The sequence below is a fragment of the Homalodisca vitripennis genome, chromosome 4, assembly GCF_021130785.1.
Source record: "Homalodisca vitripennis isolate AUS2020 chromosome 4, UT_GWSS_2.1, whole genome shotgun sequence".
NCBI lineage: Eukaryota > Metazoa > Arthropoda > Insecta > Hemiptera > Cicadellidae > Homalodisca > Homalodisca vitripennis.
Window position 1 is genome coordinate 156327008 of NC_060210.1, and position 66127 is coordinate 156393134.

Below are 66127 nucleotides of genomic sequence, written 5' to 3' on the forward strand. Positions count from 1 at the left end.
GTCACGTGGCAACTGTCAATTCATCAAAACATCCATGGTCGGCCATTGTTTTTAGTTTGATAGTCGAAAATCTTGTTATTTATGTGTTTTGTATTGCCAACATTGTACTGCCGTAAAACTGGTTTTTATATGTTAGCGATAATCGGGACTATTTTTTTCGGTGAAATTACGTTAACCTGTGTTAGTACGAAAAACCTTACGGCGATCGGAGCGGTAGTCGCTGATCTTAATATTTACCTAAAAATGTTACTACAATCAACATTGTATCTGTTATAGCCACAAGTTAAATCGCCAATAAAATATTTTTCATGAATGATCTCTTACCTATGGCAAGGACATCACCATGCCATGTGTTCAAATAGGTTATGCACTCCAATCGACATTGGAATGAATGTTGTTGTGAATAAAAGAAAACGCTTTTTCACAGAAGTGTCACTAGCCTAGAATAACAATGTGATACCTGGTTCCTAGGTTTCCAAAACTATGATGCATTAAGTACTGAATCACCAGTAACAACACAAATAATAGAAATGCTTCCTGTTTCTATTGCATTGAAATATTTATCTACAGTGAGAACGTTTTGTATCACCTTATTGTAACCTTACGATTAGTTTTTCTCCGTTTTCCCGACTCATTCATTGAGACACTGAATGTATTGATTGATTCTCGTTTGTGTGGTTGCACTTAATGCGCCCAGATTTGTAAATTAGCCTACTGGTTATTCGTTTATTTTGTGTAAAGAATTGAACATTTTTTCAAGTTTGTTATTTAGTGCTAAATGTTCATGTTTTTACATAAACAGACTTAATTGATTTAATTTTGGTATAATCCAACTTGTGATAGGCAGTTTATTTTAAATTCTATATATATATACAGTGCTTACAAAAAGTTAAGGGACAGGGTTGAAAAAGCAAAACTTTTGCTATAACATTGTTTGTATGAATACAAAAATTATGAAATTACATTGGTTATGTAAAAAAACTAATACAAATAGACTTAATAGTCAATTGGGAGTCCTTTAGCCTTGTAGCAAGCATTAACACAACTTGGCATAGAGTTAATCAATTTCCGGCAATCTTCTTTAGTGAACTGGCGCCAGATGCTGTTAATCATAAACTTGAACTCGTCCTTGTTAGATCACTTTTGTTTTGCCAGGCGGTTAGCCATCACATTCCATAGGTTCTCTATGGGGTTTAAGTCGGGGCTACGGGCAGGCCATGGCAGGACTTGAATATTGTGTTGTTGAAACCAGTCCATTGTGAAGCGGGACTTGTGGCACGGGGCATTGTCCTATCGGAATAAGAAATTTTCCCCCAACAATCTGTTAGAGCAGACGGAAGCATTAGGCCTACTTCTTCCAAAATGGAGCAGTATTTCTGGCTATTAATACTGCCATCCACCATCAAAAGTTCACCTGGGCCTTTAGACGTGATACAGCCCCACACCATTACAGAATCGCCATCCTGTTGCACAGCAGGAGCAACGCATGAAGGCAAAAATTTTTCTGGTTTTGAACGCCTGACACGAATTTTTTGCCGTGGAAACAGTTCGAATCTGCTTTCATCAGAGAAAATAACCCTCTGCCAAGCTTCTTTTAGCGGTACTTTGGGATTATACCGACCACACCAGTATGAAGAACACAAAAATATAAATTTATAGAAATAGACATGATAGAACAAAAAAACAACTCTTTAATTGCAAAATTAAAAACTTACAAGCATTTCCAGGCATTGTGATCGGTATTTTTGTCGCTGTTATCTTATCTTTCTCGAGAATCCCGATTACGGCAGGCCGCGCGGCATCACATGATTTGCACTGTACATAATTGCCTTTCCATTACAATTCAATTTATATTTCTGATCAGCCCCTCTAGAATTTGATATTTTACTGATAGGTACTATCTCGAGGGATGTTTTTCTTTCCTTGACATCAGCGCGGGGCGGCACCGAAGGTGCTGCCGAAGCCCGCTTGTTGAGGGGGAGGGGTTTGCGATAAGACAATTTCTGTTTTATATTGAAGAAATATTGTTCTACGCTAATCTAGTAATCAGTAGAAGCAAAATGTCAAATAACGATTCATGTCTGGGTGTGGTCGGTATAATCCCAAAGTACCCTTTTAGCCAACCTCAGCGTTCTTTGCACCAAATCTTTTGTCGTTTTTGTGCCAAAGGGTTGAGCAAAGGCTTGCGAATAGCAAAGAATGATTGCATACCTTTTTCACGCACTCAATTTGAGACAGATGCAGTGCCTATGTCGTATGAAGGGTCTTCTTTCTTCATTAGACTTAATAAATCACTAACACTCGCTCGTCTGTTGTTGCGTGATATTTTTACGAGCTTACGGTCTTGGCGTTCCGTAGTTTTCCGAGGGCGTCCACTCCTAGGACCTTGAAGAACAGTACCACTTTCATTAAAACGTTTCACTGTGTTCTTAACACAAGTTTTAGACACGCTTAATGCACTTACTATTGCTCGGTAGGTCATTCCGGTCTTGTGCATACCAATTATTTGCCATTTCTTATTAACATCAACACTTGATCGCCCCATAAATCACGAAAAGAAGTTCACAAAATGTAGAGGAAAAAGTAAGGTTATGAACAAGAGTTAAGCAAACACCAAAACAATGACAGCTGTGCGGTATTGGCTGTTTTCTCTCAGCCTGGACTTTTTGTAAGCACTGTATATATACACACATACCAATAATTGCATTTTTTGTTTATTTTCATAATACACTGGATTTGGGAAACTACAGTGGACAGAGTAATCTACATTCAATCAATCATTCTTTATTACAATATCATCAAGGACATGTGATAGAGTCAAGGTACAAAATTAGTGATTCAAACTAAAGGCTTAATATTCTGCTTCAAATGTTCATGTTGTCCTGATGCAGTTGGACAACAACCTGGGTATTAAGCGGACCTGGGTTTTTTTTATATGGATTAATATAATCCTCGATACATATTATTCGTATATCAAGTACAAGACTATCAATCAATATCAAATTATCTATAGTCATAATAATAATCAAGTTTTAAATTAAAATAATTAGTTTTATTATACACAGTGACAATATCGTAAATATTAATTCCTTTTAGGACCAGACCAAAATTTGACATGTGCAAAGAAAAAATTTTTGCATTTTTCTGGCCTTGCTCTAAGAACTGTGCATATTAAAAATGTGCGATTTTTCAAGCGTTTGAGAGAAAAAATCATATCTTCAGAACTAATTACTGTACTGTACAGATTTGTTCTTAGGCTTAAAATGTTTATAATTAAATTGTTCATTGTGAAAAAATAAATTTAAATCATTATATAGCAAAAAACAATTTTATTTATCTGTTTATCAAATAAAAAAAATTAAAAAAAAGACTAGTCTAGTAATCAGTAGAAGCAGAATGTCAAATAACGATTCATGTCTGGGTGTGGTCGGTATAAATCCCAAAGTACCCTGACAACATTAACCCTTACCGAGCCAATGACGTTACTAGACGTCATGCCTAAACTAGCGCTAAAAGCCAACGACGTCCACTGACGCAAAAATCAATTTTTTATTTTAATATTATTTAAAAGCATTTCTGGGTAACAAACTTAGTAAAAACGGTTAAATAAGGTTTATTTAAACAAGAGACAACCGTTCGTGTCTATTTTGAAGGTCACGGCTCTTGTGTTCGATCGACAAAATAGCGGGCGGCCGGATGTTCAATAGTCTCCCGCAGAGCCAACGACGTCTACTGACGCGCGCGCTCAGGTCCGCCCGTAGCCATTCGTGAGGTTAAATGTTTATGCGCTCTTCCATTTTCGATCCGCGTATTTATCTTTTCAGTTTTGTTGTTAATCAATATTTTTTATCAATGTGCAGTGTAGTTTATGTATTAATATCGTGATGTAGGGCTTTATTGTCAAGTTTTTTTTTTAGTTTCATTGCTTTTATTTAATTTGTATATATAAATTTTTACTATATTCTTTATATTTTCTCTAAATACAAATTAACTATATGCTTGTTTTTTGTAAAATATTACAATAATTGTGTTCAAACTATTGTTAATTTTATATATGAACACATAGAATGTCAAAATTAATTTTTTTCAGTTGAAAATTATGATTTTAACCATTTTTTTGGCTGTAAATTAACAATAAAGAGTGAAAAAAAATATTTTGTCGTTTTTTTTTTACCCCTTATGTTATAAGAATTATTTAAAAAAAATTGGTTTTGGTATGTGGGAATTATTTTATTTTTAAGGTGTATGGCTCGTAGGAGTAGTTTTGGTTATTTATTTGTGGCTCGCTAAGGTTAAGATGCAACATGGCCGTACATTTTTTTTTTTTCACCATGGTGATGATTCCAAAGACCAAGTTTAAAATTTGATATCATAGTAAGAAAACATACAGGGGAATAGAAAACTAGTATATTTATTCCATATAGAAGATTAAAATATCTCTTAAAAAAATATTGGAAAGTCCTCCGGCGATAAATCATACGGCTGGTCCTTTGCGCATAGTACGCCGCCGGCGATAAATTAGACGACTGGTCCTTTTCGCATAGTACGCCGCCGGCGATAAATCAGATGGTTGGTCCTTAAAGGGTTAAATGGACCATAAAGATCAAACAAATAGAACAGGAAATAGGAAACCGTCATAATGGATAACACTGACACAGCATAAAAAACTTTTAGAACAGAAAGAATTATTTGCTTTCTTCTGAGTAGCAATGATTAACTGTTTACAAGAAGTGGTTGAAAGCCATCCTCTTTAGAAAACCATATGCAGGGTGGCCACCCAACCGGAAATTATTCTGTGAACCAGGAAAATTTCAAAAATAATTTACTTAAAAAAAATAAGAACTTAATTTGGAGACAGAAGAACTTAATATCTTTAATCAAGATATAATTTGACAGCTTCTTGTCTAGAACTGATAAACCACGAAACATTGTATTTTACGCGATGTGGCTCGTGAAATTGTGAATGAAGATTGACATAATATGTTCGTGAGCTACATCTGACGCCGGTTGATCTAAGGTTACCTCCACTAGGGTTGTGAGTTTGCCCACCTATCCTTCTCCCCCCCCCCCCCCCCACCCCCCGAAACGTAACAATGCATTGGATACTTAAACTGCTTAGCAATAAGTTTCACATCAAAACTGTAAATGTTTAACTTGTTCAGAATTTTGTGTTAATTTAAAAAATATATAGTTAGCCTAACGTTTACCTCAAAAACTTGTTCAAGCAAATTGAAGGACTTAAGGTAAACTCTATAATTACATCCAGGGCAAAAGAAATTGGTTTTTTTTTCGAGGTTTTACTCACATATGACACACAAGTGTCTGTTTGAGTTGTGGAATTTTATGAGTTCATGAGCAGGGCCAAAGACATCACCAGGTGGAAGAACAACTTTTTTGTCTTTTTCACACAATTGTGAGAGAACACTTACTAGGCATTTTGTCTGCTACATGGTCTGTCAGGTTTACCTCAATAAAAAAAATGTTATCACCAGAAATGGATGTTCCAAAACAACCTCTTTAAAATCACATGATTAGTCTAAAGCTTTCACTAATAATAAACGACTAAAATTATAACCTAAGAGAGCTAAACCACAGTAATAACAACACTAAAACACTATAAAAAGAAATTTTTCAACAAATACTATTAGATTCGCCACTCCAAACCCAAAACCCGGCACTTGTTTACAATTTCACAACTACAACGTGGCTGACACGTATTACGTTCATGTCAGCTGTCTATTGAGAATTGTGTCTGATGTTATACGATAATCGAAATAAGAATAATACATTGTTACTATAGTTAATGCTTTTTCAGAATATATCAAATAAAAATCATATATGATTATTATATGACCTTTAATGCCTAAAATTTAAATAAATGTACATGTCTTACTTTGGCGACGAATATTCGTTGTTGCCAATTCAGAGAGGAGATCTTTGACGGTGACAATTAGCTTTATACCAGCTGTAGGGTTAAACAAGAACTAACTTATATATCTATTGTGATGTAAAAGTTAAGATACTCATTGATTAGTCGAAACTAAATTACATTAGAGAACAGAGTAGGCTAGTGTAGGGTGATGTTGATGCATAGTTGTTTCCCACCAACTGCCTCATCAGTGGTGATGTGGCATATGATGTGACAATGATCAGCCCGTAATGTTGACTGCTTGCTGGCGGTGTGGGAAGTCTTTTTTTAGAGGATGATAACATTTGAGGTTATGGCTTACAAATTCTGTTAGCATACATACAGATGGTGAAAGCAGTGATGATTGGGTGAAAAAAAAACACTAACACTCAATAGAAGCGGCATCTCATTAAGATGGATTGAAGATTTATGTTGAGCGTCAACATTAAATGACACTTGTTGAGCAGCTTATTTGAAAGAAATGTATGATTGTACAACATGTAAATGATATATGAAGCTTATGCAACAAATAACAAGCTTTTTTGTCAAGAGGTAAACCACAATAGCCTAATTCTTCATTTTATAATATTAGTTCTGTTTCCACAATGTACTATGTTATAGTGTTTGTATGTCGTTTCTTTACAATAAATATGTATTTTAAGGTAAGCCCCGTGGATTGCGAACTGCACGTAAACATGTTAATCACAGACGTGAACAACGGTGGGCTGATAAGGATTACAAGAAAGCACATTTGGGAACCCGATGGAAGGCAAATCCTTTTGGGGGTGCTTCCCATGCTAAGGGAATTGTTCTGGAAAAAGTGTAAGTATTATATTACATTTCTATTTGTATTAATGGTATAATAAAGAATAAAATGGAACTCTTTTCTGTTTATATAAAAATGTTATTTCTTTGAATACATGGAACAATAAAGAATATATTTAATTCAAATAAATGGTTAATATTATAAAACTATTTGCTGATTTTTTACAAAAATTAAAACAAAATTTGAATTTTATGTAATTATTAAGAATAAAACCCTCATTAAGCTTTTTCAAAAGTTTTGCAAGTCCTCAAAACCATATGGGCTTAAGAGGAGGCAAGATTGGTTATGCAATAACCTCGTTTCTCTTTCAATGTATATTCGCACTAATAATTTGGATGATATAATAATATTATAGAAAGAATTTGTTCTCTCTGAACTGGTAATGCTCCAACTTATCAAAATGCACCATTTAATGTCATATTTCAAATTCCTTGGGTTTAAATACTAAATAAGAATACATTTTTTTTAAACATTGCTAAATTAGTTGTAAAGCAGTTTTAGTTTGAAACACAAAAGAAACACATATAATACAAATAATAGATACGAATAATTTAAAAAAAAAAATACGACGAGACAAATATAATCATTTATTTTTGTTTTACAAGGATGGCTATTTTTATTTCTGGCCTAACAATAAACAAACAAATATTTATGACCGAATCTTGTTTTATTGCTTTTCAAAATATTCCCTATTAAGATTAATATTCTCTTTCATGTGTTTGAACCAATTTTCAAAACATTTTTCCACTCCGACTGATGTAGCTCCAAAATATGCATTTCGAACGCAAAAGCTTCTTCTTTTGGTGTTTAAAATCGTTAACCACGCAGTTTGTTTTGATGTGCAGTAACAAAAGAAGTCCATTGGGTGCCAAATCAGAGTTATATGGTTGATGGCCCTTCAACTCGACCCTCTTGCAGGTTAAAAATTAAATTTTTTTTGCAGTAGTGTGACAATTTGCATTGTCATGATGAAGAATAATTCGCCTCTCATGTTTTCTGAATTTTTCCAATGTCTTATGAAAATGGTTATGTACACTCATAGTTGACCATCTTACATTTCTCTGATGCCACTTGCCACACAGATAATGCCAAAGAAACAGGCAACTCTCGCTTCGATGTGCTTCTTCTGTGAACAACTTTTGTTACATTTGGCTAGTCTTAAAAGACCTACAGAGCTGATTTGCTGTTTTGTTTCGGGGGCATATGTATAGATCCATGATTGCTTACCTGAGCAGATGTTACACACAGCCTTTAGTCACCTTTAGAAAAGGTTTCAACAATTCAGTGCACTAGTCGATGTGAGCCTTCTTTTGAGCATTGATCATGGTATGGAGGATCAAATTGGTACACATTTTTTTTATGGCCAAATGATCATGTAGTATCTTATTGATGCTAGTCATACTAATGCCTAAAGATGAATCAAACTTACGGTATGTCACATGACGATCTTGTTTAATCAGTTCAAATACAGCATCAATGTTTTCATTGCTAACAATATGCTCGGAAATGGACAGTGTTACCAAGACCAATAATATAAATAGCAAACCTGGTATATATCCTGGTAAAATGTTTGACAGTAACTATAGGACGCACTGTATGACTGTATTGACTTGCTTCTCAAAAAAACTAGAAGACCAAGGGATCAGAGGAACTTCAGCAGATTGGTTCAGGAGTTACTTAACAGGCAGAACTCAGGCAGTCGAAATAAAAACTTCAAATAATGGAGTAACAAAAAAGAACTGTCTCCAAAGCATTGCCAGTTGACAGAGGCATCCCACAAGGATCAGTACTAGGCCCTAGTCTCTATATCACCTTTGTCAGTGATTTCCCTGAATATATCACAAACTACTGCTCTATGCAAAATGTACGCTGGATGAAAGTCCTCCACTAAAAAATACACACCCACTTCAATTGGAAATAGAGTCCTATATAGCATATAAATCTGGCAATAGAGAATTGTCAAGCAAATGACCTAGTACTACAAAACAATACCAAGACCCACCAAGATAAACCCAGCACCTGGTATTAGGGTTATTAAGGGAAGAAGAAAAGATGAAGTACTGGAAAGCCCTGGAGGGTGGATGACGTGTGAGGGGTGAGGGTGACCTTGGAACGACCAGTCAGGTTGACCAGTCCATTAACGTGGAACAACTCCTCCCTGGAACGATTAGGTTGGAAATTATGTGGAAAACTTAGCTCCACCACTCAAGCATATAACAAATTAGGAAGCTCCACCACCTCAAATAAATAAATATGTATGAGGAAGCTCTCCAAAATTAACATGCAAAAGGGTACTCGTGCTGAAAAAAAAAAGCTAGTCCGTTACTATACTACCATGATTAGGACCCCAGGAATCCTGTAGAGATGCCTTTAAAACAGGAAAAAATTACTGACTGCAGTAGCTCTGTAACATCCTAGAAGCAGTTATTTATGCCAGTCAACAAAACCTGACAAGAGGAGCTGATGTACATTACCTACAACACAAGCGGCACAAATTCAATACACTCCCAAAATTGGACTGACCCTTGTTTGAAAAAACAAACTCACATTGACTGAGAACCAAAATTTCTGAAAAACAACTCACATGTACCGGAACAAAATTTTTCAACATCCATCGCTAACCACAAGAGGTAAAAAACACCACAAGACAAGTGAAGCTCAGAAGAATACTGACTACCTGGCTTCTTCACCGCCCTTACTACTCGATTGAGGAATTCCTGGACTGGAGGAAGAAATGATGAATCAACACATTTTCAACCAACCTGAATTAATACAAATTTACATTATTTGTATACCTATGTAATGACACCGTTCTAATCTCAAAGATTATGAATAAAGCATTATTGTCTATTGTATAATGAAATTTTATGTCTGTTCCATAAAATAAAGTTGGTTAATGTGGTGAAATGTTAGATATTGATTCTACATGAGTTTCTATATTGTGTAGAAGTGCCTGTGATGTGCATGGAAGTAAGATACCATTTCCATCATTCCAGTTCTGTTTTATCATTACATTCTTAAACTCTTCTCTTATTCTTGTATTTTGTTGTTGTAATTCTATTGTTTGACTGCGCAAAATTTATTATTATATATTTTTTTACTATGACTGCAATATTAAGAAAGATTTTGTTACAGGGGTGTGGAAGCAAAGCAGCCGAACTCAGCTATTCGTAAATGTGTGAGAGTACAATTGATAAAGAATGGAAAGAAGATCACAGCCTTTGTACCTAGGGATGGCTGTCTAAACTATATTGAAGAAAACGATGAAGTTCTAGTTGCTGGTTTTGGACGTAAAGGTCATGCCGTTGGTGACATTCCAGGTGAGATTGATATTATGAAAGTGTATAAAACTTGAAACATGGAATAAAAAACATTTAAATCAAAATTGAGTAAACTGTGTTGACAGAGATAAATCTCTTTCACCCAGTAGGAAAAACAAACATTTATTGGCAGGGTTTAACCCTGGAACTGGCGGTCATATTTCTCTCAGTGGCAGAGTGTTTTAGTACTTCATACATTGCCTTATATTTATTTTATTATTACATGTTTACTATAAAGTACCTATAACTTATTATATATTTCTTTATTCAGCATTGTTCAAGGAACATTTTTCACATAATATAATTAAAACAAAAAAAAATACCCTTACTCTACCTCTTCAGGAAAAAAATGTTTTTTAGAAAAAAGAAAAGTTAGTTCAAAGTTTTTGATTTGTAAAATTGTTGTTGTTAGTGATACGCAAAATCCAAAAATATACAAAAGGAAGAGCATTTAATTCTGAGTAAAAATAAAACAACACATAGTTTATAAGGTATTTACTTTTACATGTGGTAAACGATACAAAAATCATACACTGACATTCGTAAGTGCTACTTACCAACAAAAGTAAGAACTTCAAAGCTCACTTGGATTTGTACAATCTTGTAACTATTAGTTTTTTTTATCAATTTTCAATTTTTTAATTTTTTATTATATATTTTTTTATTATGTTCTGACTGAATGTCTAAATCGGAATCCTCATTGTTGCTTATTTCATGTACAACTAGTTCTCGAATGTCACTTGAACGATCGCGGAAATTACGATCCATTATGTAACACGCACAAAAAACTTACTATTATTGTGTCATATACACAATCATCATTACAACGACCTCAAACAAACAATAAACCAGACAAAACACAATGCAGGTAACGAAATAACAATAGCCGAATGAACCAGTTTGACTCATCGCTGCGCGCGCAACTAGCGCGGTACGCGGGAGAATGTAAACAAACAGTTTAGAGATTACAAAACGTATGGACGTGTAACGAAACGATAAAATTATTTATTAGTGTATTATTTACATAAATTGAACCTTCCTCTTTCGATTGGTATCAATGTACAACTAGTTCTCGAATGTCACTTGTACGATCGCGGAAATTACGATCCATTACGTAAACACGCACAAAAAACTTACTATTATTGTGTAATATACACAACCATCATTACAAAGAACTCAAGCAAACAATAAACCAGACAGGACACCATGCAGCTGACGAAATAATAATAGCCGAATGAACCAGTTGACTCATCGCTGGCCGCGCGCAACTAGCGTGGTACGCGGGAGATTGTAAACAAACAGTCAGAGATTATAAGACGTATGGACGTGTAACGAAACGATAAATTATTTATTAGTGTATTATTTACATAAATTGAACCTTCCTCTTTCGATTGGTATCAATACCGATACTCTTTGATCGTGTTTTAAGTACGTAATATTGAGAAATAAAAGACGTATTAAAACGCCCGATATCGGGCGCTGCCATCTAGGATGCGACTAAAACGCCCGATATCGGGCGTTTGCCAGTTCCAGGGTTAAGATGAGATGAAAATTTTCTCAGCAAAAATGCTACAAGCTCTTCAGACATTTAGTCAAAAATATTTGTCTTGTAGCACTTATTAATAGCAATGGTATTCTGCAGGAGATTACAATAATACTTATCGAAACACAGTCTGAAGTTCTATAATACTTTAGCCTCCAGAACCATATTTACATTAATATACAGGGTTGTGCATATGTTAGTTTCTACAGAAGAGAAATTTAAAGGCGTTATAGGTTAATTGAATAAAACTTTTTTAGGGAAGAAAACAAATTCATTACATGAAATTACTTACATATTACCGGTTTCTGACTTTATAATACTCAACAGTGAAAAATCACATAGGGTCCAGGTGTGGTGAGCACGCAGGCCTATCGATTTACCACGACGACCAATCCATTCATATAATGCGATATTTAAAAAATCTCGAACTTGGATACCTAAATGTACTTAGGCACCATGGTGGACGGTGTGGCTTAAATTTTAATTGCTTTAACATTCTTGCACGCTTCTTCTTGATATTTCTAGTTCAGCAGATGCCTTACGAGCCGATTTACTGGAACTGACTAAAAAAGCTTGAGCAACTGTCTGCAGGTTTTCTTCGTTGAAAATTGATTGTGGACGATCACACTTCAGGGCATTTAAAACACTTCCTGTGGTTTCAAATTTCTTATTTAACTTCCGCATACATTGTCGAGTGTGTATCGCGACATCTGGATATTTCCCTGTAAATTCTTCAATTGTTATAGCAGTATTTTTATTATGCTTCCACCATAATTAAAGGATGTAAACTCGTTGGTTTGTAAATATTTTAAAAACACACACAAACAAATAACAAATGCAAAGAGTTTACACTGGCCACTGGAACAGACAACAATAAACTTACTCCGTGTTGCTGCCAACTTAACTTTGTTACCAACTTATCAAAACAAAATATCCCACTTATTTTTATGTCTAGACATAAATCAATTGTTTTTAACATTAAATTTAAGCTTTTATGTTGATAAGAACAAAAAAGTACCTCTTTTGGTGCTTTTCTATTAAATTACAATTTTGAACATTCATAGCCAAGAAAACTTGTAATCCTATTAAGACCAAAGTTTTATACAAGATATGTACAAGAGTACTAACTAGAAATATGTAGTTTTATAATTTTTAAATTATATGGATACAAGTTTTCGAACTAGTTGTAAACCATTTTAACTTTCATTCTCAACTGGGTTCGCTTAAAAAAACTTGGCATTGGTCCACGTTATTGAGCTTATAGTCATTGTTTTTGTTTTTAAGGCAATTTATTTTTGTAAACATATTTAAAATATAAGTTAATTTGCCACGGCTGATGCCTGTTTGTTGGAACGTGCAAACCGTCAGACCATTGAGGGTGATGATGTGACGATCACGCGCGCCCAAGAAGGAGCCGTAATAAATTAAATGTTTGTTTAATATATTAGACCATTTCCCATCAGCTTTTTTCATATTAGCTCTGGTAGGCCGTAATGGTAGGTTTAACAATGAATAATGTATCTTTCATAAATTTCAGTTTAGTAGTAAAACTCTAAAACCAACGGTTCTCTTTTTCACTCTTACAGACACAAAACTTGGCTGTAAGAGTGAAATAATTTGCTTCATACCTCTAGACACAGAAATAAACAAGCTTAAATTTAATGTAACTCCTATAATTTTAGCTCTATTACTTAGTTTACGTTCAAACTCAGGTATCTACACTTTTTGATCTGATAGTAGGCAAATCATCTTCCAATCAGACATTGTTGACCGGCGGTGCTGCAGGTTGTCTAATATTTTATATACATAAAATTAAATATGGTGACAAAATGTATGATCATAGAAAAACAATATTTTTAATGCTGTAAACTGATTTTCAAAATGCGATGTACTTTTTTATCACAAGTTCTCAAAATGTTGATTTTGTTAACCCTTTCCATCCCAGACACTTTTTTTAAATTTGTTCCAAAAATCCTAAGTATTTTTACTAATGACATACCCAAAAATCCCAGGCTCTTTTAGTTAATTTTGTCATGTTTTTACTAGAAAACCCATAAAAAATTTATTTATGAAGCAAATTTATTAGTTTAAGTGTTATTAGCTTCCTAAACATGTTATATATACTATAAAATAAAATATAAAAAGAACATGCAAATATTTACAATAACTTTTTTTTTTAATAATATGTATTTACCAAAAAATATTTTGAGGATTTTTTTACTTTGTTGCGTTGTGGATGGGCATCAAAAAATTATTTAACCAAGATTGATAACACTTGACAAAAACCATATTTAACAGTCTTCAAAAAAATCCATACTTCACACTGATATGTTGAGAAATAAAAAAGTTCTGGATTTTTTTTTAAAAATCACTGTAGTTTAGAGTTTTCCCCAGTTATAACAACAATATGGCATATCATGTTCCACTTCTACATAACATATAGTTCTAACCAAATATATTGAATGTCAATAGGCAAAACAATGAACTATTTCATATTTTTAACTAAAAAAAACTCCTAATCCTAACAAAATAAAAACTAAAAATTACCATCCGTCAATAAAATTTTGTTTTTGTTTACAAACATCTATGGAAAGGATAACATTTGGTGTGCAGGCCCTTTTTGCAGTTAACACACATAAAAGTAGACTTTTTTCTTTTCCCTCCACTTCTTGTACTTTCTGCACTGCACACACAGCAGTTTTTGTCTTTATTTTCTGGTATTTTTTCAAAAAATGATTTTGTACCACCGTTGTTTGCATTACTGGCTTCATTTTGATGAGTACCTAGGCCTACTCCTCTCACATGTGCCCATTCATCAACCAAGTTTGATATGTATTGAAGCCTACTTACAGGATTATCTGTGTTGTTTTTGTACAATGTATATAAATTTAAGACCATTCTAGAAATTATATTAAATGTAAGTTTCTTCCAAAATTTGATGGTTTTCCTTTCATTGAAATAATGATATAGCATCTGATCATTTCTATCAATCCCTCCCATAAAGTCATTGTACTCCCTTATCATTTTTTGTTTACTTGTAATACTTATGTTATTACCCCTCTCAACAACAAGCTGGAATGAAACCCAACAAATACTGCTGATAAAATTCAACACAGTTGATGACGCAACACAAAGAGAAAGAAGTAAATAAGTTGTTGTGCAGTAATAAAACATTATAGCGTAATAAATCGGTTTTTATAACGGTATATGTTATTTCCGAACATTTATATATAATTTATATAAATACTAGCGGGCCCGAGCGCGCTTTGCTGCGCATTTCAATAATTTTTTGCAAAAGTTGCCCGCGGCTTCGCACGCAATTTCCCGTTGAAAACAGTACACTATATTCACTTATTCTTTTTCTATCACATTCTAAACATTGCTGAGATAATTGATAGTCGTTCCATCGTGAGCCCTCTTGGGCGTATTATGAAGGTATGTACCATATTCCTGCCTCTATCTAGCTGTTACCCACGGCTTCGCACGCAAATCTTAAGAACCGAAGTCCTTATATTACTTAGTAAATTTTTTTTTTTTACTATAATAAATTTTAGATTAAATTAGTTATATCTCCGATGCCACGATTGAGCTTGCTTTGTTGTCTCGATCGAGAGAATATGTACACACGGAGTTTGAGAACCATACTTCTGTCAAAAAAACAACTAAGGTTGATTTTATAACATTCTTTATATTTGTAGCCAACGTAAGATAGTAATTATGATATCTGCATTACTCTTCTGATCAAGCATGAGCATGGTTTATATTAAATAAATATTGCAGTTAAAGGTGAATTTTTACGTCAAATTTGATTGTATTATCTGGATAGTAAAAGTCTATGTTTAACAGTGATTGCAAAAACAGTTTAAACAAAAAATTTGTCGTTTCTCTTAAGCTTACTCTATGCTTTAAAACTATAAGTGTAATATATGTTTACAAAGAACAGCTGATTAAAAAATTTGAAAAGACGTTAACATATGTTTGCTGCAATGCATTTCTTATGGGTAATTTCTGTAACCAGTGGGGCGGAATCCTGAATCGGGAAAGGGATGGGCATAGCTTATAAACCTTCTCCGTGGAAAAATACATATACGTACAAATTTTCATCATGATCGGTCCAATAGTTCCACGATTTCCATAAAGGACAAACATACAAACATTCATTTTTTATATATATAGATTCCGAGTTAATAAACATTTTAAAAAATTTATTTTCTTAACGTCCGGAAAACCGGACGCTGGGACGGAAAGGGTTAAATTATATTGTATCGTCAAACATTATGCTATCTTAATTTGACATGTTTCCATGAAAACTGATTGGTAATTATAATTTATGAAAAAACTCATTGTATGTTTAATAATAATTAAGTTATGAAAGGTAAGTTCCAATTGCTCCATAAGCATTTTAGTAAATACAGAGTAACAAAACTTTAAACTACAGTCAGTTTCAACCCTATTGTCTCTGAAAATAATACTGCTTCAGCTGAATTACACTGCATATTGTGTTGTGGAGTTTGTTTACATCAAGGTTAAGTGTAAATAATAATCCTATTGGTTTTTATGTGAATTTCTTTTATTTCAAGACAGTTGCTGCAAAGAAGAAAATAATCTAGAGGATTGCTTTCATTGTCTTATTTATTTACTGTAAGAGGATACAAACACCCGTGCATAATGCACATCAAAATAAAAGCAATCTCACTAATATACCCAAATATGGAAAAAATACTTCCTATACAAGAAAACTCTTCAATTCCATAAGGCTTACTTACTCTAGGCGAGAGGATCTAAAATCCAATTTAAGTAGTTTAATGTTTGGCATTTTACTTTAAAAAATGCAAGGAAAATGTGTACCTCCAATAATCAGTCCGTGTATAATAGGATTTTTGTGTCTGAATTAAATTTTTATTACGTTTTCATAAAGTGGTTAGGGTGAAATTTGTGAGTACTAGGGGCAGAACAACTCCTTTTCTATTTGGACATGTGTCACTAACTTAAAACTCGCTAATAACAATATAATAGTGAAAATAGTGCTACAGTTCCAACAAAGGATATTAATGAGTATTTCACAATGTCAGAAAACGTTGAATAACATTAATAAAAATGGGTTAATTTTAATATTTAATTGTACTATTTCATTAATCCTTTGAGTAAACTAGTTGTCTCAGAATGATGGAATTGGTCCTACCGAATATATTTTTTCAGATATTAAATAAAAAGATATATTTAATATTGAGAAATAAATTTGAACATAATTTTTTTGTTATAAACAGAAAACGTAATACAATATAAATATGCATTTACCAGAGCTTTGTTTTTTTTGTTGGTTTCTTTGTCTAAGTTTCACTCATTCTAGCTTTTACATAAATTGAGATAGTAAGATTTAAAATATACACAATTTTGTGGTGAACAAAAAATATACACTGCTTCTTCCTGGCTAACCAAAGCCCATTTTATAACAACAATCAACCATTAACCTCTACACAAAAGCTAGCAACATTGGATTTATGAGCAAAGGAATCCATTAGTGCAGTATACAAGCGTTTTTTGCATAATAATAGTGGACAGTTAACTGTCAGCTGTAAATTCTGAAGCGATAAAGAGGGACATCTGCCGTTGGTCATCAGTTGGGGGATGTAAATCACAAAATGGGAGTAGGGAGAAGTTATAGATGCCAATTACTTTATTAAAGAGTCAGGGAGATCGAGAAACAACATTTGGTATTTCAACCATATTAAAAAAAGGAACAATAATTGATGGACCTGGAAAGCCCACCCACATAGGAAAGAGGATTAAGTACAGTTAAACTGAATTAAATGAAACAAATTCTGTTGTGACTGTTCTTTGACATTCCTATTCTACTAGGCTAGGCTTTAGTAAATGGACTAAACATTAGTACAGTATTACAAAAACACAAGAGAATGCTCTTTATTTAGTAGTAAATGTTACTGTTATAAAATTCACATAGTAGATTTGTTTAGTAGCTTAGTAGTATTGTTATTGTTACATATTTTATTAACATTGTGGTTACTTTATTCTATTTATTAATCAAATCCTTTTTTTTTCAGGTGTACGATTTAAGGTTGTAAAAGTTGCCAACGTTTCACTACTTGCCTTGTACAAGGAGAAGAAGGAAAGACCAAGGTCTTAGTTATGTTTTTTTCAATAAATAAGTTTTAAAAACAGAAATGGCATTTTATATACATACCCTGTTTGTTATTGTAAAATGTAGAGCAAAAACTGTTTATTTTAAATCAATAAATTATATATGTTGAACTTGATTTTAATGTTTAGAGATTCTGCCGAATAACTTGTGTTTAAAAAGAAAGTAAAGTAAATCACAATAACCGACACATTCAGACAATTATTTCATATGCTTAGAAATATATATATATAATGTGAGGTAATAAATTAATAACGCTATTGCTGCAGTGCATTTCTTATGGGAATTTCCCTATATGCTTAGAATTAAATAATGAATAAATATATGATGTGAGGTGATAAATTACTAATGTTGTTGCTGCAGTGCATTTCTTATGGGAATTTCCCTATATGCTTAGAATTAAATAATGAATAAATATATGATGTGAGGTGATAATTACTAACGTTGTTGCTGCAGTGCATTTCTTATGGGAATTTCCCTATATGCTTAGAATTAAATAATGAATAAATATATGATGTGAGGTGATAAATTACTAATGTTGTTGCTGCAGTGTATTTCTTATGGGAATTTCCAGTGAGTAGAGCTCTGTTGTCAGAGAAAACAAATCCTTCCTTGATGTGCCTCAGAGGCACAAGGTAAACCTGTTCAGTAAACTATCTTTCATGATTTTTTGCTGGCCATTGATAAATTAGTCGGTGAGAACATCCTGTATATGTATAGATTAAAGATGTTTTTTAGGGCCTAATCGAGGGCCCTCCAAAGCTATCAACAGTCCTACTAACTAATTTCTACTAGCATTTAAACTATAATTATTGCAGTAACATGGTTAAAATGATAAATAAAACGTTACATAAAAAGAACACATTTTTAATTGGCTAAATTGTAATATTTAGCATACAATGTTAATTAACAATGATGAGTCATGGGACATCCTGACACAGGATACTGTACAGGAGGATACATCACATTATGTACAAGCTATCTTGGATTGATTGTTCATAATTTTTGTACCAGAAAATGATCATACCTTATACAGGTTTTCCTTGGAACAGTCAGTAGGAACTGGGTGTCACCTTAAAACATAATGGAAAAAGGTATGTGACATGTTAAGAAAAAAAGCAAGAAATAATTTTGTTTGTATATAAAAACAATTAACTTTTGTTTCGCTACCAATAATGATTTTCTTAGGTTACAAAAATCTAATTCTTAGATAAAATATATTTTCAACAAACAGTATTGTTTAATGTATGTTTTGTAGATCCCAATTTCTGAATCTTGAGAATCAATCACAGTTTTTACGTAGATTTTAGAACATAGCTAGTACTAAAGGACAGTAGTATATTATATTACACAACATTACAGTACAAAAAGCATTATTTACACGTTTTTAAATTGATCTTGTAAATTGGTTTTATCCAATTTGAAAACTTAAAATGTGTTCACCATAGTTAATAATTATTTTATGTATTACAAACAACACTGTCTTCTTATTTTGTAATTCCATACTCCCCACATGATAATCTGCTTAGCTTTAAATTTTCTTTTGCATTTTAAGTTGGTTGTTTTGATTTTATTACAAGTGCACTTGCTTATTCAGCACTCTCTAATTGTTTAATTTATTTCGAAATATAACAGATTTTAAGTGTACTAGTTCAGTGATTCTTAAATTTATATGATTTTTCTACAGATTTAATTTATAAATTAATGTTTTTAATTCAAATTATTAAGTTTATATTAAATTTAAAATTAACTCACTTAGACTATCAAGTGGATGAACAACACGTGGTGATGTAAATGAATTTATGACCACAGGTCCTCCAGCAGTACTAGTGTTTAAAATATTTGTCAGAAATAAATATTTATAAATATTCGTAGACAAAGGCACTGAAATTATTTAACTTGCTAATATTTAACATATCAAGATTAAGTAACGTGTAACTCTAGGTTTTATGACTGATTGGAACTTGCAACTTTCATGTTAGGAGAAACGTCTCAGTGCAGGAAAAATGTACATACATATCTTAGCCTAAAGGAAAGGTTTAGATCAAAATAAGGAATTATCGCAGCACAATGTAAAAAGTAAGCTTCCTTTAAATTATAAAGATTTTAACTCTACCCTTATTCATTACCTTGTGTTTTAAGTAAAACCTCACCAACATTTCAGCCCTAGACAGTCCAACAGTTTGTATTGTCTTTAAACTGGCCTTGGGAGAAGATTGTTAACACCAAATAAGCAACCTCAAAAGACAATAAGACAAAAATCTGATTATACAATTTCTTGTGTTGTTTCACTATTGGAAGATGGATGTCAAATTGATACAGCTATTAGCAAAATATATTGCACTCATTTAATGAACCCTTCATGCAGCAAAACTTTGCAGATAACTAAGATATTTTGTCCCAACTTGAAACTTAGACCAAATCTTTTATACTGGTGCCAGTTAATGATGAGTGCCTTACATGAAATAAGTGGTTCTCATTAGCACCTCCCGGAGAAGTCATTGTGTAAATTTTCTCACTGATTTTTTGAGATCCCACAACTACTTTTAATCAGGTAGTAAGATGGTGAATGAACTTGCTGGATACTTAAAACAATACATAATAGAAAAGGGCTTACAAATTTATTGTTGTAAAACACACAAAAAAAAAAATTAAAGACTGTGGTGTTTATTTAGTTCTAGTTATAGAATCTATTTTATCAAAAATAATGAACTGCCATTCCCCAGCATCATTTTATAAAATGTTTTAAAATCTCCTAAATTTCAATGTGTTTAATATTTGGAGTAAGAGATCAGAGTTGGCTTTAGTGATTCATGGAAGTCTGCAGTTTCACCTACACAAGACTGATTTTATAACTAAAATGCTGAGTTCAAAACTTATTGATACCACTGTTGAAAAATACATTAAAAGCACACAAAAAATGTTGAGACGAATCTCTGAGAAAACTTACTGGGGACAATACTTCCGATTATGAATTAGTTACAGTAAGGAGATCTCATCAGTCATGTTCTTTACCTTCTGAAAGCTGTTACTATAGTCACAAGTAATAGATTTGAGGTTCTGAACTCAGAAAACAATGCAAACTTTTGTAATCTCAGTTGCTTGTCATAACAATGACATTACTCTACATTGCAATAAAAACGAGAAAAACAAACAGATGAATACGTACAAAAAAATTCGTCCTCTTCAAAAACCACTGCACATAAAACAGATCAAATTATTATATAAAACAAAAACATTGCACTATATGTGGACAGTCAAGAAGGCTAACAGAGATTAGTGGTTTGAGCAGAAAAGTAAGAGTTCTTGTAAAAGGATAGTCTGGTGCTGATATTTGTGAAGTTTATAGTCACAGTATCTCAACCACCCTCTAGTTTTGTTGTTTGGGACAAATGACTTGTATCAAGTTCTCAATTCATTTATGAAGAAATATCTCAAAAGTATGAGTAGAACTAGGCCAGTGTGTATCTCAAAAATCCCTTCCCAATTTGATTTATGCTATGATAACATTCCTATGGTTAATAGCTGAAATTGCATTCAGTTGTGTACCTGATGAAACTACCACTTCACCTATTTAGAGGTGTCTCTGACGTTGAAACACTGTAAATGTTTCGTGTTGAGCTTCGTCGACTTTCTTTGGATATCTTCAGATGACATGACTCCAGATTCTAGCAGTCAAGTATGTGACGAGTCATATACCAGATGGTGCAATGAAAGGAAGGTACTGGGGCTAAACTCAAAATTCAATTCCCCGTAGTCACAATGATAAAGTAGAAATTATATTTATTTTCAGGGTTTTTAATGAAAATTATCATGAGCCAGAAAGGTGGTATTATATGTTACACATCCTGATAGACCTGTGACAAGGAAATACTTAAGTAAATAAGTTTAGAGTATCTGATTAATTTCAAATGCTCCATGCTCAGGTCAACCTCCTTTAGGCGAAGATAAACAGTTTGAAATTGTAAAAAATTTATTGAAGATCTGCAGCAGGACACTACATCAGTAGCAAATCTTTCTAACGTTTTCCTACTAAAAATATTTCACTCATAAAATTCAGCTTGTACATGAGTTAAATTAAGACGATCCAGATTGTCTACAATTTCGTTAGGAAATGGTTGTATTAAGTTCTGTTTATCCATTGTTTGTTAACACGTATTCAGTGATGAATGCAGTATTTTTATCAATGGGGTTGTAAACATACACAACTGCAGGTACTGGGATACTGGAAATCTCCATGTTTTCTGTGAATCCAGAAAAGTAAATGTGTATGTAGGGATTTTTGGGAATCATATTTTAGGACTATTTTTTATTCATGGGAACTTATGGAGAACTATTTGCAAACGTTACAAGAATCAAATTTCTCCACAATAACTACTGTTATTAGGGTAAATGAACAATATTCACTTCCAGTAGGAAGGTGTGCCAGCATATTTTCACTGCGCTGTTTGACATTTCCTGGGAACTCAATTATGTGGTCAGTGGATTGGTAGGCGTGGTCTAATACAATGGCCTGCATGGTTTCTGGACCTTACACCCATGGACTTTTCTATGGGGTCACATTAAATCCATAATTTAAAAAATACCAGTTGAAAACGTTGAAGATTTAAGAAAAAAAATTGTTGAGGCTTGCAATGAAATACCACTTCAGACTTATCAAAACTTAAGAGAGCTCACCCTACGCTTGTATCACTGCCAAATAGTAAGAGAACTTCAGTTTGAACATTTGATTTGACTTGGCAACGTGGTGAGTTATTAAAAATATTGCTCTGGTAACTTTGGCAACTATTTTGAAAGAAAACTAGCTTTTAAGATAATTTGTTTTCTAAATTATTTTGATAAATTGAAAACTCCCCATAATACTGAGTTCACAAAGAATTTGCAACTTCCATTGCTTTTGAAGAATAATCCTCCCCAGCCCGACTTAGTAATGGCATTAAGGTTGTGGATGATGAATTTTATTCAAAAGTACAAACACTCTGAAACCATAGCTTTTATATATTGCATCTCTAGAGACTTGGATGATATTAGAAGTTTAAGCACCGGCATTGCAGTGATTTTAAAAAACCCCTGCATCAGAGTGAAGTAGTCATCTGTCTTGCCAGAAGGTAAAAATGGATACAACAGTTTATTGTCTAATGGCAAAAGATAATTATTTTGAAAAACCAAGATTAAATGACTAAAATATAATATAATACAGAGGACTTGAAAAGGGGATCTAAAACACCTTATTTGTTCCCCAGGATGGTATCTCACTCAAGAATTTTGCTTCTCAGCTGGTGAAGTTCCATAGATCTATAGATGCTTTAGTCCACATAGTTGTCCACGATGAAAATGCAAGAAGAATCCTGAGAAATGGTATCTCTTTGGTTGAATTTCTTCAGGAGATCAGAAATGAAATATCCTTTCATTTGGGTCCTAAAAGTGAGAAAATTACTGGAGCACCACTGAAATGCCCTCATACCTCAATCATTAACATGACAACTGATCATATAATCTTCAAAGAACTTCAGTGGTTCAGCTAAATTTTAATCAAGGAATAACAAAAAGGTCAAGATAAATAATCTCTCACATGAAGTTAAAACTGATGGGACTGTTCAGAAGAATGGATCAAAATGCCAAGGTTTGGCTACTATATCCAGTCTGATCTTTTAACCGAAAAGAGATCACATCAGTAACTACAGAAAGGGAAAGAATGTTTTGTTTGGTGATTGCGCCAGTGGGCAATACAGTGAATTTAGTTCTCAGGTTCAGGAAAGTGCTTCCCCTCTGTCCACTTTAAACCGCTCTCTGATTTGGGCGACAATTGTAACATACTACTTTCAGGAATCATAAAACTATTTCGATTTTTCATGAAGATATCCAGATGCCTAAACAAATAGAATAGTTAGAAGCCAACCTTGATGAAATTAAATATCACATAGTAGTTTTAACTGAGCATGAAATGAAATCTTATTCAATTGACAGATTAAGAATTTTAAACTAACCTCAAATTTTTGCCGTAATAGTCCAAAGAAGGAAGGAGTTTAATTTTAAGTAGATAGCTTTTAGAGTGTATAGAACGGATGACTACCAAATATTGAGTTTTTGGGATTACAATATAATTATACAACTGAAACAAAAAGATTTTTGTAAAAAAATGTAAAACCGTTCCAACAACTCTTAAGAGAGAAATCAAGGCAAAATAATGTTTATATCTCAAACCAATGAAAAATATATAACTTTCACAGAATACTTTCTTATTATTTTAACTTAGCATTCCCTCCAAAATTTTTAAAAATTAAACAATCTCATCACAATAACAGGATAAATTCTTCTTTAAAGGATGAAAAGAGGATATAATGCAACTAAACAAAATTGTAACAGATCAGTTCAATTCAAATTTTCGTGGCAATACAGTGGTAATTTAATACTGCCGAATCACATGTGAAGATTAAAATAATTAATAAAGAAAAAAAGATTACTCAACTTTACAATGGACTAAATTTGAATTATTTAATTGTAATAGCTACTAAAGACATTCATAATTTATAAACTGTATTAACAAATATTAAATTCAAACGTAGTAGTTTGGGCCGGACGCTAAACCAATGACTTTCGGTGATGGCAACACCATCCCTGCTGATGATTGCCCAGCCTCTTTCTTTGCTGAACTTTGATACTAGAAGGACCTCTCTTGCTCGTCTTCAGAAAAAAATCACATGATTAGGATGATTTCAAGTTTGTCAGTTAGAGATTTAAAGCGGTGTTCCTTGAATGGATTACATTGTATCTTTGTGATTAATGATAACTCAACGTAAATAGTAAAAGATTGGTATATAGGAGTGCACAAGTTTATGAAATGTGCGTAAAATATAATTTAAATCAAAGTGAGGAAAGTTTTTTGAACCTAAAGTACACTGGTGGTACAATGTTAGACTATTGATACTGGACATACTAAGACGAGAGATTTAACCTCAATTGATCACATCACATATACTGGGCTAGGCCCATATTGACTGACGCACAATTTAAATATCTGTATTTTGTGTAAATGTTATGAAAAGAAATGTTATTAATATTTTAACATACACCTGGACTTGAACATCCAATTATGTCACCACGTGGGTAGTTTGACACCCAATCTACATTTATGACATCAGTGAATTTGGACAATTAAATTTGATCTATATTACCAAACCACATCATATATATATATATATATATATATATATATATATATATATATATATATATATATATATATATGGCAGTAGAAACTTACCTCTAATGGAAAAACCTTCCCCTAGGTCTGATAAAGGAAAAGCTGTAAAAAGTCTTTATCGACTGACATCAGGTTATTATTTAATCTGGTGATCATTGTCCATTTAACTATCCCTTGTATAAGATGGGTATATCTGAGTCAGACATAAGTCACTTCTGTGGATACTGCTATACACATCATTTGTGACTAGGTAGAGGCACCCTCAGACCATTTTTTGAAGCTCCTAGGGATGCCTGAGCATTTATTAAATGCCTCAAGATGACGTGGGCTATCTAGATTAGGCCTATACGGTTAAACGAAAATAAATGAAATCCTTACGAATGTGTTCACAGGGGTACAGGCATTTTTGGAAATTTTCATCCTGCTTTATATAAATAAACCAGTTGATTAAATTTCAAGTTTTTAGTCTATGTGAAGGCAACATCTATGCCAATTATTGAAATTTGATGAGATAAAAAGTAAAATAAATTTGTGTTCAGCTGATTTGGATTGATCCGTTTTGTGAATCATTTGTTCAACCTAATATGTATGTATATATATATATATATATATATATATATATTCATTAAAGGATTACTATTCTAAAAACTGCTATATACTTATAAAATGTATATAATATAATAACATATAAAAAAATTACATATATATCACATGTTTGAAGAATATTAACCCTTTTAAAGCCTTTGTTTTATTACTGGTAAAGTAGAACAATGTTGAGGACCAAACAGCAATATCGGGACAGCATGTACTTTTCCACTCCAGAATGGCTGTCTGCATATTACCTGTGAGTATTTTTAGTCTTTTACTACTTTTTTGTGTAAAATATTATTAAAAACTTAACAGTAATCAAATTCATAATGTGAACAACTACAAAAGAATGCAGTTTCATATTTTTTGCACTGAATATATTCATTAACAGAGTTATAAAAATATTATGATAGTAATTGTGTTACCACTGACAGTTTACATAGTGTAATCATTATTTGGACCTGGTCCAAAAAGGATTAAATCGTAAAAATGTTAAAATTTTAACACAACTTAAATATATTTTGTTTTATAATTTTTTTAACATAGGAAATTTTTGTTTGTATCAATGCACAGTAAACAACTAATAACAATTTCAACAGTATGTGTTTTTTAAATACCAAATTTTGGTTATTTAACAACAAAATCTATTTAAAAGTAGTATGATTTAATCAGTTAGAACATTTAAAAATTAATTTCATAAAAAAGTGTTGAAGTATTTATAAGTTACGTTCAAGTGCCAAATTATATCAAATTGGACAATAACGCTGGTACTAAACATGGCCACAACAATTTAGTTATTGCTAAATGGAGATGAGGAGTTGAAATAGACACTCATTAAAAATCACTTTTATTTACATTATCTATTTTTGTATAACAATAGAAATAATTAGTAATCCTAAATTAATAAGAAAATTGATACTAAAATATTTATTATTATGCTAACAGTAATTACAACAAGTTACAGTAAAAAATGTGAAGCTGTTAAGGATCAATATAAGATTTTTCTTAAAACTATACAGTAAGTACAAAACAGACAGTTCACTTTAACAAACAAAAATGCACACTCTTAAGAGCAGTGGTAACTAGGATTTGTACTATTCAATTATCTATTTACACACCTTTCCCCACAGCATCAGCAATAGAACTGTAGCCGTCTTGTCTGAAACATTGAAGAAAGATCAAATAAACAACAAGATATTATTGTAATCAGTATATGACATCTTTTACTTACAACCAACGATCATGTTTCTTTTCAGTTCCTCTCTTTCTGTTGTGAAACTTGAAGATTATTATGATTGTATCTCTTTCCCAAGAAATTACTTTCTTACCAGGCACAGTAGACTGAAAATGTGTCAGTATCAACATTTGCAAACATAACCCTTCTGAGAATTCAATTTCTCACACTATTTTTAACAAACAACTGGTTCATTATATGGCATAAGCCATATATCCACTGGCGATATGGCAAACGACTTAGCTCACAGGAATGAAAGTAATGCCTCAATATAACACCTTGGCTGGGTGACGGATCACAAAAGCATTCCTGGGAATGAGACAGCAGATGCTCTTGCCAATACTGCATCTTAAAGCTGTGACCAGAGCCGGGCTGTGGAGTAGCCTTCTCCTACAGTAAATGTTCGGGGAAAAGAGGGATAAGATCTGAAACTTGAAAAAAAGCCTCAGGACCTAGGCAATCAAAAATGTTTATCTTTATATATGCAAAGGAGTGGTTAAGACTCCTAGATTTAAGCAAGGAGGATATATGATTAGTATTTAGGATGCTAAAACGATATGGCCTTCTTAAGAAACATCTAATAAAGGTGGGTCTATGGTCAAGACTGATGAATGCAGACTCTGCAGAGAGGCAGAAGAATTAGCAGAACACATATGGCTAAACTGTCCTGCTATTTGCAAAACCAGGAAAAAATTACAATGAGCTTATTTCCTGAGCCCAAAAGACATCAGAAAACAGGAGCCTTCAAATCTCATAGGTTTCTAAAAAAAACCTGTTTTTTAGGGTTAGCAAAAAATCAAATAAAGAAGGCACGGAGGTCCTTGAACTAAGTGCAAAGACTTAGGCTCTTTCCCTTATTCATTCATAAAAAAATTCATGTTGAAATAGTACAATACTTGTTTGTACACATTATGAAACAAACATTGTAAATACAAATATTCTCACATTATAAAGTCACAACGACATGTTTACTAAGAGTAAACATCATGAGACTAATGTTGCAGCAGGTTTCAAAACATGCTAAATAACAGTAAACGCTCATAAGCCTCTGTAAAAGTGTGAGTGGCTCTTAAACAAGCTCAGTAGGATATGTTTGGAATGCAGTTTCAAAATGCTGAAGGTAAGAAACCTATTTTATTTTTTCCAAACTTTTTTGGCGAGTTGCTCCTTTAATTTTGAATACAAGGGTCATTCACAAAGAAGTGGCCAAGGCATATGATCGTTGAATGAGTGGGGCTAGCGGTGTGATCTAATTGACATTGTGCACATACATTGAGTGCGTAACAGTCATAGTGAAAGTGTCTCCATTATTCCTAAGTGCTCTAAACAAGTGTTTAAAATGGCCACTACAATCATCTTCTGCCAGACTGTGACATACATTAGCGTCATTAAATTTCTTTTGATTAATAAAATGCACAACAGTGGAAATTCACAATGAAGTGTGTTCTGTGTATGGAGAAGATAATGTGAGTTACAATGTAATTAAAAATGGTGCCAATTGTTTCTGAAGATGAATTAATGTTCATTAAAAAAGTGAAGTGACTGATCACCTGTGGTTACCAAAGACTTTGTTGATCAAAACAATCATAAGGTTAGGGAAGATCAAAGATTCACAATCCCAGATACTTCAAAGCATTTTCACGGATATCAAGAACTCTTTAAATGTCTTTGAGTTTTTTGCCTGACCGGGACCCAAAATCTTGACTGATGAATTGAAAAAAGAGAATGAGACCAGCCTCAATCTTTCTTATCTGGTACCATGAAGACATCTTAACCTATTGCGGATCACTGACGAGCTGTGCTCGTCACGCAGCAACCGGGCCTAACGGCACGATGACAAGCTCAGTTCGCAAAAGCGGTCTGCTTTAAAGTTTCCCTCCAAATAGTTCTATTAATGTCTGATAGACTGGGCGATCGTCTTCACTTGTCAACTAAGAGTGTTTAACAGTGGTCTATGTTCAGAGTTTTCAAAAGTTTTATAAATATCCTACAGATTGCAGTTGTATGTCAAAGTTGAAAAATCATTCATATGAGATTACTCTCTATTTTTTAGCGCTTCTGATTGGTTGTTTTCCTCAGCTGATATTATAATAGTAACTAGTATCGCATTTTATGGTATAATTTGCGTGTCATAATATGAGCTGATCGAAATGGAAAACTTACGATTGTCTGAACTTTATCGATATTTATTACAATAGTTCATAAACAATATATTGTATTTAATTATTTTGTTTTTATGAATATAGATGGAGATATTTTTATAAACCGGAATCCAGTTCAACGTAGATATGAAGTGAGTATACAATAGCGAGCGATACGATGTGGCGCACCATTGCTGTTCGTTTGGCCGCTGACCGTAAATTAATTCGTACCCGCTGGTGCCAGCGCGCCAAAACAATACGATCCGCAATGGTTTAACCACATGGTCATTGGTGAAGAAACACCAATGAGTATTTTTATATACATATATGGGAAAAAGCCATATAAAAAGCATTGACAGCATTTCCAACCAACTTCCTTAAATATGCCTCTGGGTAATTACATTAAAAACATAAAACCAATATTTAATACATTTTATTGTTTTGTGAGGCTTTTCGATATCCAAGATATCTTCTTCAGACACATCACAAAAAAAAATTTTTTTTGTGATGTGTCTGAAGAAGATATCTTGGATATCGAAAGGCCTCACAAAACAATAAAATGTATTAAATATTGGTTTTATGTTTTTAATATAATTTAACAGTGACCAATATAAGCTCCATCTACAGCATGCCTCTGGGTGTTTATCAGCAATTTTTTTTTTGTTCACTTTCTAGCATACTTAACATATTGTTTTATAGTGAAAGGCCAAAAGGAGAAAGGAATAAAACATGAACAATTCAAGTGAACCCTGAATTGTAATAAATTTACTGTAAATAATATGATAGTTAAATACTGTATCTTACTGAAGTAAATGTTCAAGTTCCTTCTTGATGCGTGTTACCCGAGGAGGGCCATGATAGGTGAACGCTGTGTACAGTTGGATGAGACTGGCTCCAGCCAAAATTTTTTTGTATGCATCTTCTCCAGTAAATATGCCGCCAACCCCTATAATTGGTATTTTACCTACAACAAAACATTGCCAAATAAAGTATGACAGAATTTAATAGATATGTCTATATTAGAAATGTAAGTGTTAACATTATTTCAATAGGAAAATCTTTATTTAAGCATGTTTTTAAAACAGTTTAATTGGAGTCTTAAGTAAAATAATACTTTTCTGTCATATCTTTGTAATGATTTGTATTTTTACTGCCTGACTCATTTAAATTTAAACATTTTAAAGTGTGATCTATAGACTTTACACAATTAATCCTATAAAACACAAAGAGAAATAATAACATGCACATTTAACCTATATTATGGAGTTGTTGCCACTGCCGCTATATTTGTTCAGGCAACAAGTTCATAACCTACACTCCAAACAGAAAAAATTTGCTGTAACACTTTTCAATTACACGAGTTTTAATATTCCCAAAATAAAGGTAAAACTTTGCGTAGTAAAAGCGAATAAGAAAGTGGATATTAACAATTTTATTAAAAAGTACAATATATGCTAGATTGAATTTAACCCTTTGAACGCCGATATAAATTTAGTCATTTTTTTAGATTACGCTCATTTAAGGTTAAAAAATAAAAATGAAAATTCCTTAAAGCTAATTTTTGTATTCCTTCCTAATGACTAATAGTCACACAAAGAAAATTTTACAATAATGTAATACTTGTATTAAAATAATCAAATTTTTTCATAATAATAGAATATTACAATCAAAATCAAATTTAGGTTACAGAGTAATCAAATGCATGTGATGAAAAATATGAAAACTCAAGGATAAGAAAACAAATAAAGTGTAATATGCTGATCTTGATTAGTTTTTATAAGTTCTGATAATATTTGATTTAGGCAGTTGTACGGTAAACTTCAAAACAAAAATCGGGATGAAGCCATGGGGTCTCAGGACATGACTTGCAGCCATAATTACTCAACAGAAAAGAAACAATAAAAACTTTATTATAACACCTAAAACATGGTAACAATAACTTTTTACAACTGTTTGTATAAGGAATGACAACGCAAGAACACTTCCCAAAGGCACAATGCGTGCTCCACTGACAGTCGGTAATGGCGGATAGTATCGTCATCGGCGTACGGACGGGAGTGGGAGAACAGCTGCCGGCAACAAAACAATTTACTGTTTACCTACTGCGGCCAGCTGACAGCTGCAACTGGATTATTTGGTCAAGCCAGTACATTATTGTGGCTTATGTATTGAACTTATAAACGTCAAAAATAGTAATAAAATATATTTTTATCGATCGGCGGATTATTTCGTCTTTGGCGTTATAAGAACAAAACACATCGCGGATTATTCCGTCTACGGCGTGCTAAGGGTTAAATAAATATATAACGTTAATAATTTTTAATACCGAGGAATTATGAAATGAAATTGCTGCTTTGCGAAAATTTTAGTTTGTTGCCCACGTAAATTTTGTAAGCAAGAAGTTGTAGATGATAAATTAAATTTAGTCCTTTATTTAAGGAATTGTTCTCACATGTCTAGCTTTTTCAAAAATCTTAATAGAGTGTGAGACTGTCTAGATACTCATGTTAAAACCCAAGCATCTGATCGTTGTGGCATGCTCAAGCTTTGTGTTTTCTGTTACTTGATTACTGCATTTAAATAGTATATAAAGATAGGGAAAATATGATGAATTATTACTTGCCATTAATTTTAGTCAAATCAGCAAACTGATAATTGTTATTTTATGTTAAAAAATATAATAAACAAAAAGATTATATACTATTAATTATTGCACTCTATAATAAGTAATATTTTTAAGTAGATTTCATAGAAATTTTCCTATAGCAATCGTCCTCATGACAGAATATCCAGGAGATTATTTTGTAATTTCTCAGATCATGACAATTCAAACCGATACTTTTCTATATATACTGTGTTATTATAAACATCTATTATTCTTTTTTTTCAATATCTACAGGCTTCATGATGGCGGCCATTCAAAGTTTGTAAAAGGAATAATTATTGACCAGTTACTCCCAGGTTCGCTGGCAGCTGTACCCCCAGCCCCCATAGGTGAATGTTTCAAGTTCGAGGATATGAGGATTTATGTAATAAGTTGAATTTGGAGATGGGGTTTGCCAGGGAGTTAAAATTTAGACTGTAGTGTTTACTAATTTTCTGGATAAAAAAGTGTTTACTTTGACGGCATTTTGGAAAAGGGATGTTAGACAAAAGTACATGTTAGAGCTGCCAAGGACCAGGCTTGAACAAACAAAAGGTAGTTATATCTATATGAAAATAAAACTAAGTTTTAACTTTTGTTTTATAGTTTTGAGATTATAAGTTTTAACCACCTGATTTAAATATTTATATTATTGCTATATTTTTCATTGGTTTTAATTGTACATGTTCTTTGTGTTTCTTATTAAATTTGTGTTTTTTATTTTTCATTTACCATACAATGCTTTCAGTATTACTTAAATAATTTTCTATGACTGCCCTCTATTTATACAAGTTAGTAGTTTTGTAAGTTCTTATGTCTTTTGCAATGTTCTTGTTAATTTTAAAAGAGGTCTCTTGTTCTAAAATTATGATTTTGTACTTATTACTGCCCAATAGTTTGACGAAGTCTATTGTAACTTGTTATGTTGCTTAATGACTAATAAAGACATCTTGATGAACAGTGAAACTGATTTGTGTAAGAAAAATAAAATCAGAGAGGTATCTCTAATATAATGATTAAAAAATATTAAAATAAAATTCAATACGAAATAATAATTAATATAGGTTAGAGAAAATAAATCTCTAAGATGAATTTGCCAACTATAGGGGACTTTTTTTAAATATAATAAAATATAGAAATTTATAAACAGTGTATTAGAAATATGACAAAATCATTGAAAAAGAGGTTTCATAACAATGTTAATTTAAAGCTCATTAAATGTATAACAAGTAAAATATAAGAGTTGGCATTTGATTCTGTTTATATACACTTTTGTCTTATATTTTCCACTTACACACTATACCCCAAACACTCTTCAACTCAATTCACTATTTCACAGGCAACATGTCATAAAATACCATCAATGGGCTTGCTAACCTACCTATTCAAAATGTTGTATAAACTGATTTTACCTTAACAATTTCTGTAAAAAAATTGTTGAGATATTTTTTCTAACAGGTCTAGTTGGGTGGCCACCCTCCTAATAAAAGTAACAATGGGTTACCTTTAGTAGCAGTGTACATTTCAGAGATAAGTTGAGTAGAGAGGATAGACAGTGGTCGTCCACTGAGACCACCTGTCTCTTGAGCATGAGGTCCAGACAGATCAGGCGAGCGACCTACTGTGGTGTTGCAGATTATCAGACCATCCACATGGCACTTAACAAAAAAGAACAGTACTAGGATTAGATTTTGTGCAAGAATACTTTCAGTCCAGACCACCTGTTTCATGAGCATGAGACCTTTGGTTTGCAACACTGAGAGGGTATAATTTAGCGGATTCCCCTCACTGGCTTTAAGGTGAAATTAGAAATGCACTTGATTCACAAGAAACCCTACTTTGGAATATATTACTTCTTTTGTTAATGTAATAATGCTAACACTCTTATATTTTGGTTTACTTTATAATTAGGTCTTAAAATTACAGATTCAACTTTTTATTACTCAATTTAAATATGAAAATAATGTATAGTCAGTATAACATTTTTAAATCAACTGTGAATCAACCACAGTGCCTACTACCCAATTTTAATTCTAAATATAAAAAATGCTTTGGAACACATGCTCTTTTTAGTTAAAAAGAATTTTAGAACATAATCACAATTTACATGCATAATACTGAATAAATGCTTGTTTTATAATGAAAGAGCTTTATTAACTACAAGTAACTTTAAAGTATATCTGCTATCCATGGGCTATTGCTATAGCACACCTCCCCTCCCCAAACTGATGACCACCATATGCTACCTATCAGTCTATCAATTTTGATAATGTAACAAGTCTACGAGACTATAGGTCATCAAATGTTATAATCTGTAGCCACCTAAAACATTTAGTTTGTGGTAAACAAAAGAAATGGAATGATAAATACATTACAGAAAAGTATCAAACATTTTATTTTTTTTTATATTGATTACACTCTAACAATCTAACAATAATGGTGTACCTATTCACAAATCGCCTAACAGAATTGCTATAACCACTGCTATAATTCTGCCACACAATCCCTTTCTGTATATATAACCTTTGATTATAACTGTTTACACATAACGGCACAGTGCCATCTCATGAAGCTTTATACAAATGATTATGTGGCAGGGATTATGTGTGTGTGTGTGTGTGTGTGTGTGTGCGTGCGTGCGCGTGCGTGTGTGTGTGTGTGTATACAGCCAGGATAGTAGCAATGTGTGTCCGCCGCTGTTAATATGTTAAACTATGATACATCTCTAGCTATATGTATGGTGTTAACATCTTCATTGCAACAAGTATCATTAATCTACTTTAGGACAGCCAGGATAGTAGCAATGTGTGTCCGCCACTATCAATGTGCTAAACTATGATACTTCTATAGAGATGTATTCATTTTTCATCAGAGGGACAACACAATATAATGTACAGTAGCCAGCATAAGGATGGTTATCAAAACCCTATTTTAATGTAGAAATTATAATAAATAGTAAATGAATTGTTGTAATTCTCTTTCCTACAATTTGCCACACAACAAAATCTGGTGCCCCAAGCTATACCCCTTTAAGCATATGTAAATGCAGCCCTGTGTATACTCTTGTATTAACAAGAACCACAACAAGTGTCCATGTCGCTTCCTGATATCCCTTATCCTTTGTGAACAAGCAAATGCCATTTGAAATCTGTATATAGCCTATACAGTTACAGTATATCTTCAAAACGTTCAAGATTACTGAATTTGCCTGCCACGTGTGAGATACAGTCAATTATATACTTTTTCAAATGCAGGAAACATACGTCTACAGATATCCATTGTCAGTTTTTCACAAACTTATGGTTAATTGTTAACTTTAGCCACTTCACAATATTTGTTAATTTTTTTCAAAAAGGAAAATAATGTTTAAAAATTAATTTTATAAACAACAGACATTATTTTATAAACAACAATTACATTTTGTAAAGATTTTTAATCTCGTAAAACGTATTAGTAATTTAACAGACACTTTCATTGCTGCCTCACGCTGATAGCGAAGAACGAAAAACATCCCTCGAGATAGTACCGATCATTAACAGACAGTTCAGGTTGACCATCTGTGATTACTAAAGATTAAGTAATCTCTCCAAGGAATCTCCTCAAGTCTAGGCCTGTCCTGTATACAATTATGTAATGGTATATTTCCAAAGTAATGTATTTTTAAATCATAGCCAAGTTAAGACAATAACACTAATTAAGACTTTTAGTTCTAAAGGTGATAAATGTGTTTTTCGTAATATTTAGTTAGAAATAAAGACTCATATACATATTAGTATTTGCTGTAGATGGAGCTTATATTGGTCACTGTTAAATTACATTAAAAACATAAAACCAATATTTAATACATTTTATTGTTTTGTGAGGCCTTTCGATATCCAAGATATCTTCTTCAGACACATCACAAAATAAATACAAAAAGTAAATTTGATTTTTAATAATAGTTAACATATGTGATTTAATATTAATTTGTCCTGTGTGGCGTAGTGTGTAATTTTAATTTTACATTTTAAATCAAGAAGATGGACCAATTCAAAATTCAATATTACTTAAACGAAGATTACAAAAATAACATTCAAAATTTATATAGTATAATACCAGTAATAATTTAATTATATTTACACACTACGCCACACAGGACAAATTAATATTAAATCACATAAATGTTAACTATTATTAATAATCAAATTTACTTTTTGTATTTATTTTGTGATGTGTCTGAAGAAGATATCTTGGATATCGAAAGGCCTCACAAAACAATAAAATGTATTAAATATTGGTTTTATGTTTTTAATGTAATATTAGTATTTGTAGGCTATATTACTAGGTGTGTCCAAAAAGTATCTGACCTTGACGTCTGGCATGAGCTGACGTTACTCGGTGGCAACGGCAATCTGGTCCCCTTCAAAGTACTCCCCTCCACAAGCCACTACCTTATTCCAACGCTCCTCCCACTTCCGCAAACACTCCTTAAATTCATTTTGCGGAATGGCTAACAGGTCCTTCGTCGCATTTTGTTTTATTTGTTCAACATCGTCAAATCTTTTTCCTTTCAAAGGAATTTTTAATTTCAGAAATAGCCAGAAGTCACAAGGAGCTATGTCAGGACTGTAGGGAGGCTGTTGTGGTTGGTTGATTGTGTTTGACCAAAAAAAGCTGAGTAAGATTTGAGGAATGAGCAGGCGCGATGTTGTGGTGCAGGATCCAGTCACGGCTTGTCCACAGTTCAGTTCGCTTCTTTCGCACTGCATCTCGTAGCCACCTTAGGACCTCAAGATAATACTCCTTATTCACTGTCTGGCCTCTTGGAGCATATTCGAGATGAACAACACCGTCCTGGTCAAAAAAAACTGTCAGCATTGTCTTGACATTGCTTCGACTTTGTCTTGCTTTTTTCGGCTGTTGCTCTTTGCGAGTTTTCCACTGTGAAGATTGAGCCTTTGTTTCAGGGTCGTAGTCATAAACCCATGACTGATCATCACCAGTAATAACTTTTTTAATAGCCCTGGGTCACTTTTTATCAAATCCAGATTGTCCTGTGCGATTTCAAGTCGACAGACAGTTCTTTTGGTCTTCTGTCAGCAGCCGAGGAACAAATTTTGCCGAAACACGGTTTATTTTAAAATCTTCATGTAAAATGTTACAAACTGACGATTTTGGTATTCCTAAATCTTCTTCCAGCTCTCGGACAGTGAATCGACGGTTTTCATTAATTGCTGCTCGAACACATTCAACATTGTCAGCGTTTCTGACCGTTGAAGGCCTGCCAGATCGGTCATTACTCTTCACTGATATGTGGCCATTTTTTGACCGCCTAAACCACTCTTTTATTTGTGTATCGCCCATAGACACGTCACCATTAACATTCTGTATCATAGTAATCGTCTCTGATGCTGAATGGCCAAGTTTTTGGCAAAATTTAATGCAAATGCGCTGCTCAATACGTTCAGTCATATTGAAATGCAACGCACACACGGCAGTACTGTACGGAACAGAGCGCTGTGACTCACTGAATGACCGGATCGTATTCAATGCTTAAAATGGGAAGGTGTAGGCTCGCCCCTTTACTCCAATAACCGGTTCTAGCCGGTCGGTTACGCCGCGGCCGCCTACTGGTCAGATACTTTTTGGATAGACCTCGTACATATTCATATTTTTTCACACAAAATATAATTTTTTATAGTTTTAGCAAAATGTTTCCTTTATTAACTACCATATTTACGTATCCATCATAACAGTTATCAACATATAGATTGGGTAAATAAAATTGTATTGTATTTTATTTTATTATAATATCGAATACATAATAAGAAATTTAGATCAAAGAATGAAATCAGAATCAAAATTGTACTAAATGGATTTTATTTTCTTAATGTACTTATTTTTAATGAAAGTCTATTTATTTTTGTTTTATCTGTAGTTACTCTGTTACAGAATATCTAAATAAATATTTGTTACATAAGGATCTGTTTTTCAGATTCTTCTTACCTCTGGTTTTGTTAAAACTTCCACAATATCCTTCTTCTCTTGTGAACTTAAATCTGGAGCTAATTTGAGCAGAAGAGGAGGTTTGACCACATCTCTTAATGAGTTTCTAGCAATTAACACTTTCCTCAGAAGTTCCTCAAGCTGCTCCTTCCTCTGCCAATCTCGGAGCCCTGGAGTGTTAGGGCTGAATATAAAACATGCCTCTATGTTACACTTACAGTTATTTTATTAATATAACGGTACCCTTTAATTCAAATAAATAAAAATATGAATCTTATAAAAAGAAGCTGTAATTGTTTAGGCCTATAAATAATATGGGCACTTAACCCTTTCCTGGCCAGGCGGCAATATATTGCCGCCATAGATCGCATCTGAAAAGTGCCAGGCGGCAAAATATTGCCGTCTGTGGCATACGCGAAAAGCGCCAGGTGCCAATATATAGTCTCGCCTTGATATTCGTCGTTTACTTAAATAAATACGATGTCAAATGATTAAAGTTTTATGTTTTTTTATTCCCTGGTATATTCGTAGATAATTAATATGAATATCATTTTTATTTTGGAGGTCTATGCATTTTTATTTCGTAATTGTCACGTGACATTATCAGCTGACTAGATCTATTGTTGTTAATTCTTTATGCTTTAGTGTAATCGTATTATTGTATGCTGGATTCTTCTTCATTATTTTATTTTGTGGTTGTAAATATTTGTAGTGTTAGTAGTTACGTGCTTAGCTATTGTGTTTAGTAGTTACAATGACTGACAATTTGCAATCTCACGGGAGTGAAATTGTAAGTAGCATATTTGTAAATAGAAAAAGTGTAAATAAATTTCAAATAAAATTGTGTAAATATTTCTTGGTAAATAGTGTTTTTAACTGTATTGAAACTGTTTATGGATCCTACAATCATCTGTTTACCGGTACATCCATAATGTGAATATTTATTTTAAATTTCTTGCAGTGTAAGAGTCAGTTGCTTTAACACTTATAAAATGTTGCGAAGTACAATTATGCGTATTTAAACAAAATGTGTCATAAAAAATTTATTTATGAGAGAAATACCACAAAATTGTGTATGGTTGTTCCTTTCTAAATGTACAATATAATAAAATAGCTTCCCACAGTAAAATTATATTTCCTTTTTTAGTTATTTACAAAAAAATTAAAAAAATGTTTATGTAATCTATTAAAACATTATTTTTTTTTATTTTAAATTACTTAAAACTACATCTATATATTTTTTTGTTGATAGTATATATTTATACAAATAATTTGGTGCAACTTTTAGGTCATTCTCTAATTTTTATGAAAAGTTATAAATTTTAATCTAAGAGACTGCAAAATCGCCAATTTTAGCCTGGCACTTTTGACTAGTCACAAGGGGATATGATATGTGAAAAAATTTTGCAACATCTCATATTTGGTCCTGGCCCTGAAAGGGTTAATAGTTATTGTTTTATTTCTGTACAAATAAATTTATTGTAACCCTGTCTTCAACTATATAGCTTACTGTATCAGTTATCAAGAGACCATTACATCGCTCTGGATTCCAGATACTATGCTGTTGTGTAGTAAAAAATACACTGTCATCACACAGCCATTTCAAGATATTAAATTAACCATATTCAAGGTTTTAAAGAACGATCCGTGGTCCGAACAACAACACTTGTCACTGAAACATGTTGGTTCATCATTTTATTTAAATTTAATATTAGTTTTTTTCTTATCATAAGAGTACTGTTGAATTGTAAAACTTTATATATTACCATGAGCAGTAACAGTTTTAGTGCTACAAATGCTCTGAAAGAGTCATATGTAAGCTCTTTCCTGCATGCAAACCTCTGGTTTTTGCAGAAATTTGTTATGATTTCTATTTGTATTCTTAGCCATTTATATACTTTATAAATATGACTCGTTGATAAAAAAATCCATATTTACATTATGTTTTTAATCAAATGATTTCAGCATTACAATAATTATAAGTGTTAAATATCAAAATATGACTACTTTATGATAAAAAGCAAAACATTTCTTTCTGAAGATGTAATTCAGATAACAAAATACATAAACAACAAAATTATAAATAATTCACTTACCTTGAAATATTAATGACAATGTAATCAGCAACATGTCCAAATTTTTCAATACCTTTAATATAATCATCAACTGGATCTATCGAGTCTTTATTTTTTCCCAAATTAACACCAATGACTCCTCTGAACGACTCATTTTGTTTCAAAGATTGTAGTCTCTCATACACTTTGTCATGCCCATCACTGTTAAATCCATACCTAAAACATATTCAAATTATAAACACAATTATCACATTATGTAGCATAACACACAAAAGCATCTTTGAATAATTCAATTATAAGATTAAATTAAGTTATAATTTACTCTATGAATTAAAATGTTCCAAAACATTTTATCCATTACAAACCAGTAAACTTTTATAATCTGCACAATAATGGTCTGTAGGAACCACATGATAAAATCTGATGTAAGACAATAAACTTGTTATTACATTGCTAAAAATTTATTCATTATGTATACTTGGAGATCTAGTGTTGCCACTTGGTAATGTGGGAAAAAAGGAAATTTTAGCTAAAAAGCCCCTGTAGTGACTTAAATGTTATATGAAGCTTTATTTCTATATGGTAAACAATCAGTTCGATGATAGTGCATGTCAATTCATGAGATTTGGCTGAGCATTAGCAAATTTTTTACATTGGTCAACAATGTTGATTATCTTAATAACGATGGCAGCGAGCAGATAAATTAATTTGAAAACAAGCTGAGTACAATCATAAGAGGTTTTAACATATGAAAGATTACTACATGTAGCTTATTTAAACAGTAAAAAAATTAATAGAGTGGAAAGTCGGTGACAAGATTTGATTTCTGAGCACTCTTGCATTGTAGTACCCTCCCTAGTTCACAAAAACTGTTATTATTTAAACAGTGGTATGACAGCTCAATGAACAAAAATGTCAATGGATCACATAACAAGATATCTGGGGGAAAAAATCATATGTAAATTTTAAATATTGTATGAAACTTCATTTCTACAGACAAGATTAAATTCTATGACGATGCATGTGAAAACTTGGAATTTGGCTGAGCATCATTTAAGCCTATCACTCAATAGGCTTGTGTTTTTCCACGGATTCAATGTTTATCCTTAAAATACTCTGGGGAAATTCAGAGATATAATAACCCTATAATGTATGTAACTTCATCAGTTTGGAGTAACCCTTTTAAAAATGTTGTATTTTTTTACAATAAAGTTAGTGGAAAGGAAACTTATTTATTTAATAAACAGGGAAAGTATGGACGAAGAATGAACATAATATTGCTAATCTTGTTCTCAATAATGTTAATATGGTTGTAAAAAAACTATCCTGTCAATGATTAGACCAGAATCAACATTTTAATTTCATTCATTGTAGTTCAATTAAGTATATGCATTTTTATATTAACATGAATTTATCCACATTTGTATAAAATACTAGGGATATTCCAAACTTTTAGATGTTAGTTTTAAAAGTAAATTCAAGATCACAACACTATTAAAACAAATGAAAATATACATATTGTTGTAGAGGGCAAAACTGTATCAGAGCCAAACCTTGTCAGCAATATTTTTAATGATTTTTTTGTAAATGCTGTAGATCAGTGGTTCTCAACCTTTTCAACGCTGCGACCCCCTTTTTAGGTTGAGAATTTTGGCGACCCCCAAGCAGTTGAATGATTATATTCCTGTTAAAGATACAAGTGGGTCTGTGGGGATAACAAAACCATTTTCCAAAAAAGCTGTTCAAAAAGCTGAATTGAATGCTGGCCTCCACGATGAACTGATAGATATATCAAGTGATCAGTCATTGAAACTAACTTTTGACGATGTTTGTCCCGACAAGTTTTGGCTAAGTATAAAGAAGGAACACCCAGAATTAACCAAAGTAGCATTGAACATTTTGATACCTTTTTCTACTTCTTACAATTGTGAAAAAGGATTTTCCACAATGGTGAATTTAAAAACCAAATCAAGAAATCGTTTGGCACTGGAAAATGATATTATTTTGTGTTTGACAAAAATCAACCCAGACATTCTACAGTTAGTTAATTCAAAGCAAGCTCAAGTTTCTCATTAAGTCATTCTGCTGGACTTTTAAAAGAATGTATTTTTTGCAATGTATTTTGTGTAGTGTGCCTTTTTTAGAATAAACAAATTTTGTCTCACAACAATAAGGCCTACGTTACGATACAAGCGGCGCGGCAGGCACCATCATTTTTAGCAGCGATGTTGAGTCATTTAGAGCTCCATTTGTTCCTTTTTGTTAATTATAGTTGTATTTTAAAATAGTATTGATTAATTGTAAATTGATTAAATATACTTATTGTATTTAACAAGCGGACTCAACTCAGTTTCTAAATACATGGTCGCTTCATTTGATATTCGCTGCTCATATGGTATATATGGCCTGAGTTTTTTTCCTTTTTTTCATTTATCACCTATCTCGCGACCCCCCCAGACCCGTCCCTCGACCCCCCTGGGGGTCGCGACCCACCGGTTGAGAACCCCTGCTGTAGATAATTTAGTAATTCCGAACATCGAACCTAAAATTGTTAGCGAGTTGTCCTTTAAAACACAAAATTCAAGAAGATTCACTTTTGAATCTGTTAATGAAGATGCAAAAAAAAAAATTGTTATGGCTTTTAAAAATAAATTTTCCACTGGTATTGATGATATCCAATGACTTTGGTAAAACAATCGTTCCCGCTGATCTCCAGGCCACTCACACAAATTATTAATTCATCATTAATTTCTGGTTTTTTCCCATGTCAATTGAAAATTGCTAAGGTAATATCTCTTCATAAAAAAGGAGACACAAATGACCAATCAAGTTTCAGACCTATGTCATTGTTACCCGTATTCTCAAAGGTTTTTGAAAAAGTAGTTTATAATCAGCTTATGAAATATTTGGAACTAAATCAGTTACTTGATAATGAGCAACATGGTTTTCGACCAGGCAGATCCACAGCTACAGCAAGTGAAATATTTATTGAATCGATTGACTCAATTGACAGAAATGAAAAAGTTATTGGAATTTTTCTTGATTTTACCAAAGCATTCGACAGTGTGTCACATGATGGGTTGCATAATGTCCTTAGTGATTTGAATATAAAAGGCAAGGAATACAATTGGTTTAGGTCATATTTGAAGAATAGACAGCAGTGTACTCAAATTCAACACATTTTAAACTATGCTGGAAGTCAATAAAATTACATTAGAACCTATTTTTCAAAATTTTAAATAGTAAAACATGGCGTTCCTCGAGGTTCTATCCTGGGCCCTCTTTTATTTCTCTGTTATTTAAAGGGGCTCCCTGGGACGGTTTCAAATGGAGGCTCAATATGCCTTTATGCTGACGATGCAAGTGTTACGGTTCAGGTAATAAACAGGAAGACATGGAGCTTTTATTTTCTTTAAACCTTCTAACTGTTTAAAGATTTCTTGAGCTCCAAAAATCTCTTGCTAAACCCAAATAAATCAAATTTTGTATCGTTCAGTACCAAAAATTAAGATTACAATTTAAGCCTAACATATATTTAGAAAATTCAAAATTGAATCAAGTAGACAATAAAGTTTTTTAGAATAATATTAGATCGGAATTTAGGTTGGGAGAAACATGTTGATTATGTGGTAAAAAGATGTACTCTGATATATTTGATTTACGCCAAACGTCAAGGGTGTGTAGCATTGAGACATTGAAAGCCATCTACTTTGCTATGGTAAATTCCCATATGTCTTACAATATAGGCATATACGGAGCCACAACTAAAAGAAATCTGGACAGAATCTTATTACAACAAAAAAAAGGATTTAAGAATAATTTTTAACCTAAAAAAAAGAGATACAGTGAAACCATACTTTTCTCAACTTCAAATTTCGACTGTATATGATCTATACATTTATGAAACTGTTTTATACGTAAAAAAATACAACAACCCAATTAGTATTTTAAATTATCATGATCACAATTTAAGACGTAGCAGATATGTGGAACAACATAGGCTGAAGTTTTATAAAAAGAAAACGAGTCTCATCGGCACAAAACTTTTGTTTAACCTTCCTCTCAATATTCAAAAAGAGCAAAATTATGAAAAATTCAAAAACTACTTAGAGATTATTTATTAACGTTATCCTTGTATTCTTTTGAAGGCTTTTTCTGTTTCAATATGTAAATAACTTTTAAGTATTGTTGGGTATGTTTAGAAATGTATAAAATGCCCTTAAATTACCTAATAATTACCTTAACTAATCACTGCCTTTATGTAAAACTTGCTTTAACTTACTCTGTAGAAGGCTACATAGCCAGTGAGTGTCAAACTGATTTTTATGTTTTACTATATAAATGATAAATTTATATTGAGATTTATTGTGACGCTATTCTTGTAATCTGTTAAATGTCTGAATAAAGAAATTTTGAACTTGAATTTGAACAAATAAACATTTCCTGGTGGTCTGAGCACCTGAGACTAACTTGCAATTGATTTCAAATTCCTGGCTTGTCAGAAAATGACATTGATTTGATTGTTATAACTAGACTTTTCTTCTATGTTTTGGAACTCTAAACATGGTACTATACTGTACTTATAAATGGAATTGTGTAACTACACGATAAGATATTGTATACAAATTATATTACATATCACATGACATATTACTCACCTATTTATAATTGCTGAATTTTCTACAAGCCTAAAAACTCTAGGTTTTTCATTTCCAGGTTGTGGATTAGGGGTCACGGAACCAATTTCAACAAATCCAAAACCAATATCATGCAAACCTTCCACTGCTTCTCCTTGTTTATCAAAACCAGCTGCCATACCAACAGGGTTTTTGAACTTCAGACCCCAAACTTCAGTTGTCTAATTAACAGTATAAAACTTTAAAATACAATACACAGGTAATGGTAATCAAACTCTTCAATAAAAACTAGTGGTATTTATCACAGAAATGCTACGCAAAACCATAAAGATTAAAATCTGTACTGATGAACATATCATTGAAGAAGGAGCTCTTTTTATTGGAAAATATACTGTAGTATAAAAACATGCAATTGTCTAATAATTTTTAATTTAACTCAAGAGGCCTTCAAACATCACAGGTGCATAATTAATGTTGAAAGACCTCATGAATTAAATTTAAATTTATTGGACAATTGTGTGTTTCTATTGATAAATTAATGAATATATATATATATATATATATATATATATATATATATATATATATATTCTTCTAAATAACACTGTATTCTACATATTATTATGCTTCTCTGACAAAAAGTATGTACTTCATTTAATAGACTCACTGTTTTAATGCATATCATAATAATGAATTTGTAAAAATTTATCACTGCACCAACTATTTAAAAATGGCTTCAGTCACATTATTGTTAAATTGAATCAATAATGTATTATATAGTCCTTGTAACATATCTGTACCTGCATTAATTTCTTTATGCTTTTTAAATACAAAATCTACTAAGGTAATAAATTTAAATTGATCTCAAATACTTACTAATGCTTGGCTATCAATATATCTGCTTCTTGGCAATAATTTAAATTTAGATGTTAAAACCCCCACATTGTGTGCTGTTTCAGGATTAAGATTATGAAGTCCTGGTATAACAAAATTCTCATAAAATTTTTCATTTTCTTGGTAAAGATTATAGGCTGAAAATAAACCAAAACCACCAGTGCAGACATATACACACGACCGCAGCTTTTTCTGAAAACAAAATTGTTTGTATTAATTTGAGTAAGTAGTAAAATCATATATTATTATTATTATGCATTGTTATCATTCACTCCCCATTTCATGTTGTTCTAATGATTAAAAGGAGTTCAATTTGACCCTCCAAATTCTACAATATTTTTAACTGTTTAAGATAGGAGAATCATTATTTAATCGGGAATCTTCAAAAAAATTGTGTCTGTGTTTAAAATTTTTATAATTTATTAAAAAGTTTGCTGATATCCGTACTAATTTCCTTTGGAATTAGACTTCTAACTGTCTCTGACTTCGTACTGGGACAGCATTGATAAATCCCCTGGCAATTAGACTTCTAATTGTGTCTGATTTGGTACTGGGGCAGCACGGATTTACCACTCTCAATTTTTACCAACCTCACCTGTACATCTACTGCCTTCTGTAACATGGGTCACGCATGAAATTATCTTACTCCCTCCACCCCTTGAGGAATTCTCGCTTACCCCAGTGTACGTAAACTGAATATTTCCTCTACATACACTACCTTATTTGTATTTTCTACATTCCAGTTACTGATTGTATCACTGTAGTATTGAAGAAAGGTTCATAATAATGTGATATTATCTTACTCCCTCTACCCCTTGAGGAATTCTCGCTTACCCCAGTGTACGTAAACTGAATATTTCCTCTACATATACTACCTTATTTGTATTTTCTACATTCCAGTTACTGATTGTATCACTGTGGTATTGAAGAAAGGTTCATAATAATATTACTTTACTCCCTAAATAATGGGCCATGCCATGTAGATCTTTTAATTTAATTCCTTCAAGGATCTCATCATACTTCCCAGAAGGAAATTTCTATTGAAACCTTTATTTGCTCAACTGAAGGAATCATGTCCACAAGACTATTCAACTCACCAGAAATATCTTAGGGGATCCTCAAATTATGTCTTGCTAGTTTCCACTACACCTACATACAGCACACAACCATTTTCTTGGCCAGATTTTCAATCCTTCTCTATAATTTAGCCTTCATACTAAGATACATTCAAAAGTGATAGTCTTCACGACATAAGCTACAAAGAGCACAGTCTCCTTCTGTTGGTGAGTTGTCTTTACATTTACCACACTTTAACCCTAAAGGTGGCAGTCGTTCATTTTTGAATGACACGTATCACTGCTGTAGTGGCAATCGTTCAAAATTTAATGTCATGACGTCGCCGTTCTCATCTGCTAACTGTGTTGTTATTGTTGTTCAGTAAAGGATTTATTTCAGTGGTTGAATTTGATATATTTATTATCTGAAGAACAATAAATATAGTTCAATTTGATTGTGTGAGTGACAAAATATAATTATGTAATTATATATTTTTCTTTCAACATTATTAAGTTTAAAGTTTTGGAGTGTGGCCGGCAAGCGTATCAAAGTCTATCTCACTAACTAGTGTGTTCAAATATGTTGATGTAAATAGTTTTACCTTCAAAATCTATCTTATCACTTTTTTATACTAGTTATTTACTGCATGTTGGAAATTTTTGAGACAGAAGTGTTAGTATTTTGCCAGTAAGGGTATCAATTACTTGTTTTGAACCTAAACCATATTTTAAAATATGCCTAGGTTGGTGTAATAACTTATTAAATAATTTTTCCAAAAACCACTGAAAACAACCTATCAGGTCCTCCTGGGGAAATTTACCACCCTTGTCCATACTACCAAAGAGCAAGTGTTCAGCAGTATAAACTTTGTGCAAGATGGGTACCAACAATCTTAACAGGAACCATTAAAAATGCTGCTTCATTGACATTTTTGGACACTAATAAAAAAGATGGTGACTCGTTGCTCGATCGAATCATTACAGGAAACGAGATTTAAGTAAAACACGTGAATTCTGAAACCAAATTATTGTCTTTAGAGTGGGGATCACACACATTCCCCATAAAAACCAAGGAAATGCATGCAACCATTGTTGGCAGGGAAGATTATGGCAACTGTTTTTTGGGATAGGAAAGGAGTTCTTGTTGATATCTTAGAAATTGCCACAACCATAAATTCTGCGAGGTATTGTGAAACCAAGTAAATGATAGGAAGATCAATACAAAACAAGCGCAGAGGAAATTTAAGTTAAAAAATGTTGTTTTTGGGTGACAACGCCCAACCACACACAGCGAATTGGAATCGAGAAGTCCTAATGATTTTAAGTGGGAAAAGCTTCCATATCCGCTATACTTTCCAGACCTTGCACCCAGTGACTACCACCAGTTTCCAGCCATGTAAACCTGCCTTGTGACGTAGCGCTTTGATAACAACATGGAACTTTGGGAGGGTGTCACTACCTGATTGAAGTCTCAGATGGTAGAATTTTATAATGCATGAGTTTCAAAACTAGTTCACCCCTAGGATAAGTGCCTAAATTTGTATGGTGAGTATATAGAAAAATAGTATTTTAGTGTCACTTTCAAATGTATATAATATAAATTTTTCTTCTACTTAGTTTTTTTTTTTAAATCAAAACTTAATCTACTTTTTGGATAGACTTTGTGGTGTGTGTGTGCAGAGTTTGTGAAGTGTGTGTGTGTGTGTGTGTGTGTGTGTGTGTATATATATATATATATACACATGTGCACACACAGACAGACACACCAAATATATAATTTATTATTGAAGATGTTTTGAACACATAACTTACCAATATTTGAGTACTAGTCTTCATAAGGAGGGTTTCTTGTATTTCTTATTGTGTTAAATCTGTAAATCACACATAATTAAGTATTAATAATTGATCAATAAATTTGAGCCCTTGTAACATATAATCTAAATGTCTCGTAAATTTTATCCACCACACTTATTATTAAGCTAAACAATTAAGCGTAATAATTTATCTCCTCTAATGTTCTTTATTCATTTATTTGAAATCAAAATAATTTCCCCCCTTCTTTTAGTGCCAATATCTGATTACACAGACATCCAGTGCAAGAGTCAGCGTTCAACTAAACTGACAAGTAAAGAAAAACGAAAAAACGAAACTAAACAAAATGTGGTTGAAAGGTTACAATTTTGTTTTATTTATATAGAACCAATCTTACAAAAACTGTGGTCAAATGTATTTTTATCGTATTAGTATTAAAAATGAAACAAAATACATATGTGGCAATGGCTATTGTTGATCTGCTGTCATCAGTTTTGCCATTTGCCCCAAGTTATTAGTTGTAATTTAGTTACTTACATGGATTATTATTTAAAAGTGAAGTGTAATTGCTCATCTATCAGTGAAAATACAGTACCAACAGTTTTGGAAGATGAGTGATTATTCAATGACTGGTTTAAGTGAAGAGTCTTCTAGTGTATGTTTCTACAACACAAACTGTGAACTGGACCCTAATCTCCTTTCATATCAAATACAAGTAGGTCCACACTAGATCACTTGTTATTTGTAAACTGTATATAGATAACTTTTAAACTTAAGAACAGTTACAGGTACCGTACAGTTTTTAGTGATATGTGGGTCATTCCATGTCAAATCAACCAGTAGTCTGGACCTTTACCTCTCAGATCTTTTGTATGGAAGTTGTACCTACCAAGACTAGTTATAAAGCAAAATTTTACATTTTTCTGCTTTTGGGTTTTGAGTTACAGGCTTTTAAAAACCCACAGTAAGGCAGTTTTTACTTATGTCTCATATTTTCTAATCACCATAGCTATTAAAGTTAAAGAGCTCTAATTTGTGGCATTCCTTTCCATTTTAATAGCTCTTTAATTTGGTGTATCACATGACTATGTTGTTTTATGTTTTGAATTTTTTTAAATCTCCCATAAACGACTTTTGAAACCAAAATACGTTGTCTTTAATTTTTTGAAAAAATATATGTTATTAACACTATAACTGACTAAATATATGCCAAATTTCAGAACAGGACTTAAATTGGTTCTTATTTAAACAATTATTTTGCTACTGGAGTACACAGCGGTTTGGTGTGAGCAGCCGCTATGTACATTAAGTAAGGTAGTACAAATCAGTTAGGTACAAATCTGCAATCAGCAGGTGTGAAACTATCTCTCTTTGCTAGTCAATGTTTTACTTCTAATTTGGTTAATACTTCTGAATTTACATATTGAAACATTTTTTTAGTTAAACTCCTAAAAGGTTTTAAATGAATTTTTAGATAAAGTTTTATCAATAATTTTTATTTTGACAATATAACACTAGTTTATGTATGAATTTAGTATTGCTGGAGCACAATTTTTCAATATTACCTTTTGTAATCCTTGAAAAGGTACTGTATTCAATTATACAGACAGAATGGATTCTGAAAAGTAGAAAGTGACAGTCTGTACTTTAAGTATTTTGAACAATTCTAATGACGTTAGTAGAATGATGCCTGGGAAAACAGATCATCATCACCATTAGAAATAAAGATGGACAGGTACAGCTATAAAAGAGATTAGTTATAGCAAATTTCAGAGAAATATATCGCTTATTTAAAGAAAGATTCCCAAGTGAAATTAATTTTTCAAAGGTTTGTAAGCTTAGGCCTAAGGACTACATCCTTCCTGGACACAGTGAAAAACATAAAATGTGTCTTTCTGCACATTGTACCAGAACATAAAATTGATGATAACGAGCAAAACTGCAACATTTTGTCCTAGATGGTGAACATCTGGATTTGAAATCCAGCCACTCCCAGTGCCTGGTCAAGATAATGTACAATCCACCTTCTCAGCACTGTTACATCAATGTGTCTGTGAAGAATACCCAGGTGTTAGTGAATTACAAGACTAACTGTATAACAAATTTAATAATGAAATAATGGTATATATAAAAAAGTCTTTAGCCTAATTATGTTTGTATAAAGCAAGTTTTGGGTGGCAATTATTTGCAACATCTCATTTCAGTCCGGTCAAATCCCTTGAATGTATAATATCTGTTTACCAAGTAACACCAACTGGTTCAGAATATATCACTTCTGGTTTTGTGACAGCAGCAAATGAAAATTATTAAAGGCTGGGATATAGTCAATTGAGACCAAAAATAACATGTATAAACATTTACATAAACACCAAACAAGTGCATACTAAGAGATGTATTAGAGGTTCTAGGATACACTCTTTTAATTAATGTGAACGATTCAACAAATTAATTTTATTGTTCCCATAAGAGAAAAAGTATATTGTAATAAAAGCTTTGAATGAATCAAGGATAGCACTTTATAAAATATATAAAAAAATTTTCCCACGTAATTTAGAAGTATTAAACGAATGGATTAAAATCATTGACTAGAAAAGTGAGATAATTTCACACCTAACTAACTGATTGCAGAACACAGTACCTTACTTAATTTACATTAGCAATGGCTGGTCACACCAAACCGCTGTGTACTCCAGTAACAAAATATTTTTTTTAAATAAGAAACAATTAAAATATTATTCTTTATATCTCCTTAACATATTAAGAAGCCCATTCTGAAATTTGGCATATGTAGTCAGTTATAGTGTAAATAACATATATTTTTTCAAAATAAATTGAAGGGGATGTATTTTTGATCTTTCAAAAACAGTTTTTGGGAGAATTCAAACATAAAAAGTCATATGATATATCAAATTAAAGACCAATTAAAATGGAAAAGAATACCACAAATTTGAGCTATTTAGCATTAATAGTTTGTTAATCACAGTATTTAGAAAATACTGAGACATGTTCAAAACCCCAAAAGTAGAAAAATGTAAAATTTTGCATTTTAACTAGTCTTAGTGGTACAACTTTCATTAAAAAGAAATCAAAATTAATCATTGCCAGCTGTTTTCATTTCATTTATGTACTGAGTAGGCTAATGACATCGGCAACAACAATAGTGATGAACATGCAATTATTTTCTCAAAATGTATTGTTAAACATTGAACAATATTTTACATGGTTACAAAAATATTACCTTGCTCCATTAAATGTGAAGAGTCCAGTTTGTAGTGAGGAGATGAAAACTACAATTAAAGGTAGATATCAAATAGTATTTCAGTGCGAGAAAAGTCAGAACAATGAAGTGAAACTTAAAAAGACTTTTTTGAACATTCTAAATTTGGTATTATGAATATATTGAAAATCATGTACTATTTTAGTTGGAATCAAACAAACTAAGAATTTTCAATTAATGAATGTAGTTTTGACTGCATCAGAACCGTTATTGTAAGTACTATGCTGCTCAAACAAAGTTTATTTTAGTTATTTTATATAATCTGAAAAAAAAAAAAAACATTTCTTTTATATAAAAATATGGCTTCACTGTAATACAATTCTAAAACCTATTATTCAGTTCAACATTATTGCTCCAAATTAATTCAAAGTGAAATCATTTATTTGGTATTTGACTATTGATGGCAAGCACAATGTGTGTTCTTTGTGTCACAAGGATTCAGGCATGGTTATCCATGAAAATAGTAAAAAGTAAGTAAATATTACATTCTTTTGTTGGGTACAGTACAATAAGTGGACCCAGTTTTTTATATTGCAATTATCAAACGATATTTGGATTATTATACCCTTGGATATAAAAAACCAATAGTAATTAATTTGAACGATTACCAAATCATCTGCACCAACTGTAGACACATTTTCATATTCTAAACATATTTTGTTCTATAGGTAACTTCTTTTGGTATCAATTTACAATATCGTGACCATGGAAAGGTATGTTCATTTTTTTTTCCTGAAAACTACAATTTTTCCTGAAAACAATAGTGAAGAAAAAACTCGTCGGCAACGAAAATCAAAGGAGTTACGATTTTTTTGAAATCCTCTGAAAACTCTGTTTTTGACAGTACCTCTCTGGCAATTTTACTGAAATTATGACGTTAATCCTGTCAACGATGCCTGCCCGCTGCGCAGTGCTGCGCACTGCTTGCTCTTTTAGAAAAAAAATTAACTCGAGCTTGCAAAAGTCGAATCCCAGATCACGTGATGCCCCTGATCCTTAACCCTCCAAGTGTTGTTCTACAAAATTTTGTCGGTTATTTTCCATCTTTAATGCAATAATGCCCGAAAGGCATCAATATAATACAATGATATACTTTCCCCCCAGTTTATATGCACCTGTGATAATAATACTTGGCTATAAATGCCAAATCCATGAAAAAAAGTCCATTTTTCATGGTCACGGTATTGTAAATAAATACCCTTCTTTTAAATAAGAAAATATGGTTAAATTTAGAAAACTATACAAAATAACACTAAAAGATGATTTATTGTGTCTTTCTTGGTTTCAAGATATTTGTTTTGTTATTATGTTTTCTTTATTATTTAAATTGCATTTTTCCTTTCACCTGTCTTAATTTTTTTGTTTGATTAATGTTTATGGGTTTTTATTATTTATAACATTATGTAATAGTTTATACTATTTTTATTGATTTGAACTGCTATTCGATATATAAAGTATCCATAATATTGTAATAAGCAATATAAAAACCGGGTCCTATCCTACTCTGCTCGTTTTGTTTGTAATATTTTATAAATACAGATAGCACAAAAGGTTTTTTCTAACATTAATAAATATTTGTGTAAGATTTAAAACCAGCGGAACTATGTTGTTATTTGAAATTCCTATCAGGTAACTGTATTCCACAATTTGTTTTCAGTATTTTTAGTCATAAATGTCACTGATTCAATTAAGGTGGTGGCCTCTTACTATACTGCACACTTTTAGCTGAATGGTCTATATAATTAATTCCAACATAGGGCCTCACTGTCTATCTCGACAATTAACCTATCCTTTTTAACATTTTAAAGCATATATGCAGATAAATACAACTGCCCTACATGTAATTATTATAAACTTAAAATAGGATAAGACACTTTACCTCAAAATTTAAAACAAAATTTTCTAATAATAAAGATATACCACTTTGATAAATTAGCAAATCTGTATTCCAAACCAATTTCATACAATCACACATCACTATTCACTATTAGTATTTACTTACCGATTGGGCCAATTGGGCGATTAGAATAGATCACCGAGCGAATACCTACCGACCGACCGCTCTATTTTTTTTAGCCAATGCCTAGTCTGGTTACTTTGTGTTATTTACTATAATATGGTAGTCTCCAAGGTCATGGTTGTATTCCACTAAACGTATCCAAGATAATAAAGTTGTTATTTCATTGTCCCGGACGTGAAGTTTAATTAATCAGTTAAGATAGGATTTAACCCTTAGCACTCTTTTTGAAATAATACGTATTCTTCCACTCTTTATTGTTTTGTATTTAAACATAAGGTGAAGCCATTTAAAATACAAAAGTATACATTCATTATATAAGATACACTCATTACGTAAGATAATTACATAAGGGCTTGATTTTAGCGACTATTAAATAATAATAATTTAAAAAATGTATTGAGCTACTAAATATGAAACAAAATCGGCAAAAATCGAGAGCCGGAGAACAATAATAATTGTCTGTGGTGGAAATATAACCCAACTAAGGCTCTATTCAACTATTAATTGGCACTGGCAGTAAATTTGAATCTCCATGGATGTCTGTCAAATTCAGTTCGTCGAACTACGTACTGGGTTGGCCAAGTTACGTGAGACGTTGCCACAACTTGTCTGGTCCTTGACCAGATCTTGGTGGGTTGATATAATTACCAACACCTGACCAGCTAAAATAACATCTTTACCCCCAGCCAGTGATACCTGCGTGAAGGCATTACTTCGTGGGGCAGGCATTAGCTATTGTTAGCTCTTTTCCCTTCTCATAGCCTCCCTGTTCCTCTAGCCTTGCCTAGCTATTGGCGGCAAGGTTAGGTATACTGGTGCTCTATTCTTTCTTCTGCTCCTCGCTCTTCTTGAATATGAGGTGTGTGTTACATCATTGACAATGGACATGGCGAGGATAATTTATCTAAATGGATACGTGCTGTGTAAATGGGTTAACCAGTAATCGTGCTAGCTAATGGAAAGGGAAAGGCACCTCATGCTGGCGAAGTATTTTTTTGATTCTGGATTGGGTCAAAACTATCGATATTCAGATTTTGCTATTATTATTTATTGTACTGTACTTTGTTCTTTATACGATACGATTGATTATAAATCAGTTTCAAACTGATAAAGTACTCGAATAAATCGCTAAAGCAATCGATGTTCGGCCTGACAAAGATACCTCTTATCAATTACGGAGAAATAACATGGGCCAAAAAGAAGTTACTTGCCTGAATGTACTAGGCTGCAACACGTAATTTGAAAAACTAGACTTTCTTGCATCTATCAGTATTAATGATTTCTCGTAACAAGAAAAGGTTTTATATCACCCTGCTCAATACCGTGTATCTTTTTCTTCGTGGGCTTGTAAGCCAACAATATTCTTACTAATAATTGAAATCCTACTTATTGCTATTGTATCCTAAACATTGTTATTGAATGATTAATCTAGGAATTCTAATTGTCATTATTTAGCGGCAACGCGTTGCGACGTTATTCTGCCAACCGACAACAGGTAGCGACAACGTGTTATTTCAGCAACTTTTGCCGACTTACCATTGCGAAACGGTCGTCCGTCTATCCATTGCACAACGTTCTTTGGACGTTTTTCCAGTAGCTGTCACTTATAGAACATTATTGAAATTACTAAAACATGAAATTTGTTACTATCATAATGTAATCAAACTTTATCATTAAATCCGCTTAGCCTTGTTACTATAAAGTATTTTTAGATAATTAAAATTATAATTTGGTATATTTAAGAACAAACTTTCAAAATTCACCCTACATTATCCATAAAATTCTTTATGATTATAATAATTTATAAAAAATAATATTTTTAACACAACTTTATTGCACCAAAAAAGCATTGCAAAATTTAATAAAACTATTAACTTTGGCTTTATTAAATGACTGATTAATCACTCATATAACTATATCGTTGAGAATTAATTATAAGGTTAAAAATTATTATAGTATGTATTTGCAGAACGTATTAGAATAATTAATTAGTAAGAAATAAAACAAAAATTATTTCAGTTTTTTTATTGTATTACGTAAACAATGCACACGTAGCAACGTCCCACAACTACAATACACACGAAAACATAGTCAAACCAGTTTACTTTGTGTATTAAACATTAATTCTGTCTACTAATTATAAATTACACTAGGAATTTATAAAACTGATGTACAAGCTGATATTATCGAGCAGTACATAGATATCCGTTAATTAAATAATAATGATCACACTACAACTCTGTTCTTCATTATAACTCCGTTGCTCAAATAACAGCTGAAGAGTTTCTATTCTGCCGCTTTAGACTTTCTTTCTTTCTTCTTGTTTACTGAATTTCAACAGGTTCTGCTTACTTTGAGCATGGAACCTTGTATGTATGACCAGTTTTTTTTCTTTTCTTTTTTTTACCTTATTTATAGATTTAAGAAAACTTACAATTTCCAGTATTATTTCCATATCAAAGCTCGTTAAAAGATCTTTCAATATGTAAGGTGGATCTATTTTCTTCGCTTTCAGTTTAGTGAGCAATTCATGTCTGAAGTCGTTATATTGCACACAATCAAAGATTAAATGTTGAAGACTTTCTATGGAACCTGCATTGCATTTGAGGCATAACGGAGTGAAATAACAATTTATCTTAAATAGGGTTTCATTAAGGGGAGCATGTACCTTTTTGGCACCAAAATATCGATTTTTTGAAACATATCATAAAAAATACTATGTTTTATGCCCTTTTCAAAAATATATAACACTCTATATCTGAGAGGTTTAGAAATGTGTGTAAAATGTGTTTTAAGAAATGTATGCACGCTTTTTTCAGCTGACAACATGGCGCGCTATGGATTGTTAGTGTCAGAATGTATTATATACATATTACTTGCTCCAATTGTATGATTATTAAGTTTTTCCCCTTTAGGTTGGTAGCACTGCTTGCTTTAGATGCATTTGAAGGATGTAAGTCATCTGTAACTTACCTAACCTACACTATTGATATTATTGTTATTGTTTATGTTTACTAACAGTGTTTGTCAGTGTAATTCTATTTTGTGTGGTGCCAGTGATCAAAACTTTGGACTCTTAGTGTGTATTTATTATATAAATAAGTGATATTATTGTGTATTAGCCATGCCTAGAGTGAAAAGGTTCAATAAACAGTCTTACAGAGGTAACCAATTTCGTAAAAATTCAAGTGAACTAGGACTAAGTGCTTCTCCAGGTACAAGTGAATCTAATAGGCCTAGGCCTAAACAATCATCTAGTTCTAAGAAGATTAATGATTCAAAGTTGCCTAAATTTAGTGATTATGACATAAACAATGTAAATAATTATAATAGATTTACAACAGATTTCTGGCCTAATAATAATCTTTCACTGCATGTAAATATTGTAGTAGTTCCGACTGCATTGACATAAGCCTAGATGAAGACTTCAAGTGTGGAATAGTACATCGTGTAAATATTTGTTGCAATGTATGTAAAACATACTGACTCAGTAATAAGCTCCAAATGTGTTAGAAATATGTAATGAGTTGAAATCTAAGATATGTTATGCTCTACGTTCAATCGGCAAAGGCCTAGATTCTGGTAGGGTATTTTCTGCTGTGATGAATATCGCTCCACCAAACAGCCGAATTGAAAAATATAATAAAAAACTGCTTACTGCTGTAACAGAGGTAAGTGAATGTTCACTTAGACAGGCAGCTGATGAAGTTCGTAGCCTAAATAATGATTGTCGTTGATATAGCAGCAGCCGCTTTTGACGGTACCTGGCAGAAGCGAGGCTTCACCTCTGTGAATGGCGTAATGACAGCAACATCCTTCGATACAGGAAAGGTTATGGACTTTGAGTGTTTCAGCAAATATTGTAATAAATGTGTCAGAAAAACCTCTAAGCCATGACAAAACCCTATTGAAACAGCACAAAAATTCTGGTACTTGTTTGGCAAATTTTTTCAGGTACAAGTGGTGGAATGGAGGTGGCGGGAGCTCTGACTCTTTGTCGCCGCTCTGAGGCTAAACTCAATGTGCGATACACAAAATACCTTGGAGATGGGGACTCTAAGGGGTTTACTCATGTTGTGGCAAAACAATCCCTATGGTGATGATGGTTTTTGTTAGAAAAAACTTGAATGTGTAGGCCATATTCAGAAGCGACTAGGAACAAGACTGCGGCGATTGAAGAGGGATAAAAAAAGGAATCAAATTGAAGGATGGTAAAGGACTTGGAGGACAAGGTAGGTTGACTGATGTAGAGATAGATCACTTACAACGTTTTTATGGGATGGCAATAAGGAATAATTTGGAAGATGTTGAAAAAATGAAGAGAGCAATATGGGCTACGTTCTATCACAAATTATCGACTGACGCAAAATCTCAGCACGAACTATGCCCGCCTGGGATTGAGTCTTGGTGCAAATTACAGACAAGCTCAGGCAAATAATAAGCTAGATGATTTCAAACATACAAACTCATTGCCTGAATCTATTATGGAAGAAATAAAACCAATCTATAAGGATTTATCAGCCCCAGCCCTACTAAAGACACGTTTTTGTTGAGGTAATTTTTTTGGTTTAGGTTAAGTTGTAATTATTGATCTTGAAACTATGGATCTTGAATGTAAAAATGGAGTATGGTCCGTTGGAAATAAATAAATAAATAAATAAATAAATAAAGAGGTGTCTGCACGGTAAAACACAGAACCCTAATGAAAAGCATCAATAGCGTAATTTGGAATAGGCTACCCAAAGACCACATTTGTTGGCATTCAGACATTAAAATTAGGGGTTTGTGATGCAGTTCTTAGTTTTAATGAAGGAGCAATGCCAAAGTGAATGTTTTGGAACGATTATGCATCCAACCAGGACGCTTTATGGTTGAAGGCCTTCAACAAATCGATTCCAATAGGGTTAAAAAAGCTGACAAAGAAGTCCAAGAAGAAAATAAAAAGAAGAGGATAAAAAAGAAGGATAGGAAAAAAGAGTAAAAATGAAGAAGATGATTACTGTCCAGGTGGATTTTAAAAGTGATTATGTGTTTTGAAGTGTAACTAAAACTTTAAAGCTGTTTTACCGAAAGTACCGTTTTGTGACATTTCGGAACACGTTGTGAAACAATTATTAGACTTACAGACTTCAAATTTTACACACTTATTGCAGACTAGTTGGTGAGTAGATTCATGCTTTTTTATCAATATATATTATGTTTTTATAATTTTAAAAAATATTGTATTTACATAATTAAAAAAAAATTTTGTTAAATTGCTACCCACGATAATTTTTTGTTTATTGAGATATTTAAAAAAAGGCATGAAAATATAAAGCTGTTTAATGTAGAACAAAACCCTAAAGTTTAAAGTCAATATGTCTAATAGTTTAGGAGATAATGGTACCGACATGTTGCAGTGTACTCCCATTTAAATAACATGGGACCCGAAAAAGGTACATGCTCCCCTTAACCCAAGCATGTCCAATTCTTAGTCTATTTATCGTTACTATTTTATTTCTACTCAGTTTGTAATTATTATACCATGGGGAGGGGCTATCAGGGGCAAGTAGTGATTGTTTAATTGCGCCAACAAAATCTTCCAATGACACTTTAAAATCTGTTGGTTCTTCACCTGCTTGGGTTGCCTCTTTTGCCAGCCTATCTACATGTTCATTGGGACCTATCCCCACATGACTTGGTACCCATTGAAAAGTGAAGTATTTATTACCTCTCATCATGCAGATTGTAATGGCTGATGCCAGATTTTCTTCATAATCTGCTGAACTTGCTGCCTTTATGGCTAGTATAGCAGCTTTTGAGTCGGAACATACTACAATGTTATCATAATTTTGTTCGTTTGCTATTTCAACAGCTTTCTTTATGGCATACAGTTCTGCGGAATAGCTGGATGCCTGGTTTGGAAGTTTATATTTGCGTTCTATTTTTAAGTCCTGTATATACACGGCAGAGCCTGCGCCGCCATCCTTGCTTCGTGAGCCATCAGTGTAAATTCTTTGATAGTTTTCATATTTCTTTCTCATTAATTCTAGAAATAATGCTTAATGGCTTCTGGTGGGAGTAATGATTTTTTCCCAACTGTGTCATCAATCTCTAGTTCAAATGATATTTTTAAGTTCTTAAGCAGTAGGGGGCTATCAACGAATTCCAAAAGATTTGAATCACTTACTGCAATATTGTTTAGATTCGCCAGATTATCTACTGTGTTCACCACGTCCATGGTTTGGTTTTTTGACCCAGTACTTATGATGATAAGCTACTGCATGTAAATATCTTATATTCACATAGCATGGGTGTTGTGGATTACTTAGTGTTTTAAACAATATTTTCTCTGTTAAGAATTCTCTCCTTATATGTAAGGGAGGTAATGCTGCCTCTGCATGCAGAGTATTAGTTGGGGAAGATTTCATAGCTCCGAGAATGCGTCTTAAAGCATGGTTTTGGACTATTTGTAGGCTTTTAAGGTTGACTTTTTGGGCATGACCAAAAGTAAAGCAACCATACTCCAGCTTAGATCTAATTACACTTTTATATACCTTTGTTAGAAGCTGCGGGTGAACACCTAGCCTCACACAAGCCAGTGACCTCAGGATGTCAAGGTCTTTTAGGGATTTGCTTACCAGTGATTGGATGTGCTCCTTAAAGTTTAATTTATTATCGATTATAATACCTAAGATCTTATGGCTATTGACTACAGAAATGACTTGATTGTCAACAGTCAATGTGGGATTTATGATTTCTTTCCTTCTACTTATTATGATAATTTTACACTTTCTTGGATAAATAAATAAACTTATATTAAGCGATACCTTTAACAGGTATTGTTCAAGGCTGGACAAGGCTTCTTGGATCCCAGCTGCACTAATGTCTAGCTCTTTATGACTACAGATTAGGGTTATGTCATCTGCGTACAGTAGAGGTTGTACCTGTCTTGGCATATACCTACCGATGTCTGCAGTATACAGTGAATATAATATTGGACTGAGCACACACCCCTGGGGAAGGCCTCTATATGCAGTTCTGATGAAGGTACCCTGATTGCTGATGAAGGTCAACCTTCTACAACTAAACCATTTAAAAATGTGCATTATAAATTTTGCTGGGATTCCTAAAACATATAACTTACTTGCAAGTGTTGGTATGGAGACTGAGTCATAGGCGCTACTTAGGTCCAGGGATGCAACAACTGCAGTTCTATCGTTTGTAAGGCTTACCTGAGCTTCGGTTATCAGGGTCAGCAGGAAGTCATTGCTTCCACTCTTCTTTTTGAAACCAAATTGGTTGTCAGGAATAAGTTTGTTCTTAGTGGTAAACCATTCTAGGCGGTATTTAATCATTAAATTGAATATTTTCATAATATAGGATATTAATGAGATATGCCTATATGAGTTTTCAGATGTCCTATCTTTTGTTGGTTTTAATATACCTATTACCTTTATGTTTTTCAGGTATTCCGGGATGCTCTTTCCCTGCCAAATGTTGTTAAAGACAATTAGCAGAAGGGTTTTGGCTGAAGGGGGCAACATTCTTAAGATTAAATAGTTAATACCATCCAATCCAGGGGCGGTGGACTTAGACCTAGATTTGATGGCATGTTCCAGTTCGATTTCTTTGAATTCACCCTCAAGTTGGTGATTATTACTATTTTTCATGAAGATGGGGAGGTCAGTTTCTGATTTTTCTGGAACATAATCTGGGGAGATAGTTTTCACGAATTTATAGCTTAGGTCCTTGTCATTTGCTAAATACTTTTCGAAACTATTTGAAGCATTCTTTCCTTGCCTTAGTCCATTTATCATTTGCCATATTTGAGAGTTATTATTATAATTTAATCTTTCGCATAGTGAATGCCATGCAGATTGTTTAGCTTTGACTATGATTTGTTTTGCTTCATAATGAGCTTTTTTGTAGTGGTTATAGTGTTAACGGTGTCATCTCCTTCGTAAATTGGCTAAAATACCTTCTTCTGATGGCAACTGCCCTGGAACACTCTGGTGTCCACCAGGATTTTAAGTTAAAACCAATACCTTTTGGGCCATTGTGATATTTTGGCACTGCATTTATAATTCTTTCAGAGCTTTTATAAAATCTTCATATTCTATGTCACCTTTGGCCTTGACAGTTAGAATTTATACAGAGGCTTTCTCGGCAGTATTGGAGAATGCACACCAGTCTGCTTTTTTTGAAGTTTCTATCCTGGAAACTTGCCTGGTCTAAAAATGGTGTGGGATTATTTTGGTTTTGAACATTCATATCTATAACAATTAATAGGGTAGTGGTCACTACCCATCGAGTCCTTCATCACTTTCCAAGAAAGGATCCTCTGTTTCAGTTGAAATGTTGCAAAGGTAAGATCAATGGTAGAGGGTCCCCTACCAGGGGATCCTACTGTGGTACTGGATTTATCATTGAGGAGAATATAATGTGAATCATAGTAAGTATTGAAAATTTGAATTCCTCTATAATCCTTCCGCCCATCACTGGACCAGTAGGGGTGTTTAGCGTTAAAGTCCCCACATAAGATTGAGAATTCTTTTTGCAAAAGAAATAATTTGTTCCATAGAGTTTGATCTAATTTGTTTGGAGCGCAATAGCCGTTGTATATAAATAAGGATTTTTCTAAGTTTAATATTTCAGTACCTGTAAACTGGATTGGATAGTTCTCCAGGCCTGGAACTGGTACCACTTTCCATTCTAGAGATTTGTGTACTAGGATTGCTGTACCACCATACCCATCATATCTGTCATTCCTTACCGTGCTGAAGTTTTTAAAGGTGAACTTTTCTTCTGGATATAACCAGGTCTCCTGGAGTACAATGAGTTTTATGTTATTAATTGTAACAAAATGTTCTAATTCAGCCCGTTTTGACTTAATAGACTGAATATTCCATTGTATAATCCTAAGAGGTGGATTGTTTGTCATTACTGACGATGTCAATACCCACTGACAAGCCTACGAGAATCTGTTTAATATTTTCTAGAACTATATTGACAGCTTGCATCGGGTTGCCAGCATTATCGGCAGCTGCATTTATCATTAGCTTTTCAAAATATAATTTTGCCTGGAATTCCTCCATCGATTTTTTGAGGTGGGCTCTTTCATCCTCACTAAGCTCACCTGACCTACTTTGCTTAGGACTAGGCCTATAACCTTCAGCAATTTTTCCTTTGGCAGGGATATTTGATGAGGGTTTTAAATTTCTGTTTCTAGACACAGTTGTGTTCTTGTTGTTAAAAGGTGCTCGTCTGTCCTTTGGCTTTCTAGTGAGATGTTGCCATCCACTTTCTTCCGTTATCTCACCCTCATCCTCGCTGCCAATTAAAGTGTTATAGTAATTATCTGCGAGGATCGGTTTTTGAATAGGCCTAATAGAGTTAAGTTGAGGGAAGTCTTTATGACTTGTGACGTTATGACTGACCACTGATGAGAAAGGTTTGTGAGGTTTAACTTGTGTGCCTGGTGTGTGGCTCTTTGTATTAATTGCTTGAGAGGCAGTGAAGAAATCTACATTATATTCTGACATTCTGACCCTAATAGCTAATTGTTTCTTAAACTCTGGACATGACTTGGAAAAGCTGGGGTGTTCCCCTTTACAACTGACACATTTGGCAGCTTTCTTGCAGTGCTCACCATTAGATTCGACATGGGCGGGTTCACCACAGTTGCCACATAGGTTGGTGTTCTTACATGGTGCGCTTGCAACATGATTAAATGAATAACATCTGTAACACTGTCTTACAGGTTGTGTGTATTTTTCAACAGACATCATTACATAATCTAGTTTGATTTTATTTGGAAGCTCAGTACCTTCAAATATTACTTTCATAAAGTGAGTATTATACACTCCATCCTTCCCCTTTTTAGTGATACGGTAAGCCTCTAATATAGGGATTGGGCTTAGGGCCTGCGTTACTAGCTCATTTGGGAGTACATCTGGTTCAACAAAAACTACTCCGGTTACCTGTACCCTATAACTAGGGATAAACACATGGTAGTTAATAAGGTTAAAAGGATTCTCACTTACGAGAGAGTTTGCTGCCTCGTGGTTTTTACAAAAGATGGAGACATTCTTACCCTTTCTAATAATATGGTCTATCTTACCTTCATACTTACAGAGGAGTTTACCAACAGCAAAAGGATTAACCCTTGTTTTATTTACAGAACTTACAACAACCTCATATGGCCCAGCTGAGTCTGCATTATACCATCTTTGTATGAGTGATTTTTTGGGTAACTTGGCGGGATTCATTTGATAATTTTTTACTCCTTGATTCTGACTTTCTGTTTCAGTAAACTTTCTCTTATGGCTAGCATTTAATTCTAATTTCTCATTATGGTGTAGCTCGTTTACAGGAAATTCTGTCTCCATAATACTCAAAACCGCTTTTTCGGTTTCTAGAATATTCTCTGGCGTGGCCATGGTGGCTGGATCCGTTATGACGGGTCCAACCTACTAACCTAACTTAGTTTCTTTGGATCAAGCCTGATAGTCTGAAATAACTTAAACACTGACACAGATAACAAATAAATAAATAAATATAACAGCCCCAACATAAAATTACATTTGAGCAACAATGAACAAAAATTAACTAATTATCACCGACACCAGCATGAAACAACAAGTAAATGGAGAATAAGTTAGTTAAAATAGTAAGAGAGAGAGGTTAACTTTACAACACGCTGTCTGGTCAACAAAATGTCCTATAAATGTTCTAACACAGTTCACGTTTGTACACCACAAAGTAAATAATGATGAAACTAGTTTATAAATTTAAAAGACGATTTCCATCATAATACCAAATTCAGATAAGCGTACTAGTGTGTTGAACGTAAACAAAACACAATGCCGCTTTAGACTGTTTACGGATCAAGCGTTTGCCAGAAACGAATGACTTCATTCGTTGTCATCACATTGCCAAAATGACAGGGAGTTTCTCGCAACAAGTTGCGGGGACTACTGTTGCTATGTGGCAACACCGATTTTTATGCTGTTACGTTAAATAATGCCCGTCTCTAAATTAATCAATCTTTCAGTGATTAAACAACACCGTCACTACAGTTGTAATTAATTAATAGTTCAGCCAATTGTTTGTTCTCATGCGTTTTACATCTGACGTAATGATTTATTTGTGCATTCAGCATTAACTTGCGCTTTTTAAGAATCTTCCAATATTTTCCAATTCAATAAAACTGGCAATTTATACTTCCTCAACTGTATTTGCTGATACTTTTAAGTTAGTCATCAGCATATAGACACATAAGTTGCTTTGTGGCATACATGTAAAGGAAGTTGGTATGTCATCTATATAACATAAAAAAAGAAAATGTCCAACAATAATTGATCTTTGAGGACATTGGCCGTTTAATATTAGAGTTCGGATACGATGTTTTTATACATAATTATCTTGTGTTTTATAAGTAATTTGAACAAATTGGCGTCAATTTTTAAGATGTGATCGAAACAATGTTATTGAATTTTTTTGAAACTCTTAGTTATTTAAATTTTTAAATCAGAACTGGATGACTCACACTACCAACGCTTCTAACAAGTAATGAAATTTCTGTTGTTTATTCACCTTTATTAACTGATTTAATTAAAGATTCTATGAATGAGACTGTAGTAGTTAGCACGGATTTTCTAGGTATAAAACCATGTTGAATATTACTGAGTAGCTTAGTTTTCTTAATTTTTAAATTGTTTATTTTCAATTTTTCATTAAGTTTTGATTTTACGGGAAGAGTGGAAACAGATCGATAATTTGATGTGGTTTTCGTGTCATTTGTCTTGTAAATTGGTATGATTTTTTATATTTAAGTTGGTCTGGGAGAATTTCTGAAACAAAGGCTGAATTAAGGCATAAACCTTTACTGAATTGTTTTTGGCATTTTTAATCACTCTTATTGGGATTTCATTATAGCCGACAGAATTTTCGTTTTTCAGGGTACTAATTCTTGTTTCCGGCGTAAACTCATTTGTAGTTACATTATTAAAACATTTACAAATTAGTTGTTAAATACATGTGAGATGATTTTCCGGTTTGCTATAATTTTTGTTTGGACGTTTAAGGAACTGTTTTTAATTTTGTTTGTATTGTTTTAACTAACTTCAGAGTTAATTATGCTCCAATTAGTTTCATGTGTATTTGAAGAGTTTTTTTTTCAAGTAATCAGCTTTAGCTAGAGTTAAATTTGTTTCAAAGGTATTTTCCCTCTGTTTTAATAATTCATTTAATAGAGATTTGTCTTTCTCTCGAGCAGTTCTAGCCGGAAAACCAATCCAGGTGCTAATCCAGAACATGTTGAACCAGCCGTTTCCGCCTTTCTTGGTCCACTAAAGAAATCATTACAAAAGACAATTGGGCTTGCGAGCGCGCCCCCCCCCCACACACACATAGTATATTAATATTCATAAAAAATAAATCAGATTATAACGAAAAAGTTCAATATTTTGGTTTAAATCTTCTTCAGAAAAAAATATCATAAATAGCACTATAAAAACAGAAACATCAATACATGGCTGTAGAAATAAGAATCAACGGGGACAATTTATTAAAACAATTAACATATGATTTTATTTAAAAAATATTTGGATGGTTTAGGTTGTTTAATTTATTTAGACAATAAAGAGATAGATTTTCTATTTCATTTTGTACATTTATTTATGGTACTTTAGACAGAGATTTTTTATATCGATTTTTGTTGTCTCTAATAATATTATAGAAGAGCCATATTATTATCAGCGTGGGCGCGTGTGTGCCGTTTATTTGTGATGGGAGAAATGTCTTTACGCACTTGTGCTGGACTCG

The 66127-nt window shown here is 32.7% G+C and overlaps 2 protein-coding genes across 5 annotated transcripts in view; one reads left to right on the top strand and one right to left on the bottom strand.

The window, feature by feature from the left end:
• LOC124360375 (40S ribosomal protein S23) overlaps positions 1 to 17780 on the top strand; it is a 19227-nt gene extending 1447 nt beyond the window's left edge. Inside the window, exons 2-4 of the mRNA XM_046813948.1 lie at positions 6571 to 6730; positions 9870 to 10054; positions 17660 to 17780. Coding sequence (XP_046669904.1) covers positions 6571 to 6730; positions 9870 to 10054; positions 17660 to 17742 — 428 coding nt within the window. The 3' untranslated portion in view covers positions 17743 to 17780. The remainder of the gene's footprint in view (positions 1 to 6570; positions 6731 to 9869; positions 10055 to 17659) is intronic.
• An 8596-nt stretch (positions 17781 to 26376) lies between these two features.
• Positions 26377 to 53852, bottom strand: LOC124360376 (dihydroorotate dehydrogenase (quinone), mitochondrial-like). 4 transcript variants are annotated; one of them, XM_046813949.1, is made up of 9 exons: positions 53312 to 53852; positions 48024 to 48082; positions 45139 to 45348; positions 44284 to 44483; positions 39647 to 39841; positions 37551 to 37734; positions 33070 to 33223; positions 29726 to 29885; positions 26377 to 26705 (listed from the first exon to the last, which is right to left on the bottom strand). In XM_046813949.1, exons 2-9 carry the CDS (start codon positions 48045 to 48047, stop codon positions 26657 to 26659), a joined length of 1176 nt encoding a protein of 391 aa, XP_046669905.1. In that variant the 5' UTR covers positions 48048 to 48082; positions 53312 to 53852; the 3' UTR covers positions 26377 to 26656. The 4 variants fall into 4 exon arrangements, with proteins under 4 accessions (XP_046669905.1, XP_046669908.1, XP_046669906.1 ...); XM_046813952.1 differs by having other exon boundaries at positions 53303 to 53852; XM_046813950.1 differs by lacking the exon at positions 53312 to 53852 and adding an exon at positions 53180 to 53298.
• Between the last annotated feature and the right edge of the window lie 12275 nt (positions 53853 to 66127).

Bases quoted from the DNA above. Each gene is read 5' to 3' on its own strand.
- LOC124360376 (XM_046813949.1), bottom strand. From the start codon at position 48,047: ATGAAGACTAGTACTCAAATATTG. The intron at 45,349-48,023 runs GTAAGTTATGTG...TTTTGTTTTCAG, and splicing joins AGACTAGTACTCAAATATTG to AAAAAGCTGCGGTCGTGTGT. The intron at 33,224-37,550 runs GTAAGAAGAATC...TTTTTTGTTAAG, and splicing joins AAGTTTTAACAAAACCAGAG to TGCCATGTGGATGGTCTGAT.